The sequence below is a fragment of the Silurus aristotelis genome (genome assembly GCF_946808225.1).
Source record: "Silurus aristotelis genome assembly, chromosome: 5".
Taxonomy (NCBI): Eukaryota; Metazoa; Chordata; class Actinopteri; order Siluriformes; family Siluridae; genus Silurus; species Silurus aristotelis.
In genome coordinates, this window is record NC_139578.1 from 20,720,226 (window position 1) to 20,792,314 (window position 72,089).

Below are 72,089 nucleotides of genomic sequence, written 5' to 3' on the forward strand. Positions count from 1 at the left end.
GTTTTTAAAAACTGTAGTGACAAATGTGTTGCATAGCATGTAGAATGGTCATAGGATGGAATAAATTAGAGGATGAAGGTGTCTAGTTATAAATGAGGAGGCCTTAGAGGAACACATGTTGGTGCTGCTGTATCTGATATTGCTGCCTCCTTGATGGATGGAGCTGTCTTTGAGCTAGAGGGTAGAGAGGAGGGAAGGATGGATGGGTTAATGAGACTGATCGAACTCAGGGATGTGTCTCAGGAATGGAGCGAAAGGCTTCTTATTTTATGGTGCTTTTTATCTTCATTAAAAGCAGTCTAGTTAGATGCATTCACCTCATTTGCCTACCCTTTCTTGTCTCTTTGTTTCTGGCTGTCAAACTTTTTCCTCAGTCTCTCCTCCGTGACTGTGGGGTTGGTGAAATTACAGTGACAGGTGGTCTGTGTGTGAGAGCATGATGCACATCTGATGCTGGTGGTAGGTCAGGAGCATTCCCAGATGTCACTTCTTGTTTGTCCAAAGTAGTGGCAAGAGAAGAAAACATTTATTTCTTTTTTTTCTTTTTTGTGCTCTGCACCCTGGGGTCCAAATGCTCCAGACGCATGACTCAACATGTGGCTCTCTGTTGAGACGCACCACATGCTACTGGTCTTTTCATGTGTATGTGTGTAAGTTTGTGTTCACTGCTTTGTGAATTAGTGTAGGATGGTTTAGCCCCACTGCTACCAGTGGCATCTGGCTCAACTTAACTCTGATTGTTCAGGTTCCCTCACTCCATAGAGCTTTCAATGGCCTTGCTGATAATCTCTAAACTCACACAGCCAAGCCTTAATTAGGTCCCACTGCGCCTGTGCACTTGTGAAAACTCTGTATGTCAGACACCCAGTTAAATCCTCATCGGGCTGCTGGCATTCTGGCAGCGCTCTGTAAATCTGCACGAGCACACACGCGCGCACACAGTCCTCCTCTCTTTCTCTCCCCATGCAGAAAAAGCATCCCGGATTTCTGAGAGCCAGCCAGAGCTTATTCTGTTGTCACTGCTTTCCTGACAGCGTGTTTAGATCCTCAGTACAGACGATCCTGTCAGGTTTCTGCTAAAGCGCACTGCATCAAAGCACCTGTATGGATGAGAGTCTGTCTGTCTGGCTACAGTTAGCCGTGAAGATTATAAACGAGTGTAGATTATGACTAGAAATCTTCTTAGAATTCCAGTCAGGTTATCTTATACCTAGCATTAGCTTCGAAAATCCTAACATTTCATGAGAGTTATTTGAAAACCTGCTAAAATATCATGTCAGGTTAGCTTGCTAGCTACCATAAGATAAGGTACTGTGTTTCCTCAGGTATTTTAACACACATAAATACAATATTGAGATGTATTGTGGTGTGTGTGTGTGTGTGTGTGTGTGTGTGTGTGTGTGTGTGTGTGTGTGTGTGTGTGTGTGTGTGTGTGTATGTGTATATATATATATATATATATATATATATATATATATATATATATATATATATATATATATATATATATATATATATATATATTTATAATATTGCTAGTTTTCGTCAGGAGTCTATAAATACAATTTATAAATTCAGTCCATGATCAGACCATTTAATGCTACAGAAAAACCTGAGAGCTAGATCATATGACTTACAGGCTTCTGAATTATGATTAAATGTTAATGTCCATGAAAGCATTATCTGAAAAAGCTGCTGAAGTATGGAAAGACATTTATGGAAGGCGAAGGAAAAACGCTTTCTCTCCAAAAAAGGTTTGTAAAACTGCCTTTGTGGAACAGTATGCTTTAGACTGATGAGACCAAAGTGAACTGTTTGGTATTCATTCACAAGCCATGTCTTGCAAAAGCCTTAAAAATGTTTCACCTACAAACATATTTTATAATTGTATAATAAAATCATACAAGATGTCAGAAAGTGTGATTTCTGTGACTTTGGTTCCAGATGGGGTGGTTAAAATATTTCAGAAAATACTAATCTATTGGGATTTTCACACACAACACACTAAAGTTTGCACAGAATCGTGTGTAAAAAAAATTAAATAAATCTTGTGTGCCGAATGTGTCTGCAGGCTGCAATGCCTTCACAGAGATCTAAGGTGAATTACCAGATTGGGCTGAGCTGTCAAAGTCAATAGTAACTCATCCACTCTAAAGTTCTTGGTTTTGGACATGCTGAGATGCTATTCTGCTCACCACAGTTGTACAAGATGATTAAATTTGAGTTGCTACATCCTTCCAGGCAGCTAAAATCTGGCATGTTCCTTTACATATGACACCAACAAAGCTGTCGAGTAACTTACATTAGTCATTTACTCATCCCTGAAATACTGTCTAGCTTCGATTAGCCTTTTTGGTTAGCATTAATAAGCAAAAAAAAAATAATCTTTACTTTTTACGATTAGCAATTATAATTATATTTGAATATGATGCACCAATTCTCTAAAAAGTCCTGTTAAACTAGCTCATTAGCTGATATGAATCATATTTTTTATTAGCAGTTTCAGTATTTATGTGAAAAATCTTCTCATAGACCTAGTTAGCTCGTCTTAGTTAACGATTAACAGTTTACGTTTGGCAGAATGTTGACTGAATGATGTGATTGTATGACTTTTTTTTGTGTCAAATGTTGTGGATGATATTGATGTTTCTATGTAGCACTTTTACATTTTTACACTATAAAGAGAAACCTGTTAACACAAAGTCGGAGGTATACAATTTCCTTGGATGTGGTAGCATTAAATTTTTCCTTCACTTGAACTAAGCCTGATCCAGCATGACAATGCCCCTTTGCACTAAGTCAGCTCTATAAAGACATGGTTTACATGGATTAGAGTGGAACATCTTGAGTGGCCTGCTATTGAGCTTCAATCTTAAGGATGAAATGGAACGCTGAGTGCACCCCAGGCCCGTGTGGCTGAATTAACACAAATGTCCAAAACGTACATTTCAAAATCTAGTGAAAATTCTTCCTAAAAGAGTAAAGGTTATTATAACACCATATGGGGACTAAATATGGAATGGCAAAGTACAAAAATACAAACTTTTGTCCACAGAGTGTATAAAGCATATTTATACAAACTCTTACACTGTTGCTACAACCTGTGATTTGTTATAATCTTATTTATAATGATTGTCTTTAACTACATTTTTTGTTTTTAACTACAACTTTTTTGTTGTCTTTAGAATTTTAAAATTAGTGTGAATTGACAGTTTTGTCTGCAAGATCATTTTCATAAAGCATAACCAGACTTCACTGTCTTGTGCCCATTCCATTTGTGTGTTCTACTTCATCTACATCACACACATGCACCAAATTGAATTACTTATAAAGTTCATGTGTACATCATTGATGTGTCCGAAACTACAGCTGTGGCATCTAAAAATCGTGACGCTCAGTAGGACGCTTTAATTCACTCAGCGAAATTCCCTCAGTCAAGAAATCTGTCAAACAATCACAAATCAGAAATGTCAACTCATAGACACATCAGAACTGAAATGTTGCTTCCTATCATGTGACTCATAGAAAGCTCACCTCAGCGAAAGTGGCTGTTTTAAATGGCAAATGACATATTAAACCCACACAAAAGCAGTGTGAAATATATGTATGAAATATGAATGATTAATGTTGCAGCAAAAAATCTTCAATTAATTGTGAATTTAAAAGTAACAATTTTACCACAAATATTTTTCTTCTAGGCGACTTGAAATGTGTCTGAATGTGCTATGAAAGCTACAGAAGAGAAAATGAGCCATTTATGCTATTTGTGCTGTATTTCAATTGCGCTTGCCTCGAAGCCTTTTTGTCACTTCAATGAACATGATGTGGAAATTAAAGCAGTGTAACAGCATGTATTGGTAACTGAATCTGCAATATGTTGCTTAATAAAAAAAATACTAAATACCTGCTTACTTTATACTACAGAGGAATGATGTGAGATATACTGACCATTTTAAACCATTTTATATCAAAGACTAGCTTTGTTTGTGTGTGTGTGTGTGTGTGTGTGTGTGTGTGTGTGTGTGTGTGTGTGTGTGTGTGTGTGTGTGTGTGTGTGTGTGTGTGTGTGTGTGTGTGAACATGTTTTGCTAGCTACTGATTTGGAGCATAATGAGTTTTTCATGGCAGTATGCTCATAGGCTTCCTACAAATGTATGTATCATAAATGATACAGGTACTTTCATCTACGCACTGCAGGCAATCCCCCCCTCAGAATAATTTTCTTTTGCTTGAAGCCTGAACAAGCTTCTCCTGCCTCTCTTGTGTTTTGGACAGAAAATCAGCAGTAATGTTGTAACCTGGGGCTGGATTAGATTGTTGTGCCCACTGGCAGGCTGTCTAGCTTCGACTGGAGAGCCCAGCACTTTGTCACTCTTCTCTTTGTCTCTCCAGCTGTGTATCCCTGGAGGCTCAGTCTACCTGTTTTAATTGCCAACAGGAATCTATTACTGATGTTTTCCTGTTTAGCTTAGAGACTTGTGAGATTCGTGTATGTGTGTGTAAGAGAGAGAGAGATAGAGAGAGAGAGAGAGAGAGAGAGAGAGAGAGAGAGAGAGAGAGAGAGAGAGAGAGAGAGAGAGAGAGAGAGAGAGAGAGAGAGAGAGGGGAATAAAAAAAGAAAGAGTAACAGCTAAACACTATGGGAATTCTAGTCATGTGTTGGTATTCAGTGTAAGCTATCTGTGTCTGGTCTCACATGCAGAGAGGAGCAGAATAGATGCTTTACAACAAAGAAAAAGATAAGCACTGGATGACCCACTCAGAGCGATACACAGATTGGGTGATACAATCTGCAGTGTGAGACAGAGTGTGAGTATACACCACGGGTCTGATATAGCAAGACTATTCCTCACACTGTCATCATAACAAACGCCTCTGCTCTAATATAAGAAATAAAAGGGTTCACTCAGCCAGCAAGCAATGTTTCCTTGCCCCTGCATCTCTTACTCTGGGAGTTTTTTATATTTAAATCGACAAATGCTGTACGTTGCATCGCACCCTGCAACAGACCATCATCTTTTTCAGGGTAAAGTCTTTCCTTGTGCACAGTTGTCCTCGATCTAGGAGAATTTGTACACTTTGGAAAAGAAGCATGTATGATGTTAAACCATTAAAAGCCATAAAAAAAACCCTTAAAATGAAATCGTTCTGATTTGTCTGTAATACATTTTATGTTTGAAAGGTTGCAAAAGCCAATTGCTAATTGTGGTAAAATATTCTGTGTAAATCTTGCTGAATTTCGAGCTTCCATCATTAATTTACATTTACAGTATTTAATCCCCGCGAGCGCATTCACCAAATATCAAGAGCTCTCTCTTTATTTTTTATATTTATTTTTTATCAGTATCTATACTACAGTGACTAACTGACTGACTGGTTCCCCCAGCACAATTGTTACTTAGGACATAAGTACATGTGTTAGCAGGAAAACTAATAATATGGTCAAACAAGAGAAAAGCTAATTCCTCAATAATTTCTTCGTACTGATATTTTGATAACCTCTGCAAAATAGCCAGCATGTAATCATTATGGATAAACATGTTGAACAGACAAGTCATGACAAGTCATGGATATTAGACTTTAATATTTAATATTTTATTTCTGATATAATATTCAATTACTTTTGAGCCCCTAATGTTAGAGGGCTTTGTATGCAAATGGTTGTAATTCCTACACCGTTTGCTCGATTCAGATGGAATTACACCCAAATTAAAGCAATTATTTTATACATTTTTCTTATCAATTATTAATCCACTGGTCTGGGTTAGATGGCTAAAATAAAAAACAATTTGTCACACATTAATACATCTTAGGTAGGCTTTTTTATGACTATGAAGTAAGAGAAATTGATTTAGTCTCGGACATACTTCAAAATACATTTAGAAGAAAATATAGACATCATGAGGAGGTTGGCAACCCCAAAGTTAGCTTGTCTCAGCCTGGGAAAGGGTTTGTGCACCACTTCGTGAATACAAGCGGTACCACTGGATTACAGCCTCTGAAGAGCGTTGCACATTATGAGTCTGCATCTCTGGTGAGTGGGTTGTATCTTATTAAAATTTTTTATGTTTGTCATGTTATTAGACAAATATTGATTCTGAACTGTTCCAGATGATGTAGGTGCACAGTTGCGGTTGTAGTGTAGAGGATTGGAGTTGTCCTAACTGGGTTTCTTGCTTCAGTAAAATGGTATTCACCCTCCATATGTGAAATGCCTCTCTCTCTCTGTAATGCCACGCACTGTTACATTGTGCTTTTGTATTGTATTAATGATTTTTATAATTGGGACGTGATAGTAGTGGTATTAAGAGTTGGATTAAGTCGGGTAAGTCCTCACTAAAGTCCAGGTACCATTTGCATGGCCTGTCACTGTGTCTATGTATGTATAAACCTAACTGTATATTCATCAATTTATTGGGATAGTGAAGTTAAGGATTATATTTTAAATAAAAAATAAATAAAAAAAGATTGAATATTACAGAATAAAATGTAAGTATAATATTTAGAATGTCCTTATGTCCTTAACATGGATGCTAATTTAACACTGTTGTGTAATTTGGGAATTCTATGCTGAAGTCTATGTTAAATGTTGCTTATTTAATAGCAAATAGCAGCTCATCTGGAGCAAAATCAACTGGATATTCATACCAAGGCCTTTTTGTCTACAAAAAAACATTTTTTAATATTGATTTATGTTTTTTTTTTTATATATAGATTCAGTGTTGAAGTGTGGTTCCATAATTGTTGTGCCATTTAACCCTGGTACAGTTTTCCACATAGAGGAAACCAAACGACCTCTTAAATGTGTGACTGGCAAATGGCAGTTAAGGGGAAAGTTAACATTTATTCTTATGATATTAATGATTTTAGTTTGAGGTGTGCTTTGAGTGTGTTTATGTATGTGTTATTTGTGTTTACAATGTGGGTTTTTTTTCTTTTCTTTTTTTAATCTTCAAGCAATAGTTCTTAGAAGGTCCTGGCAGTTTTGTTTTTGCAGTGTTCTAAAGTTTAAAATGTCCACACACAGTCACAGTTGGGTTTGTCCCATTTGGAAGCAAACTTCACACCTCGGTGATATAAAGTCCATTTGCTTCAAACACTGACTTATATTCTAATTACACTCTATAAACATTTCTCAGTTTATGATGCAAAAAGCCCTGAGAGTTTTTTCCTCCTAGTTCATTTACTGCTTGCTGAACATTTCCTAAAGAAATCATGATGATGCATAAATAATTACAATTGATTTATGTTTTGTTGTGCTTAACGTAAGCATTTGGGATTTCCTGGATCCTTTTGGAAATATCATAACCTTTTGTTTTGTTTGATTGAGGCCTGTCAGGGTTGTGTGCTTTTCACCTCTCTTATTAAATATAAAAAAAAATCTCACTATTTCACTTGGAGATCAAACGTCTGAATCATGGTGATTGGAGACCATGGTTGGGAGTCTGAGTGAGCGTAAAAGAGTGTGTCTGGGTGGGAAGGCACTATTCTCTCCCTTGTCAATCAGATTGACATTAGCCAATCGTAAAAATCTGTGAGCTCCTGAAAAGGGCAGATACCAAGTGTGTTTAAAAAGGCAGAGTAGCAGTTTAAAAGGACATGGTAGCTTTCTCACACATTAGTCCATACACCTTTTGATTAGTAGTGGTTGTACATTTGTTGGAACTGGCATAATGGGAATGATTGTGGCAAAAATATACTAATTAATTGATATAACCCTGTCATTATTATTTCACGGATTAATAAAACACTGCCTAAATGCAGTAAACCAAATAAAGGTTTCCTGAAACACAAAACTAGTTATTATTTACTGAAACAGCTTGAGTTGACATTTTCTTTTTATGTTCTTAGTATTATTTTAACCCCCTTGTTCTTGTCTCCTTGTTATTTAGGTTTTGAGTGAATATGCAATTTTGTGTCATTTGCTTGTACAACTGTTACCACAAAGTTGGAAGCACCCAATTGTCTAGAATGTCTTTGTATGCTGTAGCTATTCCAATTTACCATTCTTGGAACTAAAGAAAGATGCCTTTGGTAATGAACACCTATGGGATGAGATGAAATGCACAATGTAACCCAGACCTCCTCAGCCCAACATCAATGCCTGACCTCACTAATGTACTTCTTGCTGGATAAGCACAAATCCCCTCAGTCATGCTCCACAATCTAGTGGAAAGCCTTCCCAGAAGAGTAAACACTATTATAACAGTAAAGGGAAACAGAGTTTAAAATGGGGTATTCAAAAAGCACATATAGGTGTAATTGGTTAGGTGTCCACATACTCTCTCTCTTCTCTCATATATATATATATACTTAAATAACATGATGAAAATTTTGTATACTTTTTTTAAACGCATATAATGTTTATAAAAGTGCTAATAGTATGCATAATAATATGTAATATAATATATAATATGACATACATAATAGTATGTCACCTATGCCAAAGATTTAATTGAGCAAAGTGTGTGTGTGTGTGTGTGTGTGTGTGTGTGTGTGTGTGTGTGTGTGTGTGTGTGTGTGTGTGTGTGTGTGTGGGTGTGTGTGCGCATGTGTGTGTGTGCCTGTGTGTGTTCTATTAGTCTCTGCCTTTTTAATGAACACAGTAATTTGCCAGTAATCGGATTGAGGAGTTCAGGGCTTAATATTGACTGCACTGAGAGCGAAAGGGTCTAAATTTGTTATCGCATAATCTACACTAATATTCCTAAGAGATGGCCAATAATCCTCTTAATGACTGAGTCTACTTAATGAGTTTCTCCATAAGCCACTACTGACAATGAACAGAGGCAGCTGAGGCACTTTTGCCCAGCAAGAATTCCTTACTGTTACCAAAGCCATTAGGTTATTCATACATGTATATTTGTTTGTTTTCCATAGTGACATGGGAATTCTGAAGAGGGGCGTATCAATATCTAAAGAAGTAATATTTTTTAAATACATTTTTCATGTTAGTAAAAATATAGCAAACATATTATCCATGTTTCATTTACAGCAAATATATCATATATCATTTATATTTATGATATTTTATGAAATGTATTTCTTTCACATCTCAAAAAGACATATAGCTACATTTATAATTTATAGCAGAAAAGCAATTTTTTTCCATTTTTTTCTGTGGTATTTTAAACTCTCTTTTGTAGTATTATTATTATTATTTATATGTGATGGCACTCTCTCTCTCCTTTTTTCCTTTTCTTTCTTACTTGGCTTTTTCCTTTGTGTGTGAAGTCGCTCAATTACAGCTGCAAAAGTCGGCTGAATTCAAAAGTGACTGCAGAATTGATTACTGAGTTCACAGGGAGACACATACCCCCACTCGTGCACACCTTTGCTCTTACTCTTTTTCTCTTTCCCATTCTCTTATTCACACGTACACAGAAAAAACATAAATCTGGTTTATTTGATCTGAAATGTACTGAATGTAAATTCTAAGAATGCTATTGCTCAGGCAAAGACAACTGGGGCATTCTTTGGCGCAGTCATTTTTTAACGTAATGGTTTGTTCATTTAGAAAATCGAAGCATAAACAGTGTGTTTATATGAACCTCTTTTTTTGAACTCATTTCTATTCAAATTGAAAAAAATTTTCCATATTGTATTTACATACAGGCAGAAAATCGTGTTTGCCGCTTACGATGTGCTATGTCTAAGCCTTTTGTCTCAGTACATTTGGTTTTCTTTATTGTTGCACATATTTAAGGCTCATAAAGCATGCCGTGACAAATATATGTAATATAATGTAGAGCCGATATAAATGTTATTTTTGTGTATATTATAAAGTAGAATATTTGAAATGTGCTTGCCATAATGAATGAATTTGCACTGTATTTTTTGGGGTAATTTATATAATATAGATTTTAAATCCACATATTGTTGTCTGTTTAAGGATTCTAATGAGTTCTTGAAAATTTTGATAAGCATGGATATAATGACATTTTCACAACATCTGGATTTGTTATATTTTTTCAATGAGGTCCCAAGTAAGATTGAGCCAAAGTCTGCTAAATCCTTTGGGCGACCAGCATTTTGTCAGTTAGGTCAACAGTAGACATCGTTGTAGGGTGAGGAGTGGAGCCAGGATCAGATTATGAGTTGTGGGGTTGAGGAGTGGAGTCGAATAGAGTCAGACCTATACACCCAGAATAGACATTTGGCAATACTGAAAGAGTATGTGACTTGAATCTCTTTGTTTTTGCCATTAAGATATTCACTGGGGGGAAAAAATTGTATTTGCAATCACAAATCAGTTTAGATTTTCATCTCAGCCTGTGAATCTGAATTCCAGTTCATTTGCAGGTAGTGTCTGCTAAGCTACATAGACATGATTTACTGAATTTTGTGTTGAAGTTGACAAATTGGGTTGTAAAATGAACTTTTCAGCCCTGAATTTTCCCAGCTGCACATGTAAATGTGCCCTAGCGGAGTTCTTTAGACCCAGTTTTAAAGACCCTGTGGAAATGATGGTGGACAACGTGGTGATGTGATGTTTTCCACTGCTATCCAGGCTAATTGCTGTGTATGTGAAGAATAATAGCTAGGTATTAGGCATGTGATCCAGCTGAGAGAGTTGATGGAGGTATCGACCACAGAGACCACTGAACCATTCATTTTTGGTTAGATGATCAGATGGGAGCGTAAACAGTTAGGATGGGGTACATATGAGGTCAAATTCCAGTATTATTAGATATGATTCTATCTATCATATATGGTAGGTAAATTATTATAAAGAGATATGGTACTGTAATTTTCAACAACAGTCACTAGCTTACAGCTAATGTTAGTGATAAACATTTTGATTGTTTTCTTTCTTTATATATTATTCCTTTTCCTGTTGGATTTATAACTAGAAATATTACAATACCAATCCAAAACTGAAACTCAAGTTAAGCTAGTTTGCTAGTTTGTTAGTGATGAACAGTTGTTTTGCTATGCTCTTTTGTTGACTACTATGTGTTTATTCACATGGTTCACACATTGTGTCTATCACAAAATTAAGAGTTTGTTAACTAGCTAGGTATTAATTCGCAATCTATGTCCTAACACTATGTAAAATCAATGGGTGATTTAGTTATTTTTTTCATTGAGCCTTCATAACTGTTGAAATTGGTTGAGTTTTTGTCATTACGTTTTAGCAAGCATGCATTATGTTGTATATATATATTATATACGTTATTATTTATTGCTCCAATCTGCAATATGTGTAGCTAGATTGTATATTCAAGTCCTGATCCTTTCGTGATTTGGATGTGGTATGATTAGGTTTTTTCACCTCAACTAGGAGACATGAAACATGTTCCAGCATGACAATGCTTCTCTGTGAAAAGCAAGCTCCATGAATGTATATATTACAGGTTGGAATTGAACATCTTGAATGGCCTTTTAAAGAGATCTGAACTTAACCCTACCTTTAGAATGAATTGAAATGCTGCCTTTTAGGATTCCTCACTCTACATCACTAATTGATTTAACTGACACCCTTGTGGCTGAATAACCACACTCATAAATCTAGAGAAACATCTTTTATAACTAATATTGAAAATAAAGAAAAATGTCTTGTTTTTCTTCTTTTGAATGTCAGGATATTCAAACAAATTAGTCAGTATTCAATAATGGATGACTTGTGAAAAATGAAGTTGATGTTAAATGGATTCACACATTAATGTAAAAATGATTTTTGGGTACTTTAATGATTTAGGGTGTGGATGCAGGAGGGGAAAGTGTTAATTCTGTGTGTTCCAGTTGGGATTTTTCGTTGGCTTTTCACACAAGTTTTTACAATTTGTTTTACATTTTTTATCTAAATCCTGTACACAGTATCTTTAATTGAACTTTAATTTTACATGCATACGTTTGATTTAATTTTGCATACTGTTAATTTTCTTACTAATACTTTTAATTTACATAATTTTATTTTAACATACTTTTAATTTTATTTTACATTCAAGTGCAGCAGGACTAATATCAATTAAATCAATAACCATGTAGATTTCTGGATGGTCTAAAATTCAAATATATACAATTTCAGCATTTTACATTTTTAAATAGAAATGGCAAGGTTTAACCAGGGTAGTTGGGTGAAAGGGGTGGTTTGGGATGGCCAGTAGGCATGGTAATTTTGCCTATTTGTATATATATATATTTATTTATTTATTTATTTATGTTTATCATTTGTATATCTGCTGTGGCAACCCCTAATGGGAGACAAAAGAAGATTTGTGTATTTGTATAGTCAGAAATCTCCCCAGTGTGGGATGAGTAAAAGTATATCTTCTTTCCTTCATGAGGTTTAGAGGTGTTAACATGTTCATAGAACATTACTAGCAGTTTATAACGCATTAACATCTATGCAGCAAAATATAAAACTAAGTGACATATTGCTTTAATGGTACAATTGACAACATTTTACCATTAAAAATGAGCATTGCTTGCTCTTTTTACAGTTTTCCTCAATTGTCTGACTCACCAGTGTCTTGACACACACACTTTCTTTAACACTTCCACTCACACCTGCCTGATGTACTTATCCTCTCATTTTCTCTTTCGCCCTCTGTCTCATTAGACTCCGCTTGCGTTCTAATGTTTTTCTCTCTTTCTTCTTCCGCCTGTCTCACACACTTTTCATCATACCAAATACAGTAGCATTCCTCTCTGTTCCCTTTTCCCTGCTCACTGTTATCAGAGGTCTACTCATTTAATAAAATAAAATGTCTGTACACATACAATCTGCTTCCTCAGCGCACACACACACAAAATTCACACACTCAGAATTCACACATAGTGGATGGATAATAGCAGTGCATTTGAAAGAAGAAAGAGCAGAGCGATATCTTGTGGTATTTAGCCATGCTGGGATTGAGGAAAAAAAAGAGGAGGTCAGAGATTTTGATCCGGGGGGAAAAAAGCTCAAGAAAAGGATTTCAAAGGAGAATGAAAGAATGAAAGGGCGGTGTTGGGAATTGGCCCGTAATCTTACATGGAAACAAATAAAAATAAAAACATGACAGTAGAATAGAACAGATCAAGGCTGAGATGAAGAGATGCATGATTGAATATAGAGAAAAGAAGTTGTTTTTAAAGTAATGCCTTGTGCATCCACCCTTATGAATCAGCACCAGTTTATACTATTACGACCGTGTTCTTTCTTCTCATTTACACACTGGGATGTGTGATCCCTTGTACCCACTGGGCGCATAGAAATGAATAAACTAGGCCACAGGAGCAGAAAGAACAGGTAGAAGAGTTCATAGGTGCATCCATCCATCTTGTACTTTTTCTACAATGCACAGGGAGAGGCAGTGTCTCAGGAGAAAGAGCAACATAGAAACTGGGGGTTGGGGGGATTTTAGTCAGAGTGAAGAATAAGGGAATGAGTGAGAGGTGCGAGTGTGTGTGTGTGTGTGTATTAAGGAAGAAAGAAATTAGCAGGGTCCACACAAAGAGTGTGTTCAGTCTTGTGTGTGTGTGTGTGTACATGTACTGTATTTCAGTTTGACAGACATGCCACATGAGACATTTCTAGTCCAAACCAGCCATGCGTTTTTGTTTGTAGACTGAGTGAGACAAAATTCACACTCTCCCTACACACACACTCACACCCCAAATGCCTGTCAAATTCGCATGAAGCAAACTATCCCAAGAGGCAGATTCTTCATAGTGCAATCTGTAAGATAACAAAACTAACCCGGATCGAACTAATCAAGTATTTCACACATGCGCACACCCCACTGTAATCATTAGATTCATTAAACCCCATCGGCCCAGTAAATTAAACCTGCTGAGAGACTCCTGGATGCATGCCAAGACTGGAGCGCTCATTTACACATTTGTAAACTAACATACGGAGGGGAAAAACTGTGTAGATCATTTCTGCACACTAGAAAGGGTGAAAGCAGTGCCTATGATGAGAGAGTCTGTGTGGCACAATGAGGGGGGGCAGAAAGACCTTTTTTTCCTATTCAGCCATATCAGGATACAGCCAGCAATCTTGTAGTAATCACAGTGCCATCTGTTGGCTAAATTAAGATATGCAGGTGTTTTTTAAAAAACGTTATCTACTGACTATTCAGGTTTGACAGGGGGTTCGGTTCTCAAATGCTCATGAAATTTTCAAATAACACTTAAAAAGAAGTCACACTCTGAGGTCATAATTGTGTCACCGGTGCCATCCAAGAAAGGAACTTAGAGAGCCTTGCCTTTCACTTTATAGAGAGAAGTATTGACTTTTTGTTGAAGGTTCACCAAAGCCCAGCCTTGAGCTGTGATTGGCACACAAAGACATATGCTTTACCTGCTCTCTGAAACAGCATTGCAGATATAAAACCGTGGTATGAGTCATGCCTTGGGTAAAATCCTGAACAAGAAATGGATGAAAGGAGGTTGTAGGATATCAGGCTTTGTCTATCGCTAGTCAGGATAAAATCAGGCTGGCCCATGAGAGGCTTTGGAAGAAAGGTCCTGCCTCCTGTTTCTGAGGTTCCTGGTTCAAAGTTGGCCTCGTTACTCTTTCCTCTTGAGTGATTGTTTATCAGACATCATGGCTTCTTTTGATTTGTACGATAACAAAAGTGATGCTTCTGTCAGCACAAGTGATTCAAGATGTGTTTGGGTCTGTTTAATACTCAAGTTGGACTGAAAAACTGAATGAAGAAACAAAGGGATTATTCTAATTTGAATTCAAACAAACTTTCATTACTTTGTAGCATAATGTAGATGGACACAAGTATTGGGACACCCGACTTTTACAGCCATGTGTGATTTTTCTGAGATTTTGCACTAAATTTACCCCTTACTAAAACTAGGAGACCCAAAGCCAGTTCCATAAAGATACAGTATCACAGCTGAAGTGGAAGATCTTGAGTGACCTCAGCCCTATTGAACAGCTTTGTGATATTTACATTTATAGCATTTTGCACATTCCCAGTAGATTGGAGGTTAAATTTAACAGCACATGAGAACTAAATGTGGAATGAGAGCTTCAAAATGTACATACAAATATTATGGTTAATTCATCTTTTGTCAATATAGTGTAGTGTTGTTTTTCCCATGGTAGTTCTCTGCCAGGCTTTTACCACTGCTGTCCTCAGTTCTTGCTCGTTCCTTGGTATATTTTGAAATCCATGCACTACTGGATTCGATTTAGGTGACTGGTTACAGAACATTCCATTACGCCCACATTCTACTCCTATACATTGTGGTGAAGAGCTTTAAAAATACCAGCTTTTTTTTAATGTGGATTTAACCCATATGTATTTACCCCGGGTTAGAAATATAAAGTATCGAATGTATGTAATTATGTGAAATAGCACAACAGATAACTATAGTAACAACTAAATATAAAATGACTGGTTGATGCGCTATTCTTGACAATGCAGCATTTCCTGTGTTTGTCTCTTCCAGAGCCCCAGGTGGGACAGACTGGTCATTCGGTCTATCACTGCTGGATTTATTGCACCACCTGAGTCTAACAGTAGATGCAGTGATTGATCAGATCTTAACCCCAGACTATTGAGCCATGGAAGCAATGAGATTATTTAGATGGGGTTGTCTTCACTTTACATCACATACACACTGATACATACTTTATGACAAAGCTGGACTTGTCATTGATGGCTCACCTGAGATCAGCCTTGAACTGCGATTGTCTTACCGAGACATACGCTTTATCTGGCTGCTGAGTCACTAGTGCAGACAACATTCATAGATTGGTGTTGGAGATGTTTGTCCTTCACTAGTGTCTGGAGCTTTCTGTCTGTATAATGACAACTAAAGCATACAAGCCTCTTCTTGGCTCGAATGCAACTCGAGTGTCATCTGACATCCTCTGGAAGCCCTGGTCTTAATAACCTTTTAATAACCTTTGTTCCCCCCCAGGTGCTCAAGTCTTGACTTAATTGTCTTTGCTCCTCCTGTCTGTGATTTTACTCCCATATTAGATCATTATACATATTGATTTGTCACTCTTCTATCGATGGGTTCAATACCTTTTGCAAATTTAATTCTGCCACTTTAGCTAAAGGTCACACCTTGACACAATATGGACAAAAGTATTGGGACACCTGACTTTTACAGCCATGTGATTCTCACACCAACTGTTACATTTACGGCATTTGGCAGACGTGCCCTTATTCAGAGCGAATTAAATCTAAAAAGATCAAATAAAAGATCAGCTTCAAGCAACCGAACAGCTATGAGGTTGAGGGGCCCTGCTCAGGCTAGGATTTAATCTCACGATCTTTGTAGCTGGCCAATACCTTAACCAATAAGCAGCTACTACCACCTAAGCTTGTATAGGATGTCTTTAAATGCAGAAGCACTGAAATTCTCCCTTCATTTAAACTAGAAGACCCAAACCTGTACAGCATGACAATGCCTCTGTGCAGAAAGCCAGCTCTATGAAGATATGGTTTGCATGGGCTGGAGTAGATGTGGAGTGGCCTGCTATAGCATTGGTTGAATTGGAACGCTGACTGCCCCAGGGCTCCTCACCCAACACCATTACCAGACTTTACTAAAGTCCTTATGGCTGAATGAGCCCAAATCTCCACAAACACCCTCCAAAATCTAGTGGAGAATCTTCCCAGAAGAGTCAAAGTAATAATAACAGCAAATGGCGACTAAATGGGAAATTAAATGTTTAAAAAAGCACATAAAAATCTTAGTCAGGTGTCTACAAACTTTTGTCCATATAGTATTTTTCTTAGTTTTAGAGATTCATAGTTTTGGCAAAAGAAAAACAGCATACTGTTTAATAAAAGACCAGATTTTAATAAACCTTTTTTGTTATAAATACAAGATTATATTAAACACATTTAAATAAGTTTTATAAGCACCCTCAGGTTCCAAATCAGCTTACAAACATAAATTCTCTGTTGCACTTAAGGCTTATCAAAATGAGCTCAGACACACACAAAAAAAATTGTACATCTCCTATCTTCTCCTTCTGAAGTGCAAGTGTAATTAAAGCAAATTTTGCGACTTGGCCCTATTTTTTCTACAAGCCTGCTGCTCTTATAGAAGTAAGATATGGCACCAGGGTGTGCAATAAGACCCAGTCATTCTAGCTTTTTTAAATAAATTACATTCATTACAATTCAGTAGAATCTGTTGCGTGCTACGTTTGTTTCCGAAGCAAATTAATGTTAATTTGGCGAAGTGAGACATGAAATCAAATCATGGATCAATCAAGATGATCTCTGAAACAGGCTGTACTTTGTATAGTGCTGCAAAAGGGTGCAAAATTACAAAAGAGCTCATTTGAACAGTTGGAAGGCATGAGATCGGACATAATTCTAGACCTGACTATAAAGTATGCATAGTACACAGGAGGCTGGAACTGATGCTATCGCTGTTTTAGGTTTGTTACTGGTCAATGCTTGGCCAGCTTGCTAGCAACCAACTTGTGTAAAAACAAAGCTTTGTGTATAGGTAGGCCTTGATTTCTTCATTGATCTATAGTAAAGGCTTCATCCTGGTCAAGTTATCCTGTTTTATGTTTCTAAAGCCTACCACAAACACTGGGCATTAGGTGGGAACAGACCCTGGTGTGTTACTGCCACTTTTGGGAAGCTGAATTGCATAAGCAAATATGACGCATACTCTTTTTGCTAAATGCTAACCGCTACATTCTGACCATTCTTCCAAGCCTGCCTTTGTCTGACCAATTACACAAGGAGACTCAAAGTGCAAATTTTCAGTGCGACTGCAGGTTTACTAAAGTAGACAGCAATAATAGTTGAGTAGATGCAGTCGGTGAGGCCTTTGTAAAATCTTTAGTGTACATCTATATAGGAGCATCGTTTTGCTCTGTTTTTAGTAATCCAGTTATACTGGGATATGGTAAAGAGTAATGATCTATTAATTGGGCATCTATACAATCCCTATTTGGTCTTGCGTTTCTCTCATAGTGTAGCAGTGTGTGTATAGCTGTGGCTGTGTGCCTGCAGATGGAGAACAGTGATTCAGCAGTTTCCGTAGCTGGGTCATAAGCAATGTGTGCTGGTGAACAGAACCTGCCGTTAAGCCGTCTGCTCACTGGAAAGACTGTGTTAGGGGAGCACTCCTTCCAGTGCCATATTGTGTTTCTTGATGAAGCTCTGATGACTAGCTGTTTGTCTGCAAGTCTGTTAGGAATTACCCAGCAGTACACTGTTGCAGGAACAGTGGACAGAATGTACTGATGTTACAACAGTGTATGTATGCTGTACATGGGTCAAAGACAGCAAGGAAACAAATCAGGAGTATTCAGATTAAGAAACGGATCCTTCAAAAATTCTTTGACTTTTGTGTTTTTCTTTACTTTTATTAATACGGACTGTTTTTCTGAATCCATTTTCTTTCTCTGAATCACCACTTTTGCCACTTAGTTTTTCCCTTTAGTGTCTTTTTAAAAAAATAATTTAAAGAAAGTTGAAATGATGTTATTGCATATTAGGAAATTCTTGAAAACAGGAACATAAATGCCAAAAAACCCACTTCATCTTTGACCCATATACACAGCTGCAGCACACAATTTTGGTGTGTGTTTGTGGGTACGTGCGCACAAGCACTTTAGGCTCTACTTATTGTGTATTTGCCTTTCTGTAGCTGTGAAATGTAAATTTTGGTTTTGCTGCCGTCTGTCCTTTTGAACCACACTTCGCCTGCACTGACTGCTGTTATGACTGCCCTGAGAGAGAAAAAGAGAGAAAGAAGGGATGAAAGTGTTTAGTATAACATCATTTCCTAGGACAGCATAGTATGTATTCAAAATCCCAAGCAAGCTGTAAAATCAAGGTAACAAAGTGTTTAACTGCTTCCTGGAAAGCTACATTAAGCCTTTATACAGCAGATTAAAGAAACGCTTGCGTGTGTGTGGGTTTTTTTTTTTTATAAACCTAATCTCTAGCTTCCACATCTGTAACCTGTGTGCATCTACCGCAAATGTTTTGACATACTGAAAAACAACCTGTGAACAAGAAGCTCACCTGTAATAGGTCTTTAAAAAAAAAAAAAAAAAAAAGGATGAGACTAATTCTAATGCCCAACTAAAGAAAGTGCTTATGCATCTTTTCAAACTTACGCAATTTAGAAAAAAGCAGTTTTGGGTTCTTTACACTTTCTTCTGAGTATTGGTATAAGTCACTGTCACAATACACACAATCATCTACTTTCGGCTGCTCCCATTAGGGGTTGCCACAGCGGACCATCTGTCTCTATACCACCCTGTCCTCTACATCTGCCTCGTTCACACCAACTACCTGCATGTCTTCCCTCACCACATTCATAAACCTCCTCCTTGGTCTTCCTCTTTTCCTCTTTCCTGGTAGCTCCATCCTCAACATTCTTCTACCAATATAATTCATGTCCCTCCTCTGCACATGTCCAAACCATCTCAATCTCACCTCCCTCACCTTGTTTTCAAAACATCCTACATGGGCTGTCCCTCTAATAAACTCATTTCTAATCTTGTCCATCCTCGTCACTCCCAACAACATCGCTAACCACAGTCCTATAAACTTTCCCTTTCACTCTTGCAGATACCCTACTATCACAAATCACTCCTGTCACTCTTCTCCACCCACTCCACCCTGCCTGCACTCTTTTCTTCACTTCTATAACACACTCTCAATTACTTTGCAACAATACACAGATAATGCATTGGCATAAAAAAATAAAAAATAAATAAAAGTCAAATTTAGAACATATCTTACCAATACATTTGACTGAAGAATTCATCAAAGCACAAATGTTATTTTCTAACTGTTCCCAGGTTGAAAAATGTTGGCGTATTTCTTTAAATAGGTTTTATATTGAGAGAGAGAGAGAGAGAGAGAGAGAGAGAGAGAGAGAGAGAGAGAGAGAGAGAGAGAGAGAGAGAGAGAGAGAGAGAGAGAGAGAGAGAGAGAGAGAGAGAGAGAGAGAGAGAGAGAGAGAGAGAGAGAATCGGGAATACTGACTGTGCTGGGCTTTCATCATTGACTTCCAATAGAACAGTGTTGCCCTTTGAGAATCTCTCTCCCTCATAAAACAGAGTACCTCCTTCACAGCGCACTGACAACTGACGACCTGCCAGAGAATGAAGGAGAGAGAGAGAGAGAGAGAGAGACAGACAGACAGACAGAGACATACGGGTTGACAGGTTTGCAAAGAGGAATTAGCAGAATAACACCACGTGTCAGTGTGGTAAAGTCTTACAATTCAAGAAAACCTTCACTGCTGACAATTTGTGTTTTTTTTTTTTTTTTTAAATTAGCACTAGTGTTCGTGTGTGTTTACACAACAGTGTGAAGTTTTGTGTTGGCCCCAATGTATCATCCTGTACAACAAAACCTGTGTCAGTCATACAGAATGTATACACTTCTTCTTTAGGCTGCTCCCATTAGGGGTCACCGCAGCAGATCATCCGTCTCCACTCCCCCCCGTCCTCTACATCCTTGTTCCTGGTGGCTCCATTCTCAGCATTCTCCTACCGATATACCCCATGTCCCTCCTCTGGACATGTTCTAACCATCTCAATCTAGTCTCCCCCACCTTGTCTCTAAAATGTCCTACATGTAATAAACTCATTTCTAATACCGTCTATCCTCGTCACTCCCAACGAAAACCTCAACATCTTCAGCTCTGCTACCTCCATTCCAGCATTCCCCTTCTCTCCAGCATGTACCTTCAGCTCTCCAGGCTCTTCTCAACCTGTTCCCTACTCTCACCACAAATCACAATATCATCCGCAAACATCACAGTCCAGGGAGACTCCTGTCTGACCTCGTCCGTCAACCTGTCCATCACCACTGCAAACAAAAAAAAGGGCTCAGAGCCGATCCCTGATGCAGTCCAACCTCCACCTTGAACCAGTCTGTCGTTTCTACTGCACACTTCACTGCTGTCACACTGTCCTTGTACATGTCCTGCACCACCCTCACATTCTTCTCTGACACACCTTCATACAATACCACAACTCCTATCTCAGCACCCGATCATACGCTTTCTCTAAATCCACAAACACACAATGCAACTTTTTCTGACCTTATATACTTCACCAACATTCTCAAAGCAAATATTGCATCTGTGGTGCTCTTCCTCGGCATAAAACCATACTGTTGCTCACAGATGGTCACCTCTTCTCTCAGCCTGGCTCCCACTACTCTTTCCCATAACTTCATGGTGTGAGTGATTAATTTTATTCCCCTGCAGGTCTGCACATCTCCCTTATTCTTAAATATCAGGTACCAGCACACTCCTCCATAACCTTCCAGAATGTTGTTAAACAATCTTGTTCTTCTACCGGTATGTTGTCTTTTCACTCTTCATCCTCTTAATTGCTGCTCTCAATTCCTCCTTACTTATCCTATCCTGCTTTACCATCTCCACCTCATCTCTCTCTCTCTCTCTCTCTCTCTCTCTCTCTCTCATTCATCAGCTGCTCAAAATACTCCCTCCATCTTCTCAACACACTCCCCTCACTAGTCAACACATTTTCATCTCCATCCTTTATTGCTCTAACTTGCAGCACATCCTTCCCAGCTCGGTCCCTCTGCCTGGCCAATCGGTATAAATCCTTTTCTCCTCCCTTAGTGTCCAACCTCTCATACAGCTCCTCATATGCCTTTTCCTTGGCTTTCGCCACATCCCTCTTTACCTGCTGCCGTATCTCCTTGTGCTCCTGCCTACTTTTCTCATCACTCTGTCGATCCCAATTCTGTTTCACCAACCTCTTTTTCTCTTCATGCTTATCTGCACTTCCTTATTCCACCACCACGTTGCTGTCTTCCTTTCTATTTCCAGATGTCACACCAAGTACTAGCTCTCACTTATTATTCTGCAGTAGTGGCCCAGTCATCCAGCACCTCTTCACCACCACCGAGCCCCTGTCCGACCTCTTCCCTAAACCTCAAACTACAGTCTTCCCACTTCAGTTTCCACCATCTTGTTCTTCTTTCAGTCTTTACTCTCCTCCTCTTCTTCTTTACCTCCAAAACCATCCTACAGACCACCATCTGATGCTGCCTAGCTACACTGTCCCCTGCCAACACCTTACAGTCTCCAAACAAAATAAATAAATTATATATATATATATATATATATATATATATATATATATATATATATATATATATATATATATATATATATATATATATATATATATATATATATATACACACATACACACACATATACATACATACATACATACATACATACATACATATATATATATATATATATATACACACACACACACACACACACACACACACACACACACACACACACACACACACACCAAAAACATTTTTACCTTTTTAAAAGAAACCACTAGTTTCAACTGGAACGAGCTGAAAGATATTTGCTCATACAGTTATTACGCAGCTAGTGTTGAGTATAATGTGGCACCAACAGCACAGCATGAGCGCCTTTCAGAAAGAAAGGAACAAAGAGCAAGTGAAAACGTATACAAAAGAAAAAAAAAGATTTTGAATCAAAAGAATAAGGCATGCAAAAAAAACAAAAAAAAAACAAACAAGGAATGACCAAAAGGAGCTAAAGAAGAAAGAGAAAGCGAGACAGAATGGCAAATAGAAAAAGACAGAATATAACAAAAGGGCAAAAGAAGTGAAGAAAAAAAAAAAAAAAGAAAAGTCCCACCTGCCCCAGGTGTTTTGTCTGCACGTTCGGTATAATAGTTTGCATGAGGGAGTGCGGATGATGTGATGCTGCGAAACAGTTCTGCAGGCATTTCACTACTATTCACACTTATGCTACATTGCCTGCGGCACGTTACACGTGGTTTCATAATATGTAAACTCAGCTGTGCACACGCACACACTCCTGTGTATTCGCTTTGGAGGACAAATCCTATAATGCATGCACACACTCGCGATTCATCCTCTACGGTAAGTGAGCTATAATAAGAACCATGCTGAATGATTTGAATTAAACGTTCTATAGATGCAGATAAAGATGGGAGAGGAAGGGATTTTATGTAAGTGAAGCAGAAAACCACACACACGGAGCAAAGGAGAAAGGAGTCTTAATTTGAGCCCTAATATACATTGAGACTTTCAGGAGAAGCAAATTACGGTTAAAAGCTTCTTGGCTCATGGCGAGGGCTTTGATAGGGATCGAAATTAATCCGCACGTAATGAATTAGAGGCTGTCGGATTGCATGATGCAGTTCAGAGCTCGTTAGTCATGAAGCAGGTTATTACTTTTTTTTTTTTTTTTTACAGGCGTCTCTTTTGAGTGACCTCTGACTGAGAAGAGTGCTGACTGATACGCCGCATCGCAGGACACAGAGAGACACTTCTAGGGATTAGAAGGTTAGACAGCACAAGTGGTGTGGATGCACACATCACACAGAAAACACAGACACTCACACATTGATTAACTGTCAGGCAACACATGAGACTTACTGTCTGACTTCTTCTTCATGGGGATTAGTGCTGCTTTAGCCTGGAGATGATGGCAAAAGACACAAAGATCAAAATTTAATTTTGCATGTCAGTGCGCGCGCGCGCGGACACACACACACAGGACAGATATAATCAGTAAGTGATTTGTGAGAATGGATTATTTAAACAGGTGGTGACCGTTGAATACCTTCTTAATGGCTGTCCAGTCTTCCAGTATGTCAATGTCCCTCAGCATGTACACTATATAGGGTCCTGGGAGAGAGAGAGAGAGAGAGAAAGAGATGTAGATGGCGATGATGAGTATAATGGGGATGGATGAGGTGATAATAAAGGGATGGGTCTGTACACGTGAGGATAGGATGGGACAACATGGTAAACACATAATATAACGAAACGCTTTCAAATAAGCTAATTTGCCCAGTTTCACTTGGAACTTTACGTTTGCTCTTTGTTCTAACTTGTTGTCAATGATGAAATCGCAGACGCGGTAACGCACGTGACCAGAATAGCACCAGTTAGCGCTATTGATCTCGAAAACTTTTAGATACCGCCTCGTGTACCGCTATATTGACTTCAAGGTCATCATGTCATCCACCGCTCCAGAAGGACGGCTTGATCGATGCATTACCTGACACGAGTGCTGGTTTTTTCTTCCTCTCCAGTTGACTTAGGAGATTTCTCTTCTTACACTTTTTCGTCCTCACTTCATCACTCCACCACTCTGAGACAAAAGGGAAAGCTGTTACTTTTATTATGTGCACTTATTAGTTTTTTATATATATATATATATATATATATATATATATATATATATATATATATATATATATATATATATATATATATATATATATATATTATATATAAATATATGTGTGTGTGTGTGTCTGCGCACCTGAAGTGATATCCACGCTCTGCTTGTCCTCCTCCAGCCTGCGGATCTTTTCCAACAGCTCTGTCTTCATGGTGTCAAACAGCAAGACTCTCTCACTCTGTGAGCACCCCAACACACACGAATTAGAGCGACACTTTCCCAGACGCCACCACCCAATCATTCTAGCTCTCAGGCTAATAGTGTTTGCATGTGCATGTGTGCATTTTCTGTGCTTCCTGAATCGTGTTACCTCCAGATGTTGTTTTGCTCCCTGTATCTCACACTCATGCTTGTGTTTGATCACCTGAAGGCACAGCTCTCTGTAAACACCTGCAGAGAGCAACACACAGTAAGTACATTCAAATCTGCTCCAAATCTAGAATAAGCCCAAATGGGACTTGGGGTGGTGATTTAAAAACAAGAGGAACAGCAGTGACATTAAACATGAAAGAAGTGTTAGGATTAACTCTAGTTCATTTGTATATTTGGTAGAGGTCGACCGATTCAGCGGTTTTGCTAATCTGCACCAATAGATGATCGCTGGGACTATCGGCAAAAAACCATACCGATTCTTTTTATTCGGGTCGCTTTTTTTGCTTGAGCGGTTGAAAGGGTCTGCTGTCATTGCGAAAGTGGCCACTAGAGGGAAATCAATTATTTTATAAAATAATTAATTATAATAATTATACAATATATAGTATAATTAATTTATAACTAATTATATCATAATATATTCATGCTCTTCATTTTCATGATTCAGTACTCTTTTTTTGGGGGGGGTAATAAAGTTTCAGCACTATTTTACATGAAGTGCAAGGCTTGTTTGTTTTTAATCCATTTTTAATCTGTTGATAATTGGTGGTCGGCATGTACGAGCCAACCTGGCAATCGGTATGGGTATAATCCGCTATCGGTCTACTTCTAATATTTGGTTCTCCAGCTTGGGAAGGTGTGTAGATAAGCAGCACAGGAGCCTGGAACAAGCAGATTCAATAGCTAGGCTTATTTTTTAATATTAATAGTCAGGAAAAAAAAAAAAAAAAAAAAGCCCTATTCTTTTCATACTTGCAGCCAAAAGTGTCTGGACACCTAATAATTACATCTGTATCCGCTACAAAATTGAAAAGCACACAACTGTATAAATATGACGGATGTAACGATACACGCATTCGTACCAAAATTTGTCAATACAGGGCTTTCAGTTCGATCCATATGTGTACCGAATGCAATCCGTTTTACGTGCAGAACATAGTTTAAATCTAAGTTCCCTTAAGAAACATATTAGATGGCGGCCCGCAAGTTTGTTTAGTCTCCGCCTCGTACTTAAAGTGCGTTATTATTATTATTATTATTATTATTATTATTATTATTAATAATAATAATAAACTAGAAAACATACACAACAATGTCAGGAGTCTAAAAAAAAAAAGAAACTAGTCAGCGCAGCGCCACTGTGGCTACTCACTCCGTACCAGAAATACGATTTCTTTTGTCCATGCATGAAAATGCCAAAGAATTCAAAGTGCTAGCGTAGTTGCTAACCAGGAAGTGGCTTAAGCTTTTTATGTCTAGCTTCAAAATTTTCTGTTAAAAGGAAAAAAATCCTGACATGTCCACATATTGAGGGAGTGAATGAATGAAGGATGGAAGTGAAAAGGCATTTGTTTATTGGTTGTTTATTTAAACAATTTAATTGTTTAATTTAATTTAAAGTGTATTGCTTTAATTTGATTTATTAGATTTTATTTGTATAAAATTGTTAAATATTTTATATATCAATATTAGGAAACTATTTAAAATTGCTAATGTTCACAAATGCTAATATAAAAAAAAAACTGCGGTAATTAAAAAAAATATATATATAAAAAAAAAAAAAAAAAAAAAAGCAAATTATGCTGAACCATAACTTATAAACCGAGGTACGTACAAAACAGTGTATTTTGCGCACACACACACACACACACACACACACACACACACACACACACACACACACACACACACACACACACACACACACACACACACACACACACACACACACACACACACACACACACACACACACACACACACCAGAAACCAGATTGTGTTTAATTGTCTGTCTGTGTGCATGGTTCAACCCTTGATCCCACTTTTAACTGAGTCAATTAGCACGTTTCTTTGCGATGCATGCCATTTTTTTTTTTTTTTTACACAAGTTGCCGATGTATTATTACCTGCTACCTGAGTGCGAAGCTGCATGTTTTTCTGAAGTATAGCCAGCGGCTCTCTGTACTCTCCTGCTTTTCCTGTCAGCACCTCGTCCAGCTTTACTTTCACCTGGTCCAGTCGCTCACGAAATAACCTACACACAAGGGGAATAGAGGTGAGTAACCAGGGGCACATAAGGCAGGATTATGGTGGTAGATGTGGCCATATGTGCACAACACTGTAAGAAATTATATTACTGCATGAGTGCATGGAAGCCAGTAAGGCTAAAAACCAGACAAAATGTTTCATAGACAGAAAAGGATTTGCGGTGAATGTTGGAAGTGATCACAAGAGCCTGCTGTGAAAGCCATTAGTGTTACACGGCCAGAGTCAAATATCAGGTCATGCACTCGCTCCGATTAGAATCCTATTATTTAATGTTCTTTACTGTTCTTGGTTTAAATACCTCAGCTTGTAGGGATTTTTAAATAGGGGTGAATTTGAAGGGTTTTTACTGGAACATTTAATGGTAACTACCAAATACACTAAATGCCCAGAAGTAAGTATGTGAAGTTTGGCATGGAAGAATTCGAATGGCAGACACACTTTGATCTGAATTGCTGACTGTGCACCACCAGACCTCAACATCAGGGCTGGACCTCACTAATGCTCTTGTAGCTGAATGTGCAAATCCCCAAAGCAGTGTTCCAAAATTGGGCGGAAAACCTTACCACAAATGTAGCGGGTATTACAGTTAAAGGGAATTGAATGTTAAACTAAATGTTTAACAAGCACATATGGGTGTGGTGGTCAGGTATCTACAAACTATTGGCCATATAGAGTGCTTTAAAAATACATAGTATTGTGACAACTTTGTTATAATTAATAGGATATTATTTGTGAAGCACAGCGGTTGAATTCTCAAATTGGGTCAACCAACACCCAGCAAAAGGTTACGATGACATCCGCCACATAGAAAAGATTAAGTTAATACGAGGTGGTAAGAAAAGGTTTTGAGACTAGTTTTGTAACACACCAACAGATGGTAGCACAAGACTGCACGCACAGTCACAGGGAGCACCGACCTTTATAAGTCAGTGTGCCGAAAGACACTGGAAGTTGTGCAACTGGTGCTATTATGAATATGAATCACTGATCCAGCGATTGTCAACACCATGATCTCGGCCCATACTTTGTGCAACATCTACTTTTGGCTTTTGTTTAACCTTAGGCTCTTTTCACACTGATTTTACAATTGGTGATTTCTATTAAAACATCCTTCAGTCGGATCTTTACACCTCTCCAGAGTCCTCTTCGTTACAGGATGCCTGATAAAGATATTGGGAACATGGCCCTTTTCTTTAATCTATTTCTGTCGATAAACGCAGCACGAACTGTTCAGTTTCCTAAAATATCATCTCTCTCTCTCTTTTTGGTTTCAGGTTCATCCACTAAGTCTTAAAAGGATGATGAAGCTGAGTGACAGAGCTCACTCTGGCTTTCCAGACCAATCCAGAAATCTTCAGATCAGGTCATGTGGTTTTGAAAACTCCATTAAACAAGGCAGTCTTACTTTTCTTTAAGTTCCAGGAACTGCTTCTCCAGATCAGACATCTCATCCAGACACTCCATTCTCCTCCTCTCACAATCTTCATCATCAATCTCTGACAGAGGATTACAGAAACACTCATTAGCTGGGATACAACATTCTTCTGATAGAACATTAAAACACTACTTTTACACTTATCTGCGATTAGCTTCTCGATCGGTGCCCTGCATGAAGAGAGCTGATCTTCAATCAGCATAAGAGCCCCTTCAGCTTCGATACTCTAATAAGTGCTTTACCTGAACTCTCCTCTTCTTCCTCCTCGTCTTCCTCTGCTTCACTGTCCTCCAGGTCACTGTCTCGCTCCTCTCCACTCTCCTCCATTGTCTCCTCGGCCTCTCCTCCCTCCTGCTCCCTCTCCTCCTCTGTCTCTCCGTTGGCGTGAGGCACCTCAGAATCAGGCTCCGTTTCCATTTCCTCTTCTGTTTCACGCGGAGCAGGCTGGGCTGGCATCACTGCTGCGCTTGCCCTTAATTTACTGCAGATTGAATCTGAACACGGTATATCGTTAGGATAAAAGGCAACATCCTCACCAACATTATGAAACGCAGTTTTGGACCCACAGCAGATATCCTTTACAATAAGCCCAGTGAGGGAGACGACGACTACAACCAAGCTGAAGTCCCATCAGCTAAAGTGCAAAATAAATCTGCTTTAAACTATTACGCATTGGCTAGATTCCACATCACGTGGTTGGTCGAGACCTCAGTGCTGCTGAATTCTGATTGGTCAGAAATCATTTTGTGTGCAATTGTTGTATAGTAATGTTTCCTGCCAGAGGTGTTTATTTGGCAACTGTTGGAAAGACTTGCCTTTACAGTCAAAGCTAAAGCTGTAGCCTTCTCTGAGGGTTTTGTTTTTTCTCTCTTATATGACAAGCTCGAAGAGTGAGGTGATGTTTATATTTATACTTTTGTACATTTTCTTAGCATATCACTTGGTAAAACATGTATAAAACCCTTCAATACATGCCGTTATAGAAGATTTCACTTCAGAGTAGTAACAGTAACTCTCCCATTGTGTTTTATTAGTTATTAAATGTAATAAATATTGTTTTATACTCCATGTATACGCTTTTTAGGAGTCAGCATTAGATCAGATTTGACTCAGTATAGTATAAAGCTTTTATTAATGAACTTTAAATGTTAATTAATTAACAGATTAAAATATAACTTCAGTATAAAATCAGTCCATATTAGTTTATTCCCAATGACCTCTTTTCTAATAGAGTGCACTGATGTATTTCATGTAAATATGTTATTACATATGATAGATTTATGCACAAGAACTCAAGACTTTTTCATACGGGCGTTGACTGGTATACTAATGTCGTGCTTTATCGCTGCAGTTTTGCCAGACCATGAACAATGAAGCCATCAGTTGGTATTTCTACTACAGGTTGCCATGGCAACTTTTAATCAGTGAATGGCGCAAAATCAATAAAAAAAAATTTCCATTTTTTACAACAAATCAGGAGACTGATCAGATGTACTCGGATGTATTGCCTTCATGCCTACTTGCAGGTGCTGCGCCACGTTTGCATAAAACTTTTCTGATCTTAGTTTAGCCTGTGAAAGTCTCTAGCGCTTCATGAAAATAAATGGTCCCTGTAATGACAAATGTATTACATGCAAAGTGTTGATTTCTTTACTAATCTCATTTAAAGTAACAGAATATACTGATAAAGTAAAGTTGGACATAATGTGTCTAGTCATATGAGGCAAACTGTACGTGTTCTATTTCTCCTCGGTTTTAGAAGATGCTTCAATAGCTCCTCAAACCCCCACCCCCCCTAAAGAGGAAACAAGTGCTTATAAGGAAACTTATAAGTGTATGGAAAAGCAATGCAGACGTGATATTAAAGTTTTTCTAGAGAGCAGATTTCTATACCTTTTTGTTGTGGAATGGGAGCTGTTGCAACTTAATCGCTCTAGCCTTTTTCATAATTAATATTTAAAGACTGGGTTTGTTCCAGCAGATCATAATTTCTCTTTTTTACCTAGGGAAATAATGTTACATTTCCAAAACACCTCCAGTCATTCTGTCGCTGCAATTCGTTATGTTTTAAACACCCCTTAGGAGAAAGTAGGAACATCTTGTGTAAAGTCCCTCATGCCTATCAACAGAACATTTATACATTAAACCAGAACTGTATCAGAAAATGTGTCAGAATTGCTCTAAAGCTGATCCCAGGAATTAAAGTAACTAGCATTTTCCATAATGCATTTTAATGGAAAATAAATACATGTAAGTGTATTGGTGTGTGCATAAATATTAGGGATTCACCTGCTCCACTTTTTTCAAAAAAGACACCCTGACAACAAGAATAGGTTTTTCCAAGAACAGGATATATGAATCTATACACACACCTGTGAACAAGGTACTGCAGCATCTGCTAAATCTATTATGCATATAATTCTTTAACAATCCTACATGGTTTCGATCACCATTTGTTGGATCTTGTGAAACCCAGGATTCATAAACATTTCAAAAAGCATTTTATGTAAAACTAATCTGGAATTACTAAAATATTGGTTTACTTAATGGATGTGCCTGTTCTTATCATTCTTATTATTCGTAGTAGTATGTAGTGGTGATAGTTAGTAATAGTGGTGATGATAGTGGTTGGTAGTACTAGTAGTTGAAATAGTAGTTGTGGTGGTATAAAAGGTTTTGTAGAAGTAAGTAGTGGGTGGTGGTAGTAATAGTGATGGTAAAAGTACTGGTGTAAGTATATAGTGGTAGTAATAGTGGTGGTGGAATTGTATGGTGGTAGTTAATCGTGGTAGTTGTAGTAGTGGTGGTGAAAGTACTGGTGGAAGTATATAGTGGTAGTTGGCAATAGTTGTAGTAGTGGTGGTGAAAGTACTGGTGGAAGTATATAGTGGTAATTGTAGTAGTGGTGGTCAAAGTACTGGTGGAAGTATATAGTGGTAGTTGGTAGTGGTAGTTGTAGTAGTGGTGGTGAAAGTACTGGTGGAGGTATATAGTGGTAGTTAGTAGTGGTGGTGAAAGTACTGGTGGAAGTATAGTGGTAGTCGGTAGTGGTAGTTGTAGTAGTGGTGGTGAAAGTACTGGTGGAAGTATATAGTGGTAGTTGTAGTAGTGGTGGTGAAAGTACTGGTGGAAGTATATAGTGGTAGTTGGTAGTGGTAGTTGTAGTAGTGGTGGTGAAAGTACTGGTGGAAGTATATAGTGGTAGTTGGTAGTGGTAGTTGTAGTAGTGGTGGTGAAAGTACTGGTGGAGGTATATAGTGGTAGTTAGTAGTGGTGGTGAAAGTACTGGTGGAAGTATATAGTGGTAGTCGGTAGTGGTAGTTGTAGTAGTGGTGGTGAAAGTACTGGTGGAAGTATATAGTGGTAGTTGTAGTAGTGGTGGTGAAAGTACTGGTGGAAGTATATAGTGGTAGTTGGTAGTGGTAGTTGTAGTAGTGGTGGTGAAAGTACTGGTGGAAGTATATAGTGGTAGTTGGTAGTGGTGGTGAAAGTACTGGTGGAGGTATATAGTGGTAGTTAGTAGTGGTGGTAAAAGTACTGGTGGAAGTATATAGTGGTAGTTGTAGTAGTGGTGGTGAAAGTACTGGTGGAAGTATATAGTGGTATTTGGTAGTGGTAGTTGTAGTAGTGGTGGTGAAAGTACTGGTGGAAGTTTATAGTGGTAGTTGCAGTGGTGGTGGTGAAAGTACTGGTGGAAGTATATAGTGGTAGTTGGTAGTGGTAGTTGTAGTAGTGGTGGTGAAAGTACTGGTGGAAGTTTATAGTGGTAGTTGCAGTGGTGGTGGTGAAAGTACTGGTGGAAGTATATAGTGGTAGTTGGTAGTGGTAGTTGTAGTAGTGGTGGTGAAAGTACTGGTGGAAGTTTATAGTGGTAGTTGCAGTGGTGGTGGTGAAAGTACTGGTGGAAGTATATAGTGGTAGTTGGTAGTGGTAGTTGTAGTAGTGGTGGTGAAAGTACTGGTGGAAGTATATAGTGGTAGTTGGTAGTGGTAGTTGTAGTGGTGAAAGTACTGGTGGAAGTATATAGTGGTAGTTGGTAGTGGTAGTTGTAGTGGTGAAAGTACTGGTGGAAGTATATAGTGGTAGTTGTAGTGGTGGTGAAAGTACTGAAGGAAGTATATAGTGGTGGTAGTTGTGGTGGTGGTGAAAGTACTGGTGGAAGTACATAGAGGTCGGTAGTAGTGGTTATGGTGGTAAAAGTACTGGTGGAAGGAAGTAGTGGTAGTGGATGTGGGTGGTGGTAGTTTGTGGTAATAAGTAGCAGCAGTATTAGTAAGTAGTAGTATATAAACTATTTTTTGCACCCACATTAAGCTGTGTAGATCCCCTAAATGTTTACACACATTTGTACACGTGCTCTTTGTGTAGTCCTGTGTGTAGCTCTACTAGTTCTATTAGTTTTGTGTTTCTCTGTGTTAATGTTTCATCTAGCACTTGGTTCCGGAGGTGCGTTGCTCTGCTTCACTGTGTACTGTACTGTATACAGCTAAAATGACAATAAAGTCACCTGACTTTAGCCTTCTCCAAAGACCAGTATCTCGAGAACAAGTAATAAATAATAAAACCTGTCTTTATTCCTTCATCAGTGTACATTACCACCGTGCAGCTTTGTCTCACTGAACTCATGGCCTCCATTAATGAGGGGTTTTGGCCTCAGTAATGGCAACCTTTTAACAACCCTAAATGCCCTAATTGTTGTTCTGATGGTTTTGGACCCTCCGGCCTGCCTAATCTGCACGATACGACTGTAAAGAAGAAGGACGTTCCTTCGTAATGTACTAATGTAAGTGAGAACAACATGCTGATGGTTTAATTCACTCTTTATGTCCGTGTTTCGAATCGACGTCCGAGTGTGCGTGTGCTGCGTTGTGTCCGTCATTCACTCAAACACTCCGTGATAAAGCGAGCCCCTGGAGGCTGGAGCGCCGAGTACACGACTCGAACCACAGTACAGTTAACAGCATCCAGAGAGACTTACCTCGGCCGTCTGTGCGTGTTTATACGCCGGGGAGTTGCAGATTTGCGCCTGGACGTGTTCTATCAACTGGTGCAACTTCGACTTCCTCGGGATTTGCGCTGCTCGCTTTCGTCGGCCATGTCGTCCACCAAGTCAGCCAATCAGAGCGCACCGCTCGATCCCCGCCGTCCAATAGGATCGTTAGAATTGTACATCGCTGGCTCACCGATTAAAACTGAAACCCAGAATCGTCCAATAGTGCTTTAAATATGTTAAAAAAAAAAAAAAAGCCGAATCTCTAACAGGAATTACTTTTCGGGAACTTCCGCCGGAAGAGATCAAGTTATATTTACTATTTTACATCACATAATATTGTGAATTCATTTATGTGCTCAAAGACACGCGTCAGTGTCACATATATAACATCATTTAATTGAATGTTTTATTAATGTTATTAATTTGTTTAATTCAAAGGACTTTCCCCCCAAACAAATGCCTTTAGGCTGCAGTTCTAGATCTCCAGATACAAATCTGCATGCAGGGATTCCCAAAGCAGCACAGCCAAAACATACAAGCCTTTTAGATTTTATGATAGAGACCATTCAAGAGATTATTCATTTTTAGTATCTATTTTATCCTAACCAGTGTCGCAGCAAATCCGCAGTTGTGAATTCATATACACTGTGTAAAAAGTACCTGGACACGTGAATTTAATATATGCATTTACATGCAACATATACATTAGAGCACTGTAAAATACTTTTTAAGAAGCTGGGGTCAAAGTGCAGTGTCAGCCATGATAACGAAACTTTTAAGGGCCATGCTCAAGAGCCCAGGAGTGGCAGCTTGGCTTGACTGGGGCTTAAACACTGGCCTTCTGATCAGTATTCCACATGTAGTTACCCAGTTTTGTCATAATTGGCAGTTTTCTGGGGGGTGGACATTGCTGTCACTCATTAGTCAGACACTGATGTCATACATGGGGAACTGGTGGAAAATCAGTGTTCAAGTTCATCCTAAAAGTGTTCAGTAGCATTTAGGTCAGAGTTCTGTGCAGGACACTCAATTTCTACACCAACCTTGGCAAGAATGTCATTTATTTGTAAACCAGCACAGGGGCATTGTCATGCTGGGAAAATATTTGGACACCTTTTAAACAGAGTTGTAACAATGCAGCATAGAAAGACAATTCTGTGCAAACAGAAGTTTGATTAAGACTTGGATATGAGTTTAGTGGTCTCTGCAAATATTTGACCATTATTGTGTAGATTGTAAAATAAATCTGTACTGATAAAATCCATAGATTTGTATTTGTTTGTTTTTGTTCTGTTAATTGGGGCTCACCGATTGTAAATCTTTTGGGAGCCATTTCTCTTAAAAAATAAAATAAAATAAAAAAATATATATATATTCATGACAAGTAAAAGATGTCTCAGTTAACCAAAAATAATTAAAACAACTAGGACCATGTGACTGGTTATATGAAAATAATTCCCGTTTTGCAGAAGTGCATTATTATCCTGGATTTTTATGCTGGATAATAATGATTCATTCGCCGTGCTTCCATTGAATTATTCTGCAAGCACAATCTATTTTAATTTTTAACCTGTAGTGAGCATTGCTAATAACCTAGTCTTTTTCTCAAGTAAACATGCAATATGTCTTGTGCTCACCTGTGAGTGGCTCCGCGTTTCTCGATTGTATAATTTACATGCAAATGTGCATCACAAATCAAACAACACGCACAGCAAATGATGTTTAACAATATTTTTTTTTTTATTAAAGTTGCATAAAATTGAACACACCCAGGAAACTAACAAATTATTGCTACATTTTCTCATAATTGCCCCCCACCCCTAAAATATGACCTTCAATCCCATCACAAACTAATGTCAAATGCCTGCACTTTATCAAAAGCATCATCTGTCTTATTCAATTTAGTTAGCATATTATGTGTGCTGTTGTAGAGGGAAAAAAAATCAACAGCTTCACCTGGTACAATTCACACACTAATAAAACGAATGACTCCGTTTTATTTTATATACACCTAAAAACGACTGTTCTCCACACTTATACACCTTTTTTTTTTCTTATAGAAAACCGAAGTCACGGAAAGTACAGTGAGGAGATTTTTAACCCTATTGCCTAAAAAATTCCAATTGCTCTTTTCTATATTTTCCAAATGAATACCTCCATGTATTTGGTTTTTGTAACATAGCATATGTACTAAGGCAACGTCTGATATAGAAAAGGGTTTCTTACTGAGAGCGGATGAGGGCTGGATAGATAGAGGAAGATCGCAAAATAAACAGAAGCGTTCAGAGGGACTCTCTCTGTCTTGTACATCATGTATGCCCTGATCATGCGGAGTTCAAATTAAAATACAAAAGAGCATATACCATTTAAGAGGCTGTGCATTCGTTTGTGGAAATTGAACAAATGTGTGTAAAATGGAGGATTGAAAATGAAGCCTCTCAGTCCTCTGACAGACGTGGAATATGCGATTAGCCCTATTAACATTGTGTTTAATCAGCTATGAGAAAAGAAGCAGATGGCTTTCTGGGTAAGATGATTTAGCAGAATCAAATGAAAACATTAATTGGGATCTTATAAACTGGCAGACCTCACGGCAAGCCGCGAGACCCTCCAGCACGCAGTCATCTCCCTCTGTGCCCCACATGCTATCGTGCACATCTGTGTGTGAGTGTGGGGCTTATTAACCACAGCTGTGGTGTGTGGTACGTGTTCCCACTAATCCCTGAGGGGGGTGACGCCCGTCTGTCTGAGTGTGAGTGTATGCGGGTGCGGGTTTCTGTCTATGTGGGTTTGCATGTTTCTTTTAAAAAAAAAGCCTTTTAAAATAGCTTTTCCACCACCATCCCCCTCATCCTCATCATTCCTATTAAAGATCTATCATCGCAAAGCACTTTCATGTTGAATGGGAAAAGAAAAAAAAAACTGGATTTTTGATAAAAAAAGATTAAGATAAAACAAGGGAATATATAAGAATAAAAACAACAAGGCCACATAAAACTTACTATATCGCAGTGTGGGTCATAATAATTCCAGAGAACTACAAACAGTACGTTTGTTGTCCACTAGGGACAAAATTTCATTCACCTAATACCTAAAATATGTAGAAATACATTGCTAGGATTTCTACAAATGCCTCAAAACAACAAGGTAATCGTTTCCCCCTATAGAAAAAAAATATATATACCATAAAGTTAACAAAAATGAACAAAACAAAAATAAGCCCTGCTTATAAGAATCTGATTGGCTAGATTCCCCAGTCCCATCACTTCTCCCACTGCCTCATGCGATTGCTTGAGAACCTGGTAAAACAGAGGAAGAAGCTGCGATTGGCTGGGGGAGGGTTAGAAGGAGGAGCCGAGGCTGTGAGTGTATCATTTCTTCTGAGGTGTGCTGAGCTTCTGCATGCCACGGATTTTGTCAAGCAGCTCGACTACAAAGTCCTGTAGGGGGAGAACGAAGGACAAAACACAATCAGCTTTACAAAAGATACACAGAGAAATCTGGGATGCAAATACAGTGTCCATTTGGTTGTGTATAATCATACCTGTACTAAAGTGTTCAAATATATTTGTTAGGGTTGGGGAGTATGATGCATAATACAAATTGCAATATTAATATAATGAGAGACTTTTGGATGAATGATTTGTACTGGCAAATGTCACTATTACTATTACTCTATAAAGAATCAACAGTTTTTATCAGGTTTTCTTGTTAAATATTTAATTGTTCCAGGGTGAACAACTCAGTAACCCAGACACAGTGTGTCTGTTCAAATAAATGTTCATATTTTATTTATGAAAAATGTCTTCCTTTTGTATGCATGATATTTAAACATATAAAAACTGAATTATATAAACAAATAACCTAAATGATATATGTATTCTAACTTGCTGCTAAAAAAGATGCTTACTTCAGTAGGTTTGTAACAGTCCACCAGCAGATCCTGTGAACGAATAGAAGAAATATTCCATTAGTAAGATCACTTCTTTCTGAAACTACTGCAAAATAATAGGATGACATGGGTAGAGGATGTGAGTGCTAGGACCTTAACACGTGCAGCTCGATCCTTATCGCTCTCCATGTCCAATAACTCATCCACATCTATCTCCAGTTCAGGAATTGCCTCTTCCTGTAGGGTGCGCACACACACACACACACACACACACACACACACACACACACACACACACACACACACACACACACACACACACACACACACACAAGAAACAAACCCAGTGGTAAAAGTTCTGCACATGTGATTCGTGCCAAACAAAAATAACAGGCTTATGTGTCATTATGGCTTATGAAAATACTCAAGTGATTAAATCTCATGGAGGATTAAATAACCCTTGCTACATAAACAGTGTAGTGGCACCAGCTCACCACAAGAGGTCTCTGTTATGAAGTTGATCAAGTACAACATGCAAAAGTCTAGCCTGATGTCATCTTTACACTGTAGAACTGTAAAAAAAAACACGTGGCAAGTTTGTGGACAATTAACCAAAACGTTGGTGTGAACATCCCAATTCAGATTTATTTCTGTGATTCACTCTTGTGTGAAGGTTTTCAGCCACTCTTGGTAAACTTGGCAATTCAAGTCTTTAAGATTGTCACTTAGTGTGCAGGGGTACAGTTGTGCTAGTACATGTTTGAGCCTATTTCCATTGAAGGTTAATTATAATGCTACAGCATTCAAAGACATCCTATATAAATGTATGCGTCCAGCTTGGGGAGAACCAAATATGGATGTGACGGCCAGGTGTCCACATACATTTGACTAATATAGTGTACACGATATATGACAATGACATCGTATTTATTTATTTTTTTTACCTTCTGCAATAAGGACTCGACTACAGCTCTATACAAAATATGCCAAACAAACAATGCAAAATTCCAGACTACATTTGTTGTAGTAAAAACGTCAAGATTATCCTGAATGTCATTTTAACAGTGGAGTGTCAAATCACTTCACATCTGCAAAATGGTTTATGCGTTTTGGGCACCGCAGTGCTTAAGGAAGTTGGACCACTGTGACTTGATGTTTATTTATTTTTATTGAACTGGCAGAGTCTGTGTTCCAATAATCCAATAAATCCCAAAGTGATTCTGGCAGAACGAATATATCGATAAACATTTGCATCCTACAATCGTATCTCTCTGATGTACATGTAGCTGATGGTGAGTAAAATGCAAATGATTATCTTTTTTTGGATTCTCAGAAACGGTCTACAAATGAACAGAGAGAAATGTACTGTTTGCTACGAAGCTGAACAGAAATGCTGATCAGAGCTGGAAACTAATATTAGCTCATGTAGGCTATTTAGGCAACTGGATCTAACCACAGAAAATAATCTGACATAAGACAGAATCCAAAACCTCCCTAAGGCTCAGCAGTGAAACAGAGCAGAATCTCAATTTAGCATTAACAGTTCATTCTCAAAGTCTCCTTAGTCTACTAGGGAAAGTTTTTAAGGCACAATCAACCTAAATGTGTTTATGCTATTGCTCGTTCAACATTTGCATCTCCTGCAGTGTTAATATGGTCGATTCAGTGAAGTTTGGACGTACAGCTAAATGCCTGTTGGGAACTGGTGGGCATGAAACAGATGGGTTTGGAAATGGTCGTCGAAAGTCTCTGGCTCAGTGTGTGTTTTCCATTCCTCTCACTTTGGCTCGATTTGTCCACACGTCTGCTGTCTCCAAGCCGTCCTACAGCAATTAGATCAGCCTTCCTAATATTGTTTTGCTTGTTCCCTTTCATTTCAATTCCATGTTTCATTTGTCCTAGTAGTTTTATTGTGCTTAAATCTGCCTGTTGAATGTGCAAGTTCAGATGTGCGCTTCATTTCGGGTGTAAAAATAGCGCACATGGCTGGAAACGCCAAACCCAAATTACATGCTGACGTTCTCCCTCTCCCTCTCTCTCTCTCTCCCCCCCTCTCCTCTCCTCTATTGATTTCATTCTTTTCACTTACATACAATGTAGTTTAATGAAGGCTTGTTAATAGTGCTCCTCTTTATTCAGCCCCCCCCCCCTTTCTCTCTCTCTCTCTCTCTCTCTCTCTCTCTCTCAACACACAACCCTCTTGTCAATCCTCAAAAGTACCTCAGTGGCAAACAAAGCCAATGCAACAACAGTCAAAAAATAAAGTTGCACTGCGCCAAGAAACATTAAAATGTCCTTAAATCCTAAAAACACTCACAGTGTTCTGTAGTGGAAAATGAAATGTGGTTGGAAGTGCTGCTGGTGGCACTCGCACGTCCTCTTTTCCACTGCCATGTTCACTCGTTTCTCTCTTTCCTCCCCCTCGGCTTGGGCTGCCCACACCAGCTGTCATTGCACCTGCCCAACTGCCCCCTACCCAAATCTCTCTCACTCTTTTACACACACACACACAAGCAGTCGCTCTTCACACAAACGACCTTTCACTCAGGAACAGAGTTGTACACTCTGCCACAAAGTGGCTCTGTTCCCGATTTCACTCGATTTCTCTGAATTACGCGCACTTATTAGAAACGCGGAACCGAACCCCGACGTTCACGCCAGAAAGCCAGGGTTTGAGCATGACGGACAGTAATAGTTAAACGAAATACAGCTTTTAAACCGTACTAGTAAAACACAAATGAATTCATGCAGTAGTGAGTGAGGAAGCGGTTTGATTTTCATGTAACATGTGCGCATCACTGCAGATTAGCAAAACAATAGTTTAACTGCAATCGCTCAATATAAAAAAAAAAAAGGTCTCTGCTACCCAAGTTAGATTTTCCCTTCTAATGTCCCTATTATATAGTACATATAGTAGCAGGTTGTATATTGTAGAATAACCTGAAACTATGCTGATCAGCTTTGCTTTCATTGTTGCACATTGGACAGTAAATGGGAACTAACAGCAGGTGGAAACTAAAGTGACTAGGGAAGTGAAGAAAGGTTGGACCGCACGTGCCATAGGAAGGGTTCAATCATTTGTATGTGTTTCTTTACTGAAACCAAATACCCAATTTAGAGATAACTGAGACTTTAAAACATTTTTTCTGTCACTTTGATGCTTAAAACTGCTCTATCTAGAAAATGAAGGAACCCTTAATAATATGATCTGATCTGTCAACCAATCCAATGTGTGGCAACACAGAGCTTGATCTGATCATACAATTTATACGTCTGACCCACAGGAGAATTTCCCAGATGGTGAACTCAAATGAGGTAGTTAGCTAACAAACTCATGAGATGCTCAATAAACCTAACTTTAAATAACACATTTGGCCTTTTATGTGTGTGAGTGTGTGAGAGAGAGAGAGAGAGAGAGAGAGAGAGAGAGAGAAAGAGAAAGAGAGAACACACAAGCAGAAAGTCAGGACTTAAAATGAGTCACACGAAGTTATTCAGGAAAGTTCACAAAGTGCTTTCATTCGGTAGCAGGAATTTATAGTAATCAGTGTCTTTTCAAATTCGATGAAATTCCAATTTGCTGCCTAAGGACACAGTAAGGACACCGTAAGGTCTAGGCCAAAGAGAGTGTGGCACTTATTAATGTATGTGTGTGTGTGTGTGTGTGTGTGTGTGTGTGTGTGTGTGTGTGTGCGTGTGCATCATCTTGTGTGATTCAGTTGTGTTGGTATGATTCAGAATGACCGAAAAAACCTTTCCGGTGACCTGTTATAGTGGCGTGTTACCATGAGAGTTAACAGGCTAAATCATTAATATGCACTTGAGTAGTGTGTGTGTGTGTGTGTGTGTGTGTGTGTGTGTGTGTGTGTGTGTGTGTGTATGCTCCAGGCAGCATGTACGCACTCAGAGTAAGAGAGCGGGTCAATCATAGCTTCTGCACTCATCTGACCCCTGTAAATCACATGACTTCCTTCATCACAGAGGAAGAGGAGGGATAATAACTGCCTGCTATGTGCAGGCTCTGAGACAAACTTCGACACACTCACACACACTCTCTTAACTATTCCCCAAGGGCCTTCTGCTGCTAGGCAGCTCTGCACTAAACAGTAACATGAAACCAAAGATCAAAATGTGTGAGGTTTGAGAAACAAGCAATAGATTGTGTGTCAGGTCTGTGTTCCACTGCAGTATTTCTTGGCGTCTACTCTGTATACACACAGACAGTGGGCCAAAATATCATGTCTACCGCACCATAACACGACCAGCAAGAAGAAACCGTTATTCAGAACGCAGTAACAAAACAAAGTGCAAGATCAGTGTGCAAACCTAGCATTTCTGTGGAATGACATTGTAGTGTAGCACATTGCTATAAATATACAGGACAGTCTAAAGGTACAGGAAGCACAGAATAAATGTTCAGACATCATTTGCTGTCTGTACAGTATAGTTGAAGTTAAATTAACATTGAGAAGATATACATTTATGGATTTCTGGCTGCAGAGAATTTGCTGTCGACCAGAGAAAGGCTGTTGACCTTAAACAGCCTCTATTCCTAACATAACCTTGATCAAACTCAAAAACTATATTTAGAACACACACACACACATACATACATATATACACACACACACACACACACACACACACACACACACACACACACACACACATCCATATACATATATATATGTTCTCTGGGTTGCTGGAGGGTAGAAAATTCAATCCTAAGTCCTATGCAATGCTTAACTTCCAGCCTCAATTTTCATACCTAATATTTCTCCTATTTCATTCATATCCTGTCACATGTCAGCTAAGCAATCTCTTAGGCATGTGCTCTGTCCATCACATGAAGACATTTTATCTTTTCAAAAAGCTGCTCGTGCCGAGTCACGGGACAGCTGAACACATTCGAAGGAGGGTGATATAGACTAGGAACATTCCGTGGAATGTTTATAGACATTAACAGCATCCTGTGGAAGTAAAAAAAAAAGTCGCAGAAGAAAAAAAGGGGTGGGATCCAACCACTAAAAGGAAAAAGTGAGAATTATGAGGACCTGATTTGCAAAGATGACTACAAGAATTACTGCTGTGTCCAAATAGCCGCTGTTTTAACCACATGAACAAGCGTGAAGAAAGTGCTTAATTATAATTTTTTTTAAAGAGTTGCTTGTTTAAAAACCCTGAGACATTTTAATATAGATCTTCTGAGATTGGAAAAAATACACTGTATCCAATGTCAATATTTGCTGCAGTTATTTGTTTGACGGACAGCTTGAAAATGGCTATGAACCACTCCAGCAGATATTCAGTTGACTTCAGGTGTGAAACTATATATATATATATATATATATATATATATATATATATATATAAGAGGAAAACCATCAGTTTAAAAAATAAAAATTATAAATCAGCATGACGCAGAAAAGACCGTCACAGTCATAGTACCATCTTCGACTTACAAGATTTTTGTCTTACGATGTGGTCGTCGCAGCGTATCTCCATCGTAAGTAGAGAACTACCTGTTATTATAAAATGTGTTTGAACACTTCAACAGTTCAAACTGCTACCACAAAGTTAGCAGCTTACAATTGTACCGGAGGTCTTGCAGCATTATTATTTCCGTCACTTGAACTAGAAGACACAAAACTGCTCCAGCATGACAATGCCCCTGTGCACAAAGCCAGCTTCATGATCATATGGTTTACGTGGAAGATCTTGAGCGGCCTGCTACAGAGCTTAACTTTTTTATATAGAGCTCAAAAAAATTATACACTTAAGTTCTATCAATATCCACCCATGAAAGCTAAACTATATTGAGTAATGGAGCAAAGTAATGTTGAGAATGTTTATAATGAGTTGTGATTGTAGATCATTTTTTTGCATAGTTTTTTCAAAGAACGGTGTTTATTATCTTGTAAATATTATTTTTTTTATCATGCCTACTTATAATATTCAAATTTTATCCTGTGTTTATTATACAAAACCTCTGAGAAACTGTAAAATAGCTATTTTGATAAAGATATAATTGCTGGGCCTGAGATAAAAGAGACAAGGACGGAAATAGGGTGATTATGTGCAGACAGGAAGTAGGAAGTGGGAAGCTAAAGGTCAGAGTCAAAAATTCAGGCTGACTTACTATCTCTTTAGCTAATCTCTTCTCTTCCTCTTCAGACTTACACAAGCACACACAGAGCTGCTAAACGAGTTGGCATGTTTCAGCATCTCAACAGCATTTCTAAATAAATAGTGAGAAATCAAGTCAAAACTTGAAACCCACTTCCTGCCCAGTCAATATAAACTCATAAGCTAGACAAATAAACAGAAACAGGATGTTCATATCAGTTAGAACAATACATGCTCACAATTAAAGGACTGTGTGTGTCTGTGAGTAAGCGTGTGAGTAAGAGTATGTTGTTAACGTGTGTGTGTGTGTGTGTGTGTGTGTGTGTGTGTGTGTGTGTGTGTGTGTGTGTGTGTGTGTGTGTGTGTGTGTGTGTGTGTGGTTTTTTTTAACTAAATTTCTGCATGAGTAAATCCCATATAGCCAGGCCCAGAATAATTTCTGGCTTAAATAAAACATTCTCCTCCTTATGTGTCGTGGGACATGCAATTACAAACAGAATCCTGATTATAAAACTACATATATTGCATTATCATTCATTTCACCCAACTACAAATGAGGCAGATCATTAGATGTGCATTAAATCAATTACTATTGCCTAGTGCTACACGATCGAATTACCAGAGATGCTTAATATAATAATATAATAATAATAATAATATAATAATAATAATAATAATAATAATCAATGGGGTTCTAAGTCATCCCAAAAGTGTTTAATAAGGTTGAGGTCTTCCACTCTGGCCCATGATATGAATCACTATCTTCATGAAGCTTGCTTTGTGTACAGGGGCATTGTCATGCTGGAACAGGTTTGAGTCTCTTAGTTTAATTAAATTCGATCATATTTAAAAACATCCTAAACAATTGTTTAGTTTGGGGAGTTTGGGAAAGAACCACATATGAATGAAAATGTCCAGAGCCAAAATACTTTTCTCTATATAGTCTCTCACATTTCACTCTGTGGGGCATGGTTGTACAGGCTAGTCCAGAAAGCCTTTCATGCTCCATTTATTTTGAAAATATATTTCATTATTTCTGAATATGAACATTGGGCAATTGTGTATACTCTACTAGGCAAGTAGATGATAGGAGATACACCTAAGGTATTGACAGACATAGAGCAGCCAGTGGGAAAAACACTTTTTCCTCTTTCCCATCTGTTTATAGTTTTCAGTTTATTCCAAGTCCTAATCTGCCTTGCTCAATTGTAAATTCACTTTTATCTACACTTTGCCGCACGCGCCATTTTGCGCACTTAGACATTTGGAAAACTCGGTCACTTTATCACTGCCTCATCATCCATAGAAGCCTGTGGCACTTTACCAGGATGTGGCTGTAATAACTGTAGTGTAGTAATGCAGGAGAGTGGAAAAGGACTGTATCGGCCGCTGCCTGCGGTCTCTCATCATCAGGCCTCTCTTATCAAGACTTTAGCACACTCAATAACACATTAATACACAGTCAGTAGAGACAGACATCTTTTCATAGCCCAGAGAGAAAAAATAATCAGGTACATCATTGTTTTCAGATAAAGTAAAACTGCAGTGATTTTTTTTTTATTATTATTTTATGTATTACATCAGAAGCAGAAAATCTTACAGTAGAGAAGACATTGAAACTGAGCTTTTTTCTGTAATAGGGACAGATGTATTAAAAGTACCCCTAAACATAAACAGTGGGGGAAACAATTACTGGACTGTGTAAACTTGCATAAAAACTAATTTAACACTAAAGGATTATTGATAAGACAGATATTTAGACTGTAACAGCTATAGTCTTTACTCATGCTATATAGGTGTGATTTTTACAATTCAGCAACTGTCCCAACATCTGCCCTTAGACTAGTGAGTTTTGAATAAACAGGGTTTCTGTTCTTTTCCCAGAGCAGAAAACCCACTGAAAATCTTATCACCGGTAATAACAGATGCTTTACAGATTAAGTAGATAAACACGGAGTATGAATAAATGCTTTAAACACTATAAAAAGGCTGATAAGAGATAATAGACCCATAGCACTAAGCCTCCATGTGTCAGTTATGACAGTGTTAATAAGAGACAATACGCATGAAATGCAAAAAGTCTTAACGCATCATGTAGTCTGATTTATTCACCTGAGACGTGCCTTTGATTGTGCAGATTACAGAAGCAAGTTCTCAGTTCACATGGGAAGAGTTTCTATAGCTACAGTCTGCCATCTCATACACTTGCACACAGAACACACTCCTTCAGCAGGTCACTATGGAGTTAACTTCCTATTTCCTGCTTATCAAAAACTGAAGGGGTGAAATAACAGAATAAATAAGGGTGGGGGGGGATAACAGAGTGGGATGATGAGACGAGTGGAGGGAAGCCTGTATCACATAGGGAGGCTTAATGAAGATAAGTGATCTTACATGATGAGCTGCAGTTAAATCATGAGTCCAGTGAGCCTGAACGGGCAGCCAATGAGTAGAATGCACTGAAGCTAGCTCTTTGTTAGAGAGAACAATAAATCAAGCCTTGGCTCGCAAATAAACGCTTTTTCTTGACTCTTGAAAGCGTTCAAAAGGCCTGACGCCCTAGATGTTTTTTCTGTAATGAAACATTCCATGGTCACTTTGCATCATTTGCCTCATGCTGTGTAGCTCATGGCCAACGAGGACTATTAAATTTAATTATACGTCTATTCATTATATCCATCCATTATTGTCTATCCAACTATTCAAGGAAATAAAGTCTGGGTTTGGGGGGGGGGGGGGGTGCGAGAGAGAGAGAGAGAGAGAGAGATCTAAGAAATTGGTAAACGCATATTATGTATACACACGTTGGATATCATGTGGCAGCAGTGCATTGCATTGGATCGTGAATTCTGGTCATGCTTGAGTGAATATTCACATCAAACATCAGAATGGGGAAATGAATTTATTGTGACTTTCAACATGGCATGGATAATTGTGCCTGACAGGCTGGGTTTTCAGGTTCGAACGTCTCTTAGGTTTACACAGACATGCAGCACATGTGCAACCACCATGATGAGCAGAAAAGAATGGTTAAACTGGTTCGAGCCGACAGGGACGATGCAATAACTCAAACCATTATTATTACAACAGTGTTGAGCAGAATGGCTTTCAGAATGTGCAATACTCTGAACGGTGAGGGCAACGGCAGCTGCTACTAACTACAACGTGCACATGTTTAAACTGTATATAGTTCATTTTTGTTTTTCTCACTCATTTTTTCCCTCTTTCCTCTGATAGAATGCATCATTGCTGCATAAGGAAAAAGTGTGTGAGGGTTTGTATAGGAGTTTGTATATTAACATGACATGTAAATGTGGTTAGTTGAAAGATTCTTGTTTAATGAACCATCTATGATTCTAACTAAATATTCTTATTATACACACAATACACAAACACACTCACGAGGTAGGACAAAAGAAACTTACAAAAGTTCTGATTTATGAATATCTAGTACAATACTATTTTCTTCCTTCCCACATCTATATGTAAATGTCTGCCAATCACCCATATAGTTTCATACACAACTCATTTGTATTTGCTAATGCACCATAACTCCAAAAAAGGTGGAGCACACAGAGGGCTAGAAACATTAAATAAACAACTTCAGAGGCCGAATTCTTTTCATTCGCATATATGGCAAAATAAATTACCAACCTAAACAAAACTGGCTTTAAGGTAACGCTCATTAAACGTGAACTAAGATTTCTATAGAGCTTACACAACACATTTGTGACTTGCTTTAAATAAGGGCGTCTGCTAAATGTAAATAAATCGATAATTAGACTTGAAAGAATAATCTGTATATAGAATTTTAGTAATCCATGACAATTATTTGATCTGAAAATGATTACTTAAGGTTAACATTAGTCAGCCTGCACCTATGCAAACATACTCGGTCATCCAAAATAACAGATTTTTCATGAAGACCTCGGGGGTTTTTTTGTGTGTGTGTGTGTGTGTGTGTGTGTGTGTGTACATGCTCCTGAGAATAAATCTGTTCATATCCAAGTTGATAAATGAGCCCATTGTTCAGTGTAATTCGGGAGGTTTAATCTGCACTTGGGCCACTTGGAAGATGGGTGCTGTCCTCCCCTGCTCTGCTATCACTAATTACAGGTTTCAAACAGCAATTTCCTCAAGTGTCTTTAAACCAGTGAAAGCACCTGGGCTTGATTAAACACAGTGAGGGGGTTTACTACTGCCCCATGCGTAGCCTCAAAGTCTGGACTGGACCCTGTAATTAGTTGGCAAGCATGGGGAAAAATACTTTATTTATTTTTTTTTTATTTTTAAGGTTTCAAGTGAGAAATACAAGTTTGCATTACAGCATTTTACTCCTTGGGAGATTTCTGAAGCTAGAAACTGAGAAGCTGCCTGGATGCTACATAAACTCCAGGCAACCTACAACCATTTATGCTGAACATAATTATAAAGGCAAGGAAGACAGTTTCCACTACCACTCCATGTTGCAATAACATTACACAGCTTGACCCTAAGCAAAACATATAAACAACCACCAGCTTTTATACTGCAAACGTTTCGAAGCGCCTTTTAAAAGCTAAAGGTCACTTTTACAATGCCAAGGGCTGCCACTGCGTCTGTGTGATCACCACAAGCACTCGTTTCAGACACGCATGTTTCCCTGAACTGAAAAATAAAGTCTTGGGGCAGGTTTTTAATTCCACAAATAAACTTTTTTTTTTTTTTTTTATGAAATAAAAGCACAACCATTACACACAATAAAATTCTTAGGAGACGTAACAGAGAAAAAGCAGTTATTATATGCAGCTTTTCCACAGTGAAGCAACACAGTAAAAATGTAATGAGGTTTTGTGGTATCAGTGTGTAACACAATCTCGAATTCTTTCCTTGGAAAAAAATTGCGCCACCTTCAATTGATGAAAAAGTCAAGTCAGGAAGCTTTTATTGTCCTTTTAACCAAATATAGCTGATACAGTACACAGTGAAATGAGACAACATTTCTCCAGAACCCTAGTGCCACATAAAACAACACAGAGCTGCAAGAACACAGATCTAAGGGCTAAAGAAAGTTGTCCTAGCCACATAAAGTGCATCGTGTGCAACCTGGTGCAAACAGTGCAAGACAAGACAGTGTAGGACAAATACACAAATACACAAAAAAGCACAGCCAGTAAACCTACTGTATGTTATACAGTACAATGTGCAAAAGAGAACTGCACACAGGAGTGTACTTGTAAATAAACACAAAATGTAAACACAAAAGGTGCAAAACAGCTACTTAGTTATAATAAAATAATAATATAATGTATTGGGTGGTGCTATAGACATGGATGTGTGTGAATCAAAATGAGTAACAGTTGAGAGAGTGATTTGAAGACTGTCTTTAAATTACATCACTTTTGGGGAGGTGTGTCTTCAAGTTTTGTTTCTCACAATAAGATGCAAGATGTCGAAACTGATAGTGATACTTACTCGTATGTTATTGATGCTGTAGATGAAAATGACTTCGGAAAACACTTAGCTATTCCTAATGCTTTCAGGGTCAAAGGGGAATGGAACCATAGTTACGGTACGCCAAGTTATCAAACTGGGCAGTCTGTCTGTCTCCTCGAGACTGACTGCTGAATAAACCATGTGAACTGAAAGAGCAGCTATTTCCAGGAGACCCGCTGGCCTTAGAAACTCCTTGCCACACAAAGCTTTTTAATCTTCCTGATGCCTTCTGGAAAAAGACCAAATCTCACAGCAGGCTTCAGCGTCCAGCCTGTAGACCGGTCCCGAACTGCAGTCCAACTGGGTGCTAATCTCTATAACTGCACATTAATGTACTTGTGCTGCTTTAACGTTCATACTGTAAATATATGAACAACAAATAATATCAATTTTACTTTAGCAAAGTCAGCTCAAATCTCATCTGGACCAATTTGAAGACATGTTTATCTCTACAATTTGTCCAAAATTAGACGGCATTTTTTTCCCCCAAAGAGAAAATGGAGCTTTTGAGAAATTTTAATATGCAGTTTTGTTTGAAAATGCAACTCTTTCAAAGCATATGTTTTAGCCATGTGACGCAATAATAAAAAAAAACTATATTCTTATATTCTATGACCTGCTGATGCAACTCTGACTCTCTGGCTGTCCATTTAAAAAAAAAAAAAAGCTTTTCCTACGCATCATCTATAAAATTGGCAATTTAGATGCATGCTTTAAAATGAAAACTCGTTTTTTTTTTTTAGCTCTATCCTGATTCATTTCTGTAGCCTGTGTATTTCATTAATATAATAAGCATTTCTTTAGTATTTATAATGACTGTGTTTCAAGGTTCAGTCAGACATGAAGGACATCACACACAAACTTCAATTATGATGCGGTGTTGCGTTGCCATTTTCACTTGACCGCCATCTAATACATTTTTCCTACAGCAAAAAGCATTTCAGTACGTAATTTCAGTAATGCTTTTTACAACTGTCCAACTATTTACTTTCAGGTTTACAAGTTGGGCAGTCGTAAAAAGCATTTCACTATATGTCATACTCTGTATGAATGTGTATGTGACAAATACAATTTGAATTTGAACATCATATCACTTCTATAACACAAAAATGCCAATGCCAATATTTTCAACCTGTTTAATCTCATATTCAATGCTGAGAAACGGCCACAAAGCTAGTGTCGCTCAAATAACACACCCATAGATAAGTTTTACATGATAAAATGGTGCAATTCTGGTGTTTTTTGGAATACTATAAGTTTATGGAGTATGTCAGCTTGTACCGACTGTATGTTTGTGAGTACCTTTATTATTGATGCAGTTGCTGACCTCGGATATTCTTAAAAAATAAGGACATGTGAAAACATACATCTCAAATTTCTGCAAGTAAACATGGACCATATTTTTTGGAAAATATTGTGAGGTGTGTGTTCTGCTGATTTACTGAGATAAGGACATGATCAGATTATAACATTAAGATTTAAGAGAGATGTAGATTAGATCATTTTTATAAATGGTTTATATGATGCTAATATTCTGATACACACACAGAGAAAGAGAGAGAGGTGTGTGTGTGTGTGTGTGTGTGTGTGTGTGTGTGTGTGTGTGTGTGTGTGTGTGTGTGTGTGTGTGTGAGACTGAAAAAAGAGAATAAGAGAGAGCGCTTTCGGTTTTTAATCAGGCTTCTGTAGTAATTAAGTGTAAACTCCCATGAAATTTTTATCTCGGAGTGGTCGGTTGATTTCACACACTTGTGAAATAAGTTTCACACTCAAGCACTTCTTAGTCATGCTAGAAAAATAAAGACAAAATTTGAAATTATGTATTTAAAAATAGTAGTGGTAAATTATTACCACTTTCACTTTGCCACTCCCCCCCCCCCCCCCCCCCACACACACACACACACACACAAAGAGAGCACTGTTCACATATACCTTCAAAATCAATTCAACGTGGACATCAGTTAGGAATCATTGCAGAAGGTGAGAATTAAACTACTCATTTTGTTCTCTCAATAATGAAAAGTGCTTCCTCTTTAATGGGCTTGTTTTAACTTAACAGGAACAGGAAGTGTGAGACAATGAGAATTGCAGTAAAATGGGAACCATGATTTGGTACCATGATTTGGTATATTTCCACAGTGTGATATTTCTGCGAATGAAAAATGAAAAAAGTTCAGAAAGAAACGCTTAAATATTCAGCACAGCATTTCCCACTGAGTAAGCGGACTACAAAGCCTGGGAAAGACAGGTCTAAACCTGCTCTATAAACACACTACTACACATCCACACACAGGTGTAAGCAGGACTGAAAATGCTAGATTGGCATGAACAAGAGAGTGTGTGTGTGTGTGTGTGTGTGTGTGTGTGTGTGTGTGTGTGTGTGTGTGTGTGTGTGTGTGTGTGTGTGTGTGTGTTGGGGAAGATTCCACAAATGTTGAAGGACAGATGCAGAGGTCACAGGAGTCTCACTTTAGCATGAATGAAGATCAAAAGATCTTGACTTGTGGATCTTTTACCATAGGACTGTTAGCATGGACTCAGTATCCTTATTTTTTATTTATTTATTTTTAAAGATCATTGCAGAGTACTGTGTATTAGCCATATTTATACTTTTGTATGATACAGAAATCATTAGAAGGTAACAGTGCGGTAACCTGAACACTGTTAATCCAAGCATCTGCATGCTAAGTTATCTAACGAGCTAACCTTGCTATCATAAATGATTATGTTGTTACGGTATATTCTGACAAAATAAATTACTGAGACTATGCTAAAAATCTAATCTCTGATCCTGTGACAAAAGAAAAGGGCATGTAGGCATGACTTTGCTAAGAGCTTACATGTTAGCATAAAATAGTCAAAACTATTGGGACTTTTTCATCCACACGATTGATCCCCTAAAACTGATACCACAAAGTTGGAGGTACACAATTGTAAAAGAATGTCTACTTATTTTCTTAGAAGACCCAAATCTCTTCCAGCAAGACAATACCCCTGTGACCTCAACCCTATTTAACACCTTTGGGATGAATTGGAGTGGTGATTGGGGCGCCAGGGCTTATCACCCTGCATCAGTACTTTACTAACACCCATGTAACTGAATGAGCACAAATCTCCACAATCACACGTCCAAATCTAGTTTAACATCTTCCTTGAATAATGGAGGTAATTATAACAGCGAATAGTAATAGGGGTTGGATTCAAAAAGCACATACAAATCGTATAATGAAACGTCCACAAACTTTTGCCCATATAGTGTATTTTACTAGAAATGTCTAAAACAGCTTGTTATGGCGAAATCTAAAGATATTTACTAGGGATGCACCGAATATTCGGCCACCGAAAGTTTTCGGCCGAAAACGGCCCAAAAGTGAATTTTCGGAAACAGTTTGTTGTGATGACGCAAACAGAAACTGCGGCCTGCACGTGCTTGTCTAAAACAACGTCTGCGATGTGGACGTGTTTCAGTATATCTGAGAAAGATCCACGGATAGTGATTTGCAAAACATGTAATGCCGAAATTTCGTCTGCAAAGACTTTCTCCACGTCGGTTTAATTTATCACCTGAAAGCCAAACATCCCGATGGCTATGCTGAATATTAGAGAAACGCGGCACAGAAAAGCAAAACCCCTCCGAGCATGCGCACTCCGTCTGTGGTGGACGTTTTTGAAAAGGCAGGAAGTTTCCCAGTGATAGTGTTGTATTGTATCTTTAAGCAGTTGCACTTGTTCTAAATGCACTCTGTTTTTATGAAAGAACATATTTAATTTTACAACCTTTCAGCAGGCCAGAGGGCCTGTACATTATTATTTAATGTACACATGAGTGCATTTAAGTTAAACATTCAAGTTTGAATTTTAATTTATTTTATCCTGTGTAATGTTGCAATGTGCTATAAATAAATATTTTCATAATTTGTAATTGATTTATTCTTTGAAACTTTGATATTAATTTATCCAATTGAAATGCCTTGATTTTAGTAAGTTTAGTACACAATCATAGCCATAAATGCAATGGTAATAATAATTGGCATAATTTCTTTCTGTGTTTCGGTTTTCGGCCTTGCTTTCCTCTTTTTTGGTTTTCGGTTTCGGCCCAGAATTTTCATTTCGGTGCATCCCTAATATTTACCATGACTTGCTTTCTTTTTGGTGTCACAGATGCCATGAGTGTGGTCACTGCTTCAAGGGTATGTTTTTGCCCTCTGTTTCTCTCTATGCTTATATTGTATTTACCAAGGCAAAGCTAAAATCCAAATCTGAAAGATACAACAGAGAACTGAACCCTGTTGGGACAATGCGGCCAAAGACCATCACATGTAAAAAACGTAACCATCTTTAATGATGCTATTCAGGTACTGAGGCCAAACAGCTCAATACTTGTATATAAAAGAAGCTCACAGTGATTCATGTTGCTATGTGACCGGTTTTAACTAAAGTGTGAAATTGCGTGTGTATGTGTGGTCCTTAGGAAAAATGATGTGTATTTCTTATGCTTTTAGGTTAAAACCACAGCTGTCCTTTTCCATCTTTTGCTCATGGTCTGGCTGTTATTCTGTCAACTTATTTTTTAACATCTGCTTTTTCCACTTCTCTGTACTTCTATCTGAATTGCCTCTCGGTTTTCTCACACACACACACACACACACACACACACACACACACACACACACACACACGCTTTACTTTCTTAAATCAAATGCAACCGCAGCCTGAACAACATAGCAATTCATCAGATAACTTTTCCTCCATAAATTACTGCACTGTGTACAAAAGGAAATCTGGGCCACTATTAACCATGTGTCAAAGCAAACACACACGTGTTGTCGAGTGTGTTTGCATGTCGACACTCTTGCTCAGACTGCCACTCTTCCTTGTTCCTTTCAGTTCGTTTTATTATCTTTATAATCACCTTATACTTCCTCTCACCTTTTCCTGCTTTTCTCTGGGTGCCAGTTCCTGCCATCTGCCCCGTTACCTTCACTAAAAGACGGTTACCAAAAATAAATAAAAAATCCGTATGCATAGACACTGTGGCTACAATGACACATGCTATGGTGGCATATTATTTTTACATACTGCTTAAAATAGAGGTATGCAATTTTTTGGAGGGTATGGTACGCATGTATGTGGTAGCATGTGGCTTTTTATGGTATATATACATAAAGAATATACAATCTCCTATTAAATATGATAGTATGAGATTTTCTGTAATGATTATAGTGTATACCATAATAAAGTGTTAATTAAAACTATGCCCACAACTTTAATATAAAGAATGCAATTTAGTACAATACGATGCAATTTGCCAAAGTCGTGATATAGAATTTACTATTTAAATCATAATGTATACTATTTAGTACACTAGTACTGCCTTCAGAATAAAAAGAAATGGGCCAACACAGTATAGGGTTAGTATTACTAATTTATAGTGTATACTATTTAGTATAGGTAGAATGCTGTTTTGTGATTACAATAAGTAAATAAATTAGTATGTTGTCTTCTTTGTAAATCCTGATCATACTGTATGGACTACTGCATTTTTGTGAAATAAAAAGTGCTGATGCATTATATTCTACCATTTAGTATGTTGTCTAAATAGTAGGTCTAGAGACCATTTGGTACAGTAGTTTGCAGTTAAGGGTAGAAAGAGTAAGAATGTACTAAAGGCTATTTTTAAGTTTTAAATATGTTGTTTGTGGAAAAATAGCACCCATTGTGTCTACAAGTAGTACTGTTGTATGCTGCCTTGTGTGTATTAAGTCTATATAGTATACAGTATAATGTTTGTACAAATAGTGTCCTTGGATTATAAGATACAATTTAGTATTGCTGAATGCTGCTTTGGGTTAAAAAAAATAAAAAATAAAAAAGAACACTAATGGACATGATACAACTTTAATGCTGTAGTATGATGGTGTGTATAAAAATAGTAACCATACTGTATAGGCTACTATTTAGTATGCTAGTATGAATTTTGCATGTAAAATACAGACATACTGTATAGGTTACTGTTTAGTTCACTAGTATGTAAAAAAACAGACATACTGTATTAGCTACTATTTGGTACGCTAGTACGAGTTTTGCATGTAAAATACAGACATACTGTATAGGTTACTATTTAGTATGCTAGTATGTAAAATACAGACACTGTATTGGCTACTATTTAGTATGCTAGTATAAGTTTTGCAATGAAAATACAGAAATACTGTATAGGCTACTATTTAGTACGCTAGTACGAGTTTTGCATGTAAAATATAGACACTGTATAGGCTACTATTTGGCACGCAAGTATGAGTTTTGCATGTAAAATACAGACATACTGTATAGGCTACTATTTGGTATGCTAGTATGTAAAATACAGACATACTGTATAGGCTACTATTTAGTATGCTAGTATGTAAAATACAGACATACTGTATAGGCTACTAATTAGTATGCTAGTATGTAAAATACAGACTACTGTAAAGGCTACTATTTAGTTCGCTAGTATGTAAAATACAGACATACTGTATAGGCTACTATTTGGTACGCTAGTATGAGGGTTTTTTGTGTTTCCTTATGGAGTCAGGGGGGAGGGTCTGACAGCCAGCCTGGACAGTGAGGGTGGGAGTGAGGGAGGGAGTGAGGGAGGGAGTGAGGAAAAGGACGGGGAGGGAAGCGGGTTATGAGCCACATGCAGAGTTCTTTTGTTATAATGAGCAGGAGATGATCTGAACCAGTTTAGGGCCTCTGATCTAACTCTGTTAAAGCCCTCTCCCCTCTGTTCAGGAAGCACAGATCCACTGTAGATGAATGACTTTAGGAACTTTTGTATTTACTTCACTTCACTGAGTAACAGAGAGGGAAGAAAAAAGCTGTTACAATTGCTTAGGATTGCAATTTGCATGTTCAGCATTGAAGGATTTAGGAACCCATCACTGAACAGCACACTTCTACAATGATCAAACTACAATTAATGGTGTCACCCAGATGATGATGGGATCTCTGAGTCTGGTTCCTCCCAAGGTTTCTTCCTTATACAAATTCAAAGAGTAAACATATAGGCACTAAGTTTATGGTGTGAACGTCCTAATAGCACTGTAGATAAGTGTGTAAACCAAAGACCTCATGGTTCCTAAACTTTTAGCCAGAAATAGAAAGTGGGTCATAGCCACACACACACACATCTAGAGATCAGTGCGCTACATTGTATCCCCTGAATGCGTTTTTTAAACTGGATTTGTTTACGAAGTAATGTAGCCCATCTACTCGTCCTCATTTATTCTACACATCATCTACACTCCATGGCAGACGGATCTTCGGACTGTTAATGGTATCTTGTGGAAGTGGATCTAACTCGATCACTCACCTCGCAGTCGTACAGCTCTGTGAGCTGATCTATGATCCACTCTTCCAAGTTCAGTCTCTTCCTTAGCTCCTTCCGGTCGTATTTCACCGTCACCCGGCCTTGTTTCCGTGCCGGGGTCTCGGTTTCTTCGGTCCCGGTAGGAGTTTGGAAGTAGACGCGGCTCTGTGAGCTTGAATCCGGGCTTGTTACCGCTGCCATAGTCCGATATTGCGTAGAAAGAGCAGCAGGAGAAAACTGTGCTCTGGCTTTTTCCTCGCCGTGTTGCTCAGCTTAGAGTGAACCCAGAAAAAAACGCCACGTGAAGATAAAACTGTGTCTGTATCCGACTCAACAAACACACACACTCACACACACACACACACTTACACACAGCTCATGTGCGCGCGGCAGCCCGAATAACTGAAGCGCGTTAACCGTGAAGACGTGAAGCTCAACACGTGTCGGATTGTGAACTGAGAGGAACACACACTCTCTCTCTCTCTCTTTTTCTCTTTTTCACTGGTGTAAGTCCTGTAAAGATCTGGACGCAGGATTCTTTTTTTTTTCCTCCTGAACTTTATTCAGATCCACACAACGTGAAAACAAACCCTCCTCTTTTCTTCTCCCGGTCGTTTTGTCCTTCCCCTCCTCTCTCTATTCCTCTTCAGGCTTCTGCTGCTGTAGATTACTGTGTCCAACCCCCTCCCATACATACACACACACACACACACAAAACCACGTGTCTCTCTAACTATAATTCGACCTTTATGCAGCAAGTTATGCTTCACCAAAAATCTGACTCTAACATTAACATTTAAAACCAAACAGGAAACTTTCAACTTTTCCAGCTGTAAATTGTTTAAATCGAACTACAGTTTAATGTCACATAAGGTAAAAGTGTGAGATTTTCCATTTCCATGGGGACATTTGGTCCTCACCAGTATATAAACACACTTTTGAGATGTACTTTTCACTAAATTGTGCAATGGTAAAAAAAGAAAATAGGTACAGTATTTATATATATATATATATATATATATATATATATATATATATATATATATATATATATATATATATATATATATATATATAAATATATATATAAATATATATATATTTTTTACAAATATTTGCTACAGGACTTTATATAAATTACTTGTCACTCCTTAAAGTTATTTGTAATGTTATTATAAAACTCACCTCAGACCCTGAACCACTAAAATCCTGAGGAAACCAATTCACTTTTTATGTGTTTGTTTGCTTGGTTTATTCGAAGTTCAGCCATACGTTCAAACGCTAACAAGTTTGTCATTACAAGTAAAGAAACAAAAACTAGCGAAAAAAAATAAGTTATGCATATTCTGGGTAACCTTGTAAACCTTGTTTGTTTATTTATTTTGTATTTTTATATGGACAAAATATACATATTTCCATATGTATATGGACAAATTCCCATTCTGCATTTAGCCCTCATTTGCTGTTACAATAACCTCTACTCTTCTGGGGAGATGTTCCACTAGATTTTGAATAGTGCTTGTGGAGATTTGTGTTCAAGGACATGAGAAAAGTCAGGTACTGATGTAGGGTGTGGAGGCCTGGGGTGCAGTCAGTGTTCCAATTCATCCCAAAGGTATTTAAGAGGGGTTGATTTCAGATCTCTTTAGCAGGCCATTCAAAATATAATTTGTGCACACAGATGTTTTCATGCCAAATCAGGTTTGCAGCTCCTAATTTAAATAAAGGGAAAATGTATTGTGGTAACAGTTTGAGGGAGGAACCACATATGGCTGGAAAAGTCAGGTGTCACAATACTTTTGTCTGTAGAATACATGAATATGCTTTGTATATTTTACCATAACAATGTGTCTGTAATCTATGACTATGTTTTATTTTAAATGAAAATAAATAATGGAAAAAAAAAGTTTACCTGACGGTGAAACAAGTTAATGAGTGAAGAGTTTTAATCAGTTATGGCAGTCTGTTCAAGACGTAAAGATTTTCATTTTTCTTTTTATTTTATCCCTTTAGTATAGTGGAAAACTGGGTATAGCAAGATTTATAGATTTATACAATGGTTTGTACATGTGCAGAGGAAGGACACGGGGTATATCGGTTGTATAATGCTGAGGATTGAGCCACCAGGAAGGAGGAAAAGAGGAAGACCAAGGAGGAGGTTTATGGATGTGGTGAAGGTAGACATGCTGGTATTTGGTTTTAAAGTGGCAGATGTAGAGGGCAGGGGGGTATGAAGACGGATGATCCGCTGTGGCGACCCCTAATGGGAGCAGCAGAATAACAAGAAGAAGAAGATACAAACACATTGCATAATTTTCCACTATTAAAATTTGTGAAACACTGTAATATTAATGTAGGGTTTATGTGGATAGGAACAAGCTAACGATTTTTATTTTAACTCCACTGAAAAATGTCCTGCAGCACTGATTCACACACACCTGACTTGTCATACTGGTTTGTGGAAGGGCATGCACACAAGAAAAACAGCATGGAGATGATGTAAAAATGGCAGCGTTCCAAAGGTCCTGCCGTTTTATAAGACCCGACCTGTGGATTTATTTCATAGTGTCAAAATGTAAAGTAGTTTTAGGCTCATGTGAAAGCTGCCCATCCTTAATGAGCCTCAATTATTCAATACTATGTCTGGATCTTACAGTCCAATAAACACAGACAGACATGCCTTAACACACTTTTCATTTTTGTCTCTTATTAGGTCACCACCTCAGTGAGTGTGTTTGACCCATTTGTTTTACAGCCTTGTGTTTAAAAGCTTTTAGTAATGCTATCTTTTTATCTTAATTGTACCTCTGTAATGGGTTTATTTTTAATCTTTTGTCACAAAATGGTGCTCTAATTTAACAAGCCTGAAGTAATGATGTAACCATCATTTCTGAATACAGTGTTGTATTAGCATTTAATATTGCCAAACAATGTTGAATTATTGTCTAATATCCTTGTTCCATCAAAGCCTATACTGTAATGTGATGTTAAGTAAGCAGTGTGTTTGTGTGGGGGCATTTTTTTTTAATTTCTGTCTGGTTTCCTAGAGCCCCGAACAGCACTACAGGGTCTTAAACAGCGTGTGACCGGAATGTGTGTGGGCAGCACTGGATTTTCCTCAAACAACACAGATTGAAGGTGATTGTGTTCATTTGTCAGCAAGTGGTTCAAATCACCACATGTCATGATTAAATCTTGAGCAGTGGAAGCAACATGCATTTAATGTCACAGTTTAGGTCACTTATTATAGTGTGTACGTATTTTATTTTATTTTTTTGTATAATAGTAGTAGTAGTTGTAGTAGAAGCCCACAAGAATGACTAGCAGAACAAGCGTTCAGCTAGAACCTGTGCTTTATCTTGTGACACTCACTTGTCCTACTGCTAAATGTCACAGTTCAGCTGCAGTCCAAAATGGCTGTATTACAAAGCTACTTACTGAAATGTAAGCTAAACCCTTTTGGTGTGCCAGGAAATCCCTTACTTGCCAAGGAACTTGGAGCAGCTTCTGAGTAACCTTAGCAAAGTTCAGCTTGATCCAAGAGAGTGATATGGGATCAATTCTTATTGAGAAAAAACCTTATTTTACAACCTGCCAGCGATGCTTAATATAATCAAGTATGGCCTTTCTTACTTTAGGTGTGTAATATGAAAATAGGCAGAAAGGCTTATATGGCAGTAGTTGCCACCTTGTTGAAACTGTCATTTATGTCAAAGTGTACCATTAAGTCACAAATTGTCATTAAGCCTAATGAACCAGCATGGCTTCTTTTCCATACGTCAACCACATGTAACTAATATTAAAAGTAGGCCAAACAAGTGTTTCACAAAAGACAAATAAGTAAAGCAATCTTTTAAACAGGTCTCTTTAATTAAGAAATCCATTTACAGTTTAATGTCACAAAGTAGACATACTATTATTTTTGAAAAGAGAGAAAAATTACTTTGGCAATGCTGGGGTTTGAACCCACAAACTTGTGCAGACCTGCTGATTACTACACCTATGCCTTACCCACTGAGCTATCAGATCTGACCTTTGCAAGCAGTCAATAAGCCTAATAAACCAGCATGGCTTCATTTCCATACTTCAACCCCATGTAACTAATATTAAAAGTAGGCCAAACAAGTCTTTCAAAAAAGACAAATAAATAAAACCATATTTTAAACAGGTCTCTTTAATTAACAAATCGATTTACAGTTTAATGTCACAAAGTAGACATACTATTATTTTTGAAAAGAGAAAAAAATTACTTTGGCAAAGCTGGGGTTTGAACCCTCAACCTATTGACCAGTATACCTATGCCTTACCCACTGAGCTATCAAATCTGACATGTGCAAGCAGTCAATAAGCCTAATGAACCAGCATGGCTTCTTTTCCATACTTCAACCACATGTAACTAATATTAAAAGTAGGCCAAACAAGTGTTTCACAAAAGACAAATAAATGAAGCAATCTTTTAAACAGGACTCTTTAATTGACACATCCATTTACAGTTTATTGTCACAAAGTAGACATACTATTATATTTAAAAAAAAAAAACTAAAAATTTACTTTGGCAATGCTTGGGTTTGAACCCACAACCTTGTGCAGACCTGCTCACTACTACACCTATGCCTTACCCACTGAGCTATCAGATTTGACTTTAGCAAGCAGTCAATAAGCCTAATGCACCAGCATGGCTTCTTTTCCATACTTCAACCCCATGCAACTAATATTAAAAGTAGGCCAAACAAGTGTTTCACAAAAGACAAATAAGTAAAGCAATCTTTTCAACAGGTCTCTTTAATGAAGAAATCCATTTACAGTTTAATGTCACAAAGTAGACATACTATTATTTTTGAAAAGAGAAAAAGAATTTACTTTGGCAATGTTGGGGCTTGAACCCACAACCTTGTGCAGACCTGCTCATTACTACACCTATGCCTTACCCACTGAGCTATCAGATCTGACTTTAGCAAGCAGTCAATAAGCCTAATGCACCAGCATGGCTTCTTTTCCATACTTCAACCCCATGCAACTAATATTAAAAGTAGGCCAAACAAGTGTTTCACAAAAGACAAATAAATGAAGCAATCTTTTAAACAGGACTCTTTAATTGACACATCCATTTACAGTTTATTGTCACAAAGTAGACATACTATTATATTTAAAAAAAAATAACCAAAAATTTACTTTGGCAATGCTGGGGTTTGAACCCACAACCTTGTGCAGACCTGCTCACTACTACACCTATGCCTTACCCACTGAGCTATCAAATCTGACTTTAGCAAGCAGTCAATAAGCCTAATGCACCAGCATGGCTTCTTTTCCGTACTTCAACCCCATGCAACTAATATTAAAAGTAGGCCAAACAAGTGTTCCACAAAAGACAAATAAGTAAAGCAATCTTTTCAACAGGTCTCTTTAATGAAGAAATCCATTTACAGTTTAATGTCACAAAGTAGACATACTATTATTTTTAAAAAGAGAAAAAGAATTTACTTTGGCAATGCTGGGGCTTGAACCCACAACCTTGTGCAGACCTGCTCATTACTACACCTATGCCTTACCCACTGAGCTATCAGATCTGCCTAATGATATTTTTTTTAAAAACCTAAAAAATTTTCTTGGCAATTTTGGGGTTTGAACCCACAACCTTGTGCAGACCTGCTGACTACTACACCTATGCCTTACCCACTGAGCTATCAGATCTTGCTTTTGCAAGCTGTCAATAAGCCTAATGAACCAGCATGGATTCTTTTCCATACTTCAACCCCTTGTAAATAATATTAAAAGTAGGCCAAACAAGTGTTTCACAAAAGACAAATAAGCAAAGCAATCTTTTCAACAGGTCTCTTTAATTAAGAAATCCATTTACAGTTTAATGTCACAAAGTAGACATACTATTATTTTTAAAAGAAAAAAAAATACTTTGGCAATGTTGGGGCTTGAACCCACAACCTTGTGGGGACCTACTGACCAGTATACCTACACCTTACCGACTGAGCTATCAGATCCGACTTGCGCAAGCAGTCAATAAGCCTAATGAACCATCATGGCTTCTTTTCCATACTTCAACCACATGTAACTAATATTAAAAGTAGGCCAAACATGTGTTTCACAAAAGACAAATAAGTAAAGCAATCTTTTAAACAGGTCTCTTTAATTAACACATCTATTTACAGTTTAATGTCACAAATAGACATACTATTATATTTCAAAAAGAACTAAATATTTATCTTGGCAATGCTGGGGTTTGAACCTTTAAACTCGCGCAGACGTGCTGATTACTACACCTATGCTTTCCCACTGAGGTATCAGATCTGACTTTTGCAAGCTGTCAATAAGCCTAATGAACCAGCATGGCTTCTTTTCCATACTTCAACCCCATGTAACTAATATTAAAAGTAGGCCAAACAAGTGTTTCACAAAAGACAAATAAATGAAGCAATCTTTTAAACAGGTCTCTTTAATTAAGAAATCCATTTACAGTTTAATGTCACAAAGTAGACATACTATTATTTTTGAAAAGAGAGAAAAATTACTTTGGCAATGCTGGGGTTTGAACCCACAAACTTGTGCAGACCTGCTGATTACTACACCTATGCCTTACCCACTGAGCTATCAGATCTGACCTTTGCAAGCAGTCAATAAGCCTAATAAACCAGCATGGCTTCATTTCCATACTTCAACCCCATGTAACTAATATTAAAAGTAGGCCAAACAAGTCTTTCAAAAAAGACAAATAAATAAAACCATATTTTAAACAGGTCTCTTTAATTAACAAATCGATTTACAGTTTAATGTCACAAAGTAGACATACTATTATTTTTGAAAAGAGAAAAAAATTACTTTGGCAAAGCTGGGGTTTGAACCCTCAACCTTTTGACCAGTATACCTATGCCTGACCCACTGAGCTATCAGATCTGACATGTGCAAGCAGTCAATAAGCCTAATGAACCAGCATGGCTTCTTTTCCATACTTCAACCACATGTAACTAATATTAAAAGTAGGCCAAACAAGTGTTTCACAAAAGACAAATAAATGAAGCAATCTTTTAAACAGGACTCTTTAATTGACACATCCATTTACAGTTTATTGTCACAAAGTAGACATACTATTATATTTAAAAAAAAAAAACTAAAAATTTACTTTGGCAATGCTTGGGTTTGAACCCACAACCTTGTGCAGACCTGCTCACTACTACACCTATGCCTTACCCACTGAGCTATCAAATCTGACTTTAGCAAGCAGTCAATAAGCCTAATGCACCAGCATGGCTTCTTTTCCGTACTTCAACCCCATGCAACTAATATTAAAAGTAGGCCAAACAAGTGTTCCACAAAAGACAAATAAGTAAAGCAATCTTTTCAACAGGTCTCTTTAATGAAGAAATCCATTTACAGTTTAATGTCACAAAGTAGACATACTATTATTTTTAAAAAGAGAAAAAGAATTTACTTTGGCAATGCTGGGGCTTGAACCCACAACCTTGTGCAGACCTGCTCATTACTACACCTATGCCTTACCCACTGAGCTATCAGATCTGCCTAATGATACTTTTTTTAAAAACCTAAAAATTTTTCTTGGCAATTTTGGGGTTTGAACCTACAACCTTGTGCAGACCTGCTGACTACTACACCTATGCCTTACCCACTGAGCTATCAGATCTTGCTTTTGCAAGCTGTCAATAAGCCTAATGAACCAGCATGGATTCTTTTCCATACTTCAACCCCTTGTAAATAATATTAAAAGTAGGCCAAACAAGTGTTTCACAAAAGACAAATAAGCAAAGCAATCTTTTCAACAGGTCTCTTTAATTAAGAAATCCATTTACAGTTTAATGTCACAAAGTAGACATACTATTATTTTTAAAAGAAAAAAAAATACTTTGGCAATGTTGGGGCTTGAACCCACAACCTTGTGGGGACCTACTGACCGGTATACCTACACCTTACCCACTGAGCTATCAGATCCGACTTGCGCAAGCAGTCAATAAGCCTAATGAACCATCATGGCTTCTTTTCCATACTTCAACCACATGTAACTAATATTAAAAGTAGGCCAAACATGTGTTTCACAAAAGACAAATAAGTAAAGCAATCTTTTAAACAGGTCTCTTTAATTAACACATCTATTTACAGTTTAATGTCACAAATAGACATACTATTATATTTCAAAAAGAACTAAATATTTATCTTGGCAATGCTGGGGTTTGAACCTTTAAACTCGCGCAGACGTGCTGATTACTACACCTATGCTTTCCCACTGAGGTATCAGATCTGACTTTTGCAAGCTGTCAATAAGCCTAATGAACCAGCATGGCTTCTTTTCCATACTTCAACCCCATGTAACTAATATTAAAAGTAGGCCAAACAAGTGTTTCACAAAAGACAAATAAATGAAGCAATCTTTTAAACAGGTCTCTTTAATTAAGAAATCCATTTACAGTTTAATGTCACAAAGTAGACATACTATTATTTTTGAAAAGAGAGAAAAATTACTTTGGCAATGCTGGGGTTTGAACCCACAAACTTGTGCAGACCTGCTGATTACTACACCTATGCCTTACCCACTGAGCTATCAGATCTGACCTTTGCAAGCAGTCAATAAGCCTAATAAACCAGCATGGCTTCATTTCCATACTTCAACCCCATGTAACTAATATTAAAAGTAGGCCAAACAAGTCTTTCAAAAAAGACAAATAAATAAAACCATATTTTAAACAGGTCTCTTTAATTAACAAATCGATTTACAGTTTAATGTCACAAAGTAGACATACTATTATTTTTGAAAAGAGAAAAAAATTACTTTGGCAAAGCTGGGGTTTGAACCCTCAACCTTTTGACCAGTATACCTATGCCTGACCCACTGAGCTATCAGATCTGACATGTGCAAGCAGTCAATAAGCCTAATGAACCAGCATGGCTTCTTTTCCATACTTCAACCACATGTAACTAATATTAAAAGTAGGCCAAACAAGTGTTTCACAAAAGACAAATAAATGAAGCAATCTTTTAAACAGGACTCTTTAATTGACACATCCATTTACAGTTTATTGTCACAAAGTAGACATACTATTATATTTAAAAAAAAAAAACTAAAAATTTACTTTGGCAATGCTTGGGTTTGAACCCACAACCTTGTGCAGACCTGCTCACTACTACACCTATGCCTTACCCACTGAGCTATCAAATCTGACTTTAGCAAGCAGTCAATAAGCCTAATGCACCAGCATGGCTTCTTTTCCGTACTTCAACCCCATGCAACTAATATTAAAAGTAGGCCAAACAAGTGTTCCACAAAAGACAAATAAGTAAAGCAATCTTTTCAACAGGTCTCTTTAATGAAGAAATCCATTTACAGTTTAATGTCACAAAGTAGACATACTATTATTTTTAAAAAGAGAAAAAGAATTTACTTTGGCAATGCTGGGGCTTGAACCCACAACCTTGTGCAGACCTGCTCATTACTACACCTATGCCTTACCCACTGAGCTATCAGATCTGCCTAATGATACTTTTTTTAAAAACCTAAAAATTTTTCTTGGCAATTTTGGGGTTTGAACCTACAACCTTGTGCAGACCTGCTGACTACTACACCTATGCCTTACCCACTGAGCTATCAGATCTTGCTTTTGCAAGCTGTCAATAAGCCTAATGAACCAGCATGGATTCTTTTCCATACTTCAACCCCTTGTAAATAATATTAAAAGTAGGCCAAACAAGTGTTTCACAAAAGACAAATAAGCAAAGCAATCTTTTCAACAGGTCTCTTTAATTAAGAAATCCATTTACAGTTTAATGTCACAAAGTAGACATACTATTATTTTTAAAAGAAAAAAAAATACTTTGGCAATGTTGGGGCTTGAACCCACAACCTTGTGGGGACCTACTGACCGGTATACCTACACCTTACCCACTGAGCTATCAGATCCGACTTGCGCAAGCAGTCAATAAGCCTAATGAACCATCATGGCTTCTTTTCCATACTTCAACCACATGTAACTAATATTAAAAGTAGGCCAAACATGTGTTTCACAAAAGACAAATAAGTAAAGCAATCTTTTAAACAGGTCTCTTTAATCAACACATCTATTTACAGTTTAATGTCACAAATAGACATACTATTATATTTCAAAAAGAACTAAATATTTATCTTGGCAATGCTGGGGTTTGAACCTTTAAACTCGCGCAGACGTGCTGATTACTACACCTATGCCTTCCCACTGAGGTATCAGATCTGACTTTTGCAAGCTGTCAATAAGCCTAATGAACCAGCATGGCTTCTTTTCCATACTTCAACCCCATGTAACTAATATTAAAAGTAGGCCAAACAAGTGTTTCACAAAAGACAAATAAATGAAGCAATCTTTTAAACAGGTCTCTTTAATTAAGAAATCCATTTCCAGTTTAATGTCACAAAGTAGACATACTATTATTTTTGAAAAGAGAGAAAAATTACTTTGGCAATGCTGGGGTTTGAACCCACAAACTTGTGCAGACCTGCTGATTACTACACCTATGCCTTACCCACTGAGCTATCAGATCTGACCTTTGCAAGCAGTCAATAAGCCTAATAAACCAGCATGGCTTCATTTCCATACTTCAACCCCATGTAACTAATATTAAAAGTAGGCCAAACAAGTCTTTCAAAAAAGACAAATAAATAAAACCATATTTTAAACAGGTCTCTTTAATTAACAAATCGATTTACAGTTTAATGTCACAAAGTAGACATACTATTATTTTTGAAAAGAGAAAAAAATTACTTTGGCAAAGCTGGGGTTTGAACCCTCAACCTTTTGACCAGTATACCTATGCCTTACCCACTGAGCTATCAGATCTGACATGTGCAAGCAGTCAATAAGCCTAATGAACCAGCATGGCTTCTTTTCCATACTTCAACCACATGTAACTAATATTAAAAGTAGGCCAAACAAGTGTTTCACAAAAGACAAATAAATGAAGCAATCGTTTAAACAGGACTCTTTAATTGACACATCCATTTACAGTTTATTGTCACAAAGTAGACATACTATTATATTTAAAAAAAAAAAACTAAAAATTTACTTTGGCAATGCTTGGGTTTGAACCCACAACCTTGTGCAGACCTGCTCACTACTACACCTATGCCTTACCCACTGAGCTATCAGATCTGACTTTAGCAAGCAGTCAATAAGCCTAATGCACCAGCATGGCTTCTTTTCCATACTTCAACCCCATGCAACTAATATTAAAAGTAGGCCAAACAAGTGTTTCACAAAAGACAAATAAGTAAAGCAATCTTTTCAACAGGTCTCTTTAATGAAGAAATCCATTTACAGTTTAATGTCACAAAGTAGACATACTATTATTTTTGAAAAGAGAAAAAGAATTTACTTTGGCAATGTTGGGGCTTGAACCCACAACCTTGTGCAGACCTGCTCATTACTACACCTATGCCTTACCCCCTGAGCTATCAGATCTGACTTTAGCAAGCAGTCAATAAGCCTAATGAACCAGCATGGCTTCTTTTCCATACCTCAACCCAATGTAACTAATATTAAAAGTAGGCCAAACAAGTGTTTCACAAAAGACAAATAAGTAAAGCAATCTTTTAAACAGGTCTCTTTAATTAACACATCCATTTACAGTTTAATGTCACAAAGTAGACATACTATTATATATATTTTTTAAAAACCTAAAAATTTTCCGAGGCAATTTTGGGGTTTGAACCCACAACCTTGTGCAGACCTGTTGACTACTACACCAATGCCTTACCCACTGAGCTATCAAATCTGGCTTTTGCAAGCTGTCAATAAGCCTAATGAACCAGCATGGCTTCTTTTCCATACTTCAACCACATGTAACTAATATTAAAAGTAGGCCAAACAAGTGTTTCACAAAAGACAAATAAATGAAGCAATCTTTTAAACAGGACTCTTTAATTGACACATCCATTTACAGTTTATTGTCATAAAGTAGACATACTATTATATTTAAAAAAAAATAACCAAAAATTTACTTTGGCAATGCTGGGGTTTGAACCCACAACCTTGTGCAGACCTGCTCACTACTACACCTATGCCTTACCCACTGAGCTATCAGATCTGCCTAATGATATTTTTTTTAAAAACCTAAAAATTTTCCTTGGCAATTTTGGGGTTTGAACCCACAACCTTGTGCAGACCTGCTGACTACTACACCTATGCCTTACCCACTGAGCTATCAGATCTTGCTTTTGCAAGCTGTCAATAAGCCTAATGAACCAGCATGGCTTCTTTTCCATACTTCAACCCCTTGTAAATAATATTAAAAGTAGGCCAAACAAGTGTTTCACAAAAGACAAATAAGCAAAGCAATCTTTTCAACAGGTCTCTTTAATTAAGAAATCCATTTACAGTTTAATGTCACAAAGTAGACATACTATTATTTTTAAAAGAAAAAAAAATACTTTGGCAATGTTGGGGCTTGAACCCACAACCTTGTGGGGACCTACTGACCAGTATACCTACACCTTACCCACTGAGCTATCAGATCCGACTTGCGCAAGCAGTCAATAAGCCTAATGAACCATCATGGCTTCTTTTCCATACTTCAACCACATGTAACTAATATTAAAAGTAGGCCAAACATGTGTTTCACAAAAGACAAATAAATAAAGCAATCTTTTAAACAGGTCTCTTTAATTAACACATATATTTACAGTTTAATGTCACAAATAGACATACTATTATATTTCAAAAAGAACTAAATATTTATTTTGGCAATGCTGGGGTTTGAACCTACAAACTCGCACAGACGTGCTGATTACTACACCTATGCCTTCCCACTGAGGTATCAGATCTGACTTTTGCAAGCAGTCAATAAGCCTAATGAACCAGCATGGCTTCTTTTCCATACTTCAACCCCATGTAACTAATATTAAAAGTAGGCCAAACAAGTGTTTCACAAAAGACAAATAAATGAAGCAATCTTTTAAACAGGTCTCTTTAATTAAGAAATCCATTTACAGTTTAATGTCACAAAGTAGACATACTATTATTTTTGAAAAGAGATAAAAAAAATTACTTTGGCAATGTTGGGGCTTGAACCCACAACCTTGTCGGGACCTACTGACAACTATACCTACGCCTTACCCACTGAGCTATCAGATCTGACTTGTGCAAGCAGTCAATAAGCCTAATGAACCAGCATGGCTTCTTTTCCATGCCTCAACCCAATGTAACTAATATTAAAAGTAGGCCAAACAAGCGTTTCACAAAAGAAAAATAAATAAAGCAATCTTTTAAACAGGTCTCTTTAATTTACACATCCATTTACAGTTTAATGTCACAAAGTAGACATATGTAAGAAAAAATGATGAGGACAACGAAGATCGTAATGAAGAAGTTTATAACAGCGTAGCAGTGACAAAATACACTAAGCACTTTGGGTTCATCGAAGTCAGAAAGAACCCAGAGAAAACTCTGCCCAGATATTTTATATTGTTCTTCCCTTTGAAGTATAGACCGAAGTTTCCTTTAAATGTAAATTAGATATAGGACATGCGTGAGGAAACAAAAGGCTGGGGAAGACCATTCTCGGGGGCGGAGGTCAGCAGGTGGTAATCACCAGTATTCGCACCTTCGCTGGTGCCGGCCCCCCCAGCAGGTCAGGAAGGGGTATTGTGTGAATGATAATCATGGTCTCAGATACCTTTTGGTTAGAGATAGTCCTTGGGGCTTGCTGCTTCTCCCAGACTGATTCAATTATGTCTATGATTCTGATTGATACAACTGAAATTCTACATAACTACTTTTGTGAAATGTAAGCCGTTTTGCGGTTGAGCTTATTTTGATATAGCGTAGGGTGGAATCTGGGTTGAGGCAGTCTGTAATTCTTACAGTCCCCCCTTTGATGCTTTTGGCCCTGAAGGATCACATCCACTCCCTTTACACAGATTACACCTCCTGTCTTAGGCAGGTGCCCAGTGGCGGTGAAGCCCTGCCTTAGGTTGTCCTCCTTCGGCCCTCAGAGAATCTTACCCGTCATTGGAACATTCACCTCATGCACACCGGTTATCGCTTCATCCCATTCGGCATGCTTACAATGCAGGTTTCTACTAAAATTTTTGTTATATGTAAAATCTTATCCATCATTGGGTCATCAATTTAGGCACACCTGTTTCATCCAATTGATCAAACGTATTAGACATATCTCTATAAAATATTTGGCTATATGTAAAATTTAATCTGGGTTTGGAATAGAGGCCTTCAGGAACCATCATAACCAATAGAGGCATCCTACATTGAATATTGAATCATACTCAATCTGACATCTTAACATAAAACAAATACAATAGAACATAATACACTGTAAAAAATAGGAAAATTACATAGACAAACAGTAAAGTCTTTCATAAACAATGGGAATGTCCTAAAGTGATCTTAGAATTGTCTGAAATCTGACATCTTAACATGGAACACATACAACATAATATTTGGCCAATAATAAGGAATATAACATACATACATCTATACATACAGTGATCTTAAAAGTTACATCCCAAATTAAACCGGAATAGGAAAAAGAAAATTCTGGGATATTTTTTTATCAAACTAATTGCTCTTCTGGTTCGAATGATGTCTGTTGATATGGTCTTGTCTTCACCGAACCGGCAGGAAGTGCTGGTTGTAGCTCTGCATATTCTTGCATCATTCTCGTCACTGGAAACGACAATGCTACCATCCGTTCAGCCATTTTTGTTTGGTGATTCTGAAAAACTCAGGGAAACAGAAAGAATTGCCCCCCTCCCCTTTTCACACATAAAAGTTCTCAGTGTATCTGGAGTTTCCTCTGAAAACACTGGGCACATTAACATTAAATAAATATTGATTGGGATGACAGCCCATTACCAAAGCATCACTTAAGTTTAAGGTGTAGCACCTCTAAATGCTGTGGGGAGAAGCATTACATGTTAAAATTCAGCAGTTAACTCTATTCTTTACTGTGGTATTGATGGTGTTACTTATGGTAGAAATAACCCATATAATTCCACCTTGAGAGATTGGTTCAACATAGTTAACACACACACATTGAATAATCTAATGACTAAACAATTGTTCTATTAGCGCAGCGGTTTCTATAGACATACAAGCTTAGACCTTTCCTCTTATCTTAGCATGTCAGCAGTCACTTTAAAACATGGCTAATAGGACAAAACCTAGCTAGATCATTATCAAATTGTAGTTTAAATCTCCAACATAAGATTACTGATTATGGTTAACATTTACAGTTTTGAAATGCCTAAATGCTACAATTCAACCCCAAATCCAGTCTTATGCAACAATTTTTAACTACTTTGGTGTAAATGTATTACAGTGCATTAACAACTACAGCATAACAATTAATCTAAATGAATACACAACAGTAGAAACTTTAGCTACATTAGCCTTAATGCACTTGAGCAAATTAACAACTGTTCAACACCAGCTAAATTCACATTAGTCTACATCTATGTTCGCTACATGTGTAACTTATAGCATATGTTTCCATAAGAACAACTGCAAGGACTGTCATTTTAACAATATAAGCTTAATTTCAAAGTTGCTTTAAACTCAATATCTTTGTCGGGAATCTTTGTCGGGACCGAAAGGCATAAAATGCAGCAAGTCGTTAACCAAGGCAACATTAGCAAACAGAGCTTTTACTCTTAGGGGACAGCTAACCATTTTACTACAGACCCCATAGCCTTATTGAATACTGCTGTGAGTTCACATAAAGTTTCTTTTAGATGCACAGTTACCTGATCTGGGTTATCAGAATGCATATTTCTGCGTCGAAGGAAATAGGGTGGTGGACGTCCCTTTCCTAAAGACCAGCATTTGTGGACTACGTGGCCAATCTTGTGGCAAAAGGAACAAAATTTACTTTGCTTATGATGCAACTTCAATTGCTCACATTCTTCCGTGGTCTTAAAATCTGGATTCTCAACACCTAGTGCCGATACAGGATGAGACGTCTTTGAACTAGAATTACTACTGTAAAACTGTATCATCTTAGTAATAATGTCATTATATTCAGATAAATGTGTCACATGCATTGCTATAGCAGAGTGAGTGAGGGGATCACATTTTTTAATCAAGGCAGATTTGAATCTGACATCATTCTGAGTAATATAAGGATTGCCAATGAAAGTTTTAAAGGCATCAAATAATCGCTCAGAAAATGCCACTGGGTGCTCCCC

The 72,089-nt window shown here is 37.7% G+C and overlaps 2 protein-coding genes across 6 annotated transcripts; both read right to left on the reverse strand.

The window, feature by feature from the left end:
- Positions 1-16,749: 16,749 nt before the first annotated feature.
- On the reverse strand, positions 16,750-33,203 carry brms1 (BRMS1 transcriptional repressor and anoikis regulator). Of its 4 annotated transcripts, none has more exons than XM_083541283.1 (11): positions 33,045-33,203; positions 28,309-28,547; positions 28,037-28,127; positions 26,490-26,617; positions 24,521-24,600; positions 24,292-24,388; positions 24,025-24,117; positions 23,584-23,648; positions 23,397-23,436; positions 19,941-20,049; positions 16,750-18,670 (listed from the first exon to the last, which is right to left on the reverse strand). In XM_083541283.1, the coding sequence occupies exons 2-11, from the start codon at positions 28,520-28,522 to the stop codon at positions 18,553-18,555; spliced, it is 1,035 nt and encodes a 344-aa protein (XP_083397409.1). In that variant the 5' UTR covers positions 28,523-28,547; positions 33,045-33,203; the 3' UTR covers positions 16,750-18,552. The 4 variants fall into 4 exon arrangements, with proteins under 4 accessions (XP_083397409.1, XP_083397408.1, XP_083397411.1 ...); XM_083541282.1 differs by having other exon boundaries at positions 24,025-24,135; XM_083541285.1 differs by lacking the exon at positions 19,941-20,049.
- A 1,572-nt stretch (positions 33,204-34,775) lies between these two features.
- On the reverse strand, positions 34,776-56,583 carry ppp1r14bb (protein phosphatase 1, regulatory (inhibitor) subunit 14Bb). 2 transcript variants are annotated; one of them, XM_083542439.1, is made up of 4 exons: positions 55,904-56,583; positions 37,105-37,188; positions 36,970-37,002; positions 34,776-36,499 (listed from the first exon to the last, which is right to left on the reverse strand). In XM_083542439.1, exons 1-4 carry the CDS (start codon positions 56,099-56,101, stop codon positions 36,431-36,433), a joined length of 384 nt encoding a protein of 127 aa, XP_083398565.1. In that variant the 5' UTR covers positions 56,102-56,583; the 3' UTR covers positions 34,776-36,430. The 2 variants fall into 2 exon arrangements, with proteins under 2 accessions (XP_083398565.1, XP_083398566.1); XM_083542440.1 differs by lacking the exon at positions 55,904-56,583 and adding an exon at positions 39,269-39,508.
- Positions 56,584-72,089: the final 15,506 nt, after the last annotated feature.

Excerpts from the sequence above, each read along its gene's own strand:
- brms1 (XM_083541282.1), bottom strand. The coding sequence starts at position 28,522 with ATGCCAGCCCAGCCTGCTCCGCGTGAAACAGAAGAGGAAATGGAAACG. Across the intron at positions 28,128-28,308 it reads GGAAGAAGAGGAGAGTTCAG|AGATTGATGATGAAGATTGT; the intron begins GTAAAGCACTTA and ends ATCCTCTGTCAG. Across the intron at positions 23,437-23,583 it reads ACTGGACAGCCATTAAGAAG|GCTAAAGCAGCACTAATCCC; the intron begins GTATTCAACGGT and ends CATCATCTCCAG.
- ppp1r14bb (XM_083542439.1), bottom strand. The coding sequence starts at position 56,101 with ATGGCAGCGGTAACAAGCCCGGATTCAAGCTCACAGAGCCGCGTCTAC. Across the intron at positions 37,003-37,104 it reads ATCGAGCTGCACGTGTTAAG|GATCTGCTGGTGGACTGTTA; the intron begins GTCCTAGCACTC and ends ATTCGTTCACAG. Across the intron at positions 36,500-36,969 it reads ACTGTTACAAACCTACTGAA|GACTTTGTAGTCGAGCTGCT; the intron begins GTAAGCATCTTT and ends CTCCCCCTACAG.